The following is a 70,921-nucleotide window of genomic DNA, read 5'->3' on the forward strand; positions in this document are numbered from 1 at the left end:
TTACATCCGCGTCTCTCCAATGAAAGGTACTCGTCGCTTCGGTATCAAAGGGAAGCTTGCCCCCAGATACGTGGGACCTTTCAAGATTGTCAGCAAGAGAGGCGATCTCGCCTATCAACTCGAGCTTCCTTCAAACTTTGCAAATGTTCATGATGTGTTCCATGTCTCTCAGCTTCGAAAGTGCTTCAAGACTCCTGACCGCACCGTCAACTTCGAGGACATTGAGCTCCAAGAAGATCTTTCCTATCGTGAGCACCCTGTTGCTATTCTTGAAGAGACTGAACGCAAGACTCGCAATAAGTCAATCAAATTCCTCAAAGTCAAGTGGTCACACCATTCCGACCGTGAAGCTACCTGGGAACGCGAGGATCACCTCCGTTCTGAGTACCCGGCGTTCTTTCAGTCCTAGATCTCGGGACGAGATCCTTTCGTAGTGGTGGAGTGTTGTAACACCCCGGATATGACTTTCCCAATTTGTACTCCAACTCTTGCCATTTCCGGCGTTAAGTTATTTTATTTTTTCTCGGGTTCGGGTTTTTGTTTCCATATGTGCTGTCATTGTCATGCATCTCATATCATGTCATCATGTGCATTGCATTTGCATATGTGTTCATCTCATGCATTCGAGCTTTTTCCCCGTTGTCCGTTTTGCATTCCGGCGCCCCGTTCTCCTCCGGTGGTCATTTCTAGCTTTCTTTCGTGTGTGGGGATTAAACATTTCCGGATTGGACCAAGACTTTCCAAGCGGCCTTGGTTTTCTACCGGTAGACCGCCTATCAAGTTTCGTATCATTTGGACTTCGTTTGATACTCCAATGGTTCACCGAGGGACCGAAAAGGCCTCGTGTGTGTTACAGCCCAACACCCCTCCAATTTGGCCCAAAACCCACCTAACCCTTATCCATCATCTAGAGCGTTCGATCGCGATCGCGTGGCCGAAAACCGCACCTCATTTGGACTCTCCTAGCTCCCTCCACCTCTATATAAAGAACCCCCCATTTCAATTCACGGGTAAAACCCTAGATCCGCTCCTCCCCGCGCCGCCGGACAACGTCCGCGTCGAGCCGGACGTGTCCGGATCTCCCCCCGCCGCCACTTGTCGCCGCGCCATTCGCCCGCGCCGTCAGCCCCACTTCGCCGCCGCCAGCCCGTGAGGCCCGGGACGGGCCTTCCCGGCCCACGCGCGCCCCGCGCCTCCCCCGAGTCGCGCCGCCGCCTCTCCTCCTTCCGGCCGCCGCCTGCTCTGCCTCACCGCCTGCGGCCACCGCGGCCATCGCCGGAGCAGCGCGCCGCCAGCGCCATACGCCTCCTCCACGACTCCCCTCGTCGCCCCCTCGCCGCCCGGCGACGGATCCGGCCACCCCGCCGCCGGACCTCGCCGCCCCGACCCGGATCCGGCTGCCCCCGCACCCTAGCGCCCCGCCGGAGCTATAGTTCGTCGCCGGAGACCTCGGTCCGCGCGCCGGAGTGTAACCCTAGATCTCGGAGGTTGTTTTTTTTGCTAAGTCTGCAGATTATGTGCTCCTGTTCGTCATGCTATATCTCCGCATCCGTAGCTCTGTTTTTGGCATATAGCATATCAAAATGTTCATCTCAGAGAGTACATCATTTCATTCCATTGCATCATTTTCATCTGAGTTCATCTTGATGCCCGAAAGGCTGTTAGAAGAGGGCTACTTGAGATAATTGTCAGATCTGCTACTCCATTTGCATATTTGTCATTTTTGCCATGATTATTGTGTGCATGATATGCCCATGAGCTCTACATATGTTTTATTAAGGGTTTTGCCATCTTTCCAGAGGTGCAACCCATGTATTTTTGTGATGTGTGTGGTGACTAGTGCAAGCTTGCGAAGTGAGGCACTTGGTAGTGCTGATTTCAGGGACTTAGTAATTTCACCAAGTCCTTGATCTGTTTATTTCATATGGCCATATGTTATTGTTGTTTCCGAGTGATCCGTGCCTCTTTTGAGGATGATCAGTAAGGATGTTTTGTTAATCTTGTAGTGCTCTATCCATCCATGTCTTTGTTTGCAACTATGGAGCACCCTAGCTTGAGTCAATCGAGCTCTACTTTTGCTACTTTGTGAATCTGGGCAGATTGTCAACTTGTTTGCAATTTTGCCGATGATGTTGTAGTTGATCCGTGCAAGCTATGCTATTGTTCTTGCCATGTCTAGCTTGCATTTTGTGTATTCTTGATGGGTGTATGCTTAGATTCTCATAACTTGCTCCGTAGTGAGTGCATCGAGCTCGTAAACATGCCTACTTGATATCTGTTTTCAGCATGCTCCAGTTTTCACTAAGTCTGTGATCTGATTATGTTTTTGCCATGTTCACATGCTTGCAATTGTATTTTCTGATCCCTTTTGGCTCAAGGTCACTAAGTCTGAGATCTGTTTGCCATATGCATTTTTGCCATGCTTGTTTGAACCTGTTAATGGATTATTTGGCCGTAGCTCAGTGCTAGACTTTTGTTAAGCATCTTGAGTGCATCCCTGCCATGTATTTTGTTGTCGTGTTTGAGTGTTGTAGCATGTTCATCTCATTGCATTTAGATGACTACCTGCTGTAAATCGCAGACCGGTGTCATATTTGTTTTGCTTGCCATTTCCAAATCGTAACTCCGATTCCGGCGTTCTTTATATCATTTTCAAGCGATTTCATATCATATTTCCAGTGGCACACTTGGTTTTCCAAGTTGAGGCCAGGGTCATGCTTTCCTTGTCACATCTTGCATATGCATCCCGCATCGCATCCCGCATAGCATATCATCTTTGCATCATGTTGTTTGAGCTTTGCACGTGGTTGATTGTGTCCTTGTTGCTTGTTTGTCTTGTTTGGGTAGAGCCGGGAGACGAGTTCGCTAACGAGGAGCCCGTTGAGTTTGCTTTCGAGGATCCAGTCAACTCTGACAACTTTGCAGGCAAGATGATCATACCCTCGAAATCACTACTATCTTTGCTATGTTAGATTGCTCGCTCTTTTGCTATGCCAATGCTATGATGCCTACCTTTTGCTTTCAAGCCTCCCAAATTGCCATGTCAAACCTCTAACCCACAATGTCCTAGCAAACCGTTGATTGGCTATGTTACTGCTTTGCTCAGCCCCTCTTATAGCGTTGCTAGTTGCAGGTGAAGATTGGAGGCCGTTCCTTGTTGGAACATTTATTTACTTGATGGGATATCATTATATTATCTTATTATCTTAATGCATCTATATACTAGGTAAAGGGTAGGAGGCTCGGCCTCTCGCCTAGTGTTTTGTTCCACTCTTGCCGCCCTAGTTTCCGTCATATCGGTGTTATGTTCCCGGATTTTGCGTTCCTTACGCGGTTGGGTTATAATGGGAACCCCTTGATAGTTCGCCTTGATTAAAGCTTCTCCAGCAATGCCCAACCTTGGTTTTACCATTTGCCACCTAGCCTCTTTTTCCCTTGGGTTTCCGGAGCCCGAGGTTCATCTTATTTAACCCCCCCCCCCGGGCCAGTGCTCCTCTGAGTGTTGGTCCACCTGTCAGCTGCCGGTGGCCACCAGGGGAAACTCTGGGCTGGCCTACCCGTACCTAAGACAATCTGAGTGTGCCCTGAGAAAGAGATATGTGCAGCTCCTATCGGGATTTGTCGGCACATTCGGGCGGTGTTGCTGGTCTTGTTTTAACCTGTCGAAGTGTCTTGAAGAACCGAGATACCGAGTTTGATCGGAATGTCTTGGGAGGAGGTCTATTCCTTCGTTGACCGTGAGAGCTTGTCATGGGCTAAGTTGGGACTCCCCTGCAGGGATTTGAACTTTCGTAAGCCGTGCCCACGGTTATGGGCAGATGGGAATTTGTTAATGTCCGGTTGTAGATAACTTGAACCTTAACTTAATTAAAATGAATCAACTGAGTGTGTTACCGTGATGGCCTCTTCCCGGCGGAGTCCGGGAAGTGGACACAGTGTTGGAGTAATGCTTGCGGAGGTTGCTCTCTAGTTTCTCGCTCGCGCTTGGCCTCCTCTTCTCGCTCTCTTTGTGAACAGGTTAGTCACCACATATGCTAGTCGCTTGCTGCAGCTCCACATATATTTACCTTACCTTACCTATAAGCTTAAATAATCTTGATCGCGAGGGTGCGAGATTGCTGAGTCCCTGTGGCTCACAGATTACTATTACACCAGATGCATGGCCTGATGATTCCGCTCCAGGTGACGCGCTCGAGCTGAAGTGGGAATTCGACGAGGACTCTCAATGTTATTATGTTTCCTTTCCTGATGATCAGTAGTGGTGCCCAGTTGGGGGTGATCGGGACCGTGTCGCATGTTGGGTTATCTTTTATTTTGGCGCCGTAGTCGGGCCATGAGTGTTTGAATGATGTAATGTTATTTATGTACCTTGGTTGACGTGACGAGTGTAAGCCAATTATGTTATCTCCCCTTTATTATTATGTTACTTGGGATGTTTGTGATGATTGCCTAACTTGCGACATATGCCTTCAATGCAATTATGCCTTTAAGTCGTGCCTCGACACGTGGGAGATATAGTCGCATCGAGGGTGTTACATAGTTCTTCTCGTTGGGCTTCAACTGGCGAGAGGTATAGGCCACAACTTTCTTCTCTTGCATCAACACTCTACCAAGACCTTGAAGAGAGGCATCGCAGAAGACCTCGAACGGTTTGGGTTCATTAGGAGGAGTCAGAACTGGAGCAGTGACCAATTTCTCTTTCAAAGTGTTGAAAGCGATGTCACATTCCGGAGACCAAACATACTTGACGTGCTTCTGGAGAAGGTTTGAAAGAGGCTTCGCGATCTTTGAAAAGTTCTCAACGAACCTTCGACAGTAGCTTGCGAGACCGAGGAAGCTACGGAGTTGCTTCACGTTCTGAGGTGGTTCCCAATTCACAATTGCAGACACCTTCTCAGGATTCACCGCAATGCCCTTGGCGGAGATGATATGCCCAAGATATAGAACCTCATCGAGCCAAAATTCGCACTTTGAGAACTTGGCGTAGAACTGGTGTTCCCTGAGCTTATCGAGTACCAAACGCAAGTGCTTGGCATGATCTTCCTTGTTCTTCGAAAAGACCAGAATGTCGTCGAGATAGACCAAAACAAAGTCATTTGTGTAGGCGTTGAAGATGAAGTTCATCATGCGAGAGAAAGTCGGAGGAGCGTTGACGAGGCCAAAAGACATGACAGTGTATTCATATGAACCATAGCTTGTCCTGAAAGCCGTCTTGGGAATATCTTGCTCACGGATTCGAATCTGGTGATAACCCATAAGGAGATCAAGCTTGGAGAATACTTGGGCACCTTTGAGTTGTTCGAACAGCTCGTTGATGTTGGGAAGTGGGTACTTGTTCTTAATAGTCTTCTTGTTCAATGGACGGTAGTCAACACAAAGTCGGTCCGTTCCATCCTTCTTCTTCACAAAAAGAACACCACAACCCCACGGAGAGGAACTAGGTCGGATGAGACCCATTCGCTCTTGAATATCGAGTTGCTTCTTCAGCTCCTTCAACTCTTCAGGTCCGAACTTGTAAGCACGTTTGCACATCGGTTCCGTGCCAGGATCAAGATCGATGATGAATTCAACTGGCCGGTGCGGAGGCATTCCTGGAAGCTCTTCTGGAAAGACGTCTTGATATTCGCAAACGACTGGAATTTGCGAGATGGCATCCAGTTCACCCTTCTCATTGAGAGAAAACAGACGGATTGTATTATCCTGAGCAGCAAAGACAATTACATCCTCAGACGAATGAGTCAATTGAATCTGCCTGGCTGCACAATCAAGCTGCGCCTTGTGCTTAGAAAGCCAATCCATCCCGAGAATAAGATCGATATCCGAGTTACCAAGGACCGTTGGAGAAGCCAGAAACTTGAAATCACCCATCGAGATAGAAATATCCGGAATCTCGTAGTTAGCGAGCAAACATCTACCCGGAGAGACAACTGCTAACGGTTTATGCATAACTTGAGCATACCACCCATGCTTAGATGCAAAAGGTCTCGAGATGAAACAATGCGATCCACCAGTGTCAAAAAGTACTTTTGCAGGAACATCGTTAACAGGAAGGTTACCCATGATGACATCTGACGAGTCCTCTACCTGAGCAGCATTCACCATATTGACCTTGGCGTACTTGGGGTTATGCTTGACCACAGCTGTACTTGCCGATCTCACAGGAGAAGGAGGAGGGAGACGCCTCTGATTGAAGCACTTGTTGGCATAGTGACCCTTCTGTTGGCAGTTGTTGCACGTGACCTCTGAAAGCGGACGGTAATACGAAGCACTCGATCTTGGAGCTTGAGATGAAGTCTTGTTCTGAAAGCCAGGGTTGGGTGGGTGGGAAGATCCACTGCCACCTTTGCTCTTCTGATATGGCTGACGGAACGGAGGAGGAGGAAGCCAATACTTCTGCTGCTTGGCCACTTGAGTAGAGGAAGAAGGAGTAGCATCTCTGACTCGCTTCTTGGAAGCATCACACTTCAGTTGAGCAGCCTCTTGCTTCAATGCCATGTTGTAGAACTCATCGTACCTCAAGGGCTCAAAGAGAACAAGAGCTAGCTGGATTTCTTCTCTGAGACCACCCCTGAACTGGTATATCATGCTCTTCTCGTCAGGGACGTCCTGCTTAGCAAAGCGGGCGAGCTTCTGAAACAACTTGTTGTAGTCATAGACAGACAAAGAGCCTTGCTTCAGGTTGCGGAATTCCTCATGCTTGCTTTCAACCACGCTCCGAGGAATTTGATGAGCTTTGAAGTCTTGACGGAATTCATCCCAGGTAATCACACGGCCTCCTCTGGAATCTTTGTACTGCTGGAACCATTCTACAGCTTGGTCTTTGAGTTGGAAGGAAGCAAACTTGACAAAGTCCTCAGGCCTGATGTTACTGCACTCGAAATGCTTGCACAAGTCCACGAGCCAATCGTCAGCATCAGTTGCCTCAACACAATTGTTGAAGGTCTTTGGCTGGTTAGCAAGGAACTGGTTGAGTGTAGCAAAGTGATTCTGATTGTTGCCCTGGTTGCCTTGGTTGCCTTGGTTGCCTTGGTTGCGCTCTTGAAGAATTTGCATGATCAACTGCGTGTTTGCATTGGTAGCGGCCATCACAGCTTGCCATGCCTCCGGAGGAGGGGGAGGTGGTGGCGGATCCTGATTCTGATTCTGATTGTTTCTCTTAGCGGGAGCCATCCTGAAGAGGGTGACATCCGTTAGCACATCGACAGATAAAATTGAAGCTGAATCAAGCGGGTTGAAATTGCAACATATAGTCTTCACATCCGAACATAAGAACAAATGCATTCCACTTGAAATGGTCACATATCCATAAATTGAGAAGCCACTTAGAATTTAGGTAGAGGAATAAATCAACAAGGTACGGATCAAGAACGAATACTCGGTAAGAAATCCCGATCTCAAACCAAATATCCGTGGAAGAAGAACTAGAGCTACAAGGATTCCCACCTATGAAACTCCCGAACCTTTCCGGTTATGCAATCAGCTGTTGGGTATACAGGGGAAGCATAATATCTCACCCAAATCTAGCAAATCCTACATCCAGCTGTATCCATCCTTCAACACATAACCGAGAAAAACTTCGGAAACCATCTACCTCAACCTTCGAAAAGCATCCGTTATACAAGTTATGGCAATACTCCCGAACTCCCGCCCCAGTACTGCGTGGCGTCGAGTTTATCTCACCAACAACTGCATAAAAGAAATTTTCGATGTTGGCGTACTAAACTCAGGTATTCCAGAACTGCAACGACAAAATTGTGATGACAACACCTCGGAGCTCAACTCCCCGGGACACTGCCACAATCCCTAAATGACAGGAGGCACCAAGAACAATGTTCTCGTCACAAACCATCGGAACGATTCAAAGATACCCGCGTGATCCTAATTTTTTTTGTGAAATTTGAGTAGAGAAGAGTCAAAAATCTACGTCAAGATGCCTTACCAGAGCGATGAAGAGACTGGGAAGTAAAAAGAATTCCTAAACTCTCCGATATATAATTCCTAAATGACTCAAAACATTTTTCTAGACTCAACAACGGCTGCTAAAAACGATCAAGCAGTGGGGGCTCCTAAGGTCGGGGAAGGCTCTGATTACCAACTTGTAACGCCCTCGATGCGCTATATCTCCTACGTGTCGAAGCACGACTTAGAGGCATAACCGCATTGAAAGCAATGTGGCAAGTAAGGCAATCTTCACAACATCCCATGTAATATAGATAATAAAAGGGGAAGGTACACAGTTGGCTTACACTCGCCACGTCAAACAAAGTACATAAATAGCATTACATCATCCAATCACTCATGGCCCGACTACGGTGCCAAAATAAAAGATCAACCCAACATGCGACACGGTCCCGATCGCCCCAACTGGGCACCACTACTGATCATCAGGGAAAGATACATAGTAACGACGTGAGACCTCGTCGAACTCCCACTTGGGCTCAAGCGCGTCATCTGGAATGGATTCGTCTGGCCTTGCATCTGGTTTGGAAGTAATCTGTGAGCCACAGGGACTCAGCAATCTCGCACCCTCGCGATCAAGACTATTTAAGCTTATAGGTAAGGCAAGGTAATATGTGGAGCTGCAGCAAGCGACTAGCATATATGGTGGCTAACCTGTTCGCAAAAGAGAGCGAGAAGAGAAGACAAAGCACGAACGAATAACTAGAGAACAACCTGCGCAAGCATTACTCCAACACCGTGTTCACTTCCTGGACTCCGCCGAGAAGAGACCATCACGGCAACTCACATAGTTGATTCATTTTAATTAAGTTAAGGTTCAAGTTATCTACAACCGGACATTAACAAATTCCCATCTGCCCATAACCGCGGGCACGACTTTCGAAAGTTCAAATCCCTGCAGGGGAGTCCCAACTTAGCCCATGACAAGCTCTCATGGTCAACGAAGGATATACCTTCTCCCGAGACATTCCGATCAGACTCGGCATCCCGGTTCTACAAGACACTTCGACAAGTTAAAACAAATCCAGCAACACCGCCCGAATGTGCCGACAAATCCTGATAGGAGCTGCACATATTTCGTTCTCAGGGCACATTCAGATTGTCTAAACTTCCGGTGGGTTAGAGGTTTGACATGGCAATTTGGGAGGCATGATAAGCAAGTGGTAGACATCGTAGCATAGGCATAGCAAAAGAGCGAGCATCTAGCAAAGCAAAGATAGAAGTGATTTCGAGGGTATGATCATCTTGCCTGCAAAGTTGTCAGAGTTGACTGGATCCTCGAAAGCAAACTCAACGGGCTCCTCATTAGCGAACTCATCTCCCGGCTCTACCCAAGCAAGACAAACAAGCAACAAGAACACAATCAACCACGTGCAAAGCTCAAACAACATGATGCAAACATGGTATGCTATGCGGGATGCGATATGTGATGCATATGCAAGATTTCGCAAAGAATGAATGGACCTGGCCTTAATTTGGAAATTCAAGAGTGCCACTGGAAAGATGAGGTGATTTCGGTTGAAATCGATATAAAGAGCACCGGAATCGGATGGACGGTTTGGAAATGGCAAGCAATTCAAATATGGCACCGGTCTGCGATATACAGCAAGTAACCATCTACATGCAAAAAGATAATTATGCTACAGCACCCAAACATGGCAACAAAATACATGGCAGGGATCCATTCATGAAGCTTAACAAAAGATGAACACTGAACTACGGCCAATTCATCCATTAACAGGTTCAAACAAGCATGGCAAAAGTGCAATTGGTAAACAGATTTCAGACTTAGTGAAATTAACACTTGTCTGAAATTTCAGATCAGGTAGCACACTTTGGAGCATGAAAACTATATGCTACAGGAACTTAACATGGCAAAGTAAGGCATGGCATGGAGCTACTCAAAGAGCTTAACAAAAGTCCCTTAGTGACCTTGAGCCAAAAGGGATCATAAAATACAATTACAAGCATGTGAACATGGCAAAAACATAAACATATCACAGACTTAGTGAAAAACTGGAACATGCAAATCAGATATCAAGTAGGCATGTTTACGACCTCGATGCACTCACTACAGAGCATGTCATGACAATATAAGCATGCACCCATCAAGAATACACATTATACAAGCTAGACATGGTAATAACAACAACATAGCATGCACGGATCAACTACAACATCTTCGGCAAAATCGCTAACAAGTAGACAATCTGCCCAGATTTACGAAATAGCAAAAGTAGAGCTCGATTGACTCAAGCTAGGGTGGTCCCTAAATGCAAACAAATACATGGATGGATAGAGCACTAAAAAATTAACAAATCATCCTTACTGATCATCCTCAAAAGAGGCACGGATCACTAGGAAACAACATGAACATATGGCATATTGATAAAAACAGATCAAGGACTTAGTGGAATTGCTAAGTCCCTGAAATCAGCATTAACGAATGCACCACTTTGCAAGCTTGTGCTAGTCACCACACACATCAAAAAAAATATGGATTGCACCTCTGGAAAGATGGCAAAGCATATAACAAATCACATGTAGAGCTCAGGGGCATATCATGCACACATTAATCATGGCAAAAATGACAAATAGCTATTTGGTGCAGCAGATCTGACAATTAACTCAAATAGCACTCTTCCAACAGCATTTCGGGCATCAAGATGAACTCAAATAAAAATGATGCAATGAGATGAAATGATGTTCTCTCTGAGGCGAACATTTTGATATGCTACACGCGCAAAACTGAGCTACGGATGCAAAGTTACGGCACGTTGAAATATGCTTAAAAGAAAGAACAGGGACGAGGACTTAGACAAAAAAACAACCTCCGAAACCGATCCGGATCTAGGGTTTGCTGGGTCCGCGAACCGAGGCGGCGATGCACACACTCCGGTGAGGCGGTGGTGGCCGGGGTCAGCGAGGAAAGGGCGGATCCGGCCGGCTCCTGCCCGGATCCGGTTGGAGGAGCCGCCCGCGACGGCGGGGAGTGGCGGCGGAGGTCTTCGGCGGCTCGGGGCGACGAGGAGGCAAAGCCCGGCGAGGTGCGGCCGGCCGGAGTTCACCGGCGATGGCGCCTGCGGCGGCCGGGCGCAAGGCGACGAGGAGGGCGGCTCACCGCGCGGGAGGACGATGGCGACGCGCGGAGGAAGCGGCGCGGGCGAGGCTACGGGCCGGGAGGGCCTCCCGCGGGCCCTGCGGGTCGGCGAAGTGGGCGCAGGCGGCGGGCGAACCGGAGGGCCCCACGTGGCGGCGGCGGCTGGGTCGGACACGTCCGGCCCGAAGCGGACGCGTCCGGCGGCGAGAGGTGGGAGGAGACTAGGGTTAGGGGAAGAAGAACCGGGATTTCGAATGGGGGTGGTATTTATAGGCATAGAGGGAGCTAGGAGTGTCCAAATGAGGTGCGGTTTTCGGCCACGCGATCGTGATCGAACGCTCTAGAAGATGGAGAGGGTTTTGGTGGGTTTTGGGCCAAATTGGAAGGGTGTTGGACTGCAACACACACGAGGCCTTTTCGGTCCCTCGGTTAACCGTTGGAGCATCAAACGAAGTCCAAATGGTACGAAACTTGACAGGCGGTCTACCGGTAGTAAACCAAGGCCGCTTGGCAAGTCTTGGTCCAATCCGGAGATGTTTAATCCCCAAACACGAGAAGAAGGTAGAAATGACCACCGGAGGAGAACAGAGCGCCGGAATGCAAAACGGACAACGGGGAAAATGCTCGGATGCATGAGACGAACACGTATGCAAATGCAATGCACATGATGACATGATATAAGATGCATGACAAAAACAACAACAACAACACACGGAGACAAAAACCCGAACCCGAGAAAATAAAATAACTTAGCGCCGGAAACGGCAAGAGTTGGATTACATATTGGGTAAATCATATCCGGGGTGTTACAGTACTGTAATGAACTCATTCTTTATTTATATTGGTGTTAAACCTACTGTATTCCAACTTCTCTATAGTTTATAAACTCTTTTACTAGCCATAGATTCATCAAAATAAGCAAACAACACACGAAAAACAGAATCTGTCAAAAACATAACAGTGTGTAGTAATCTGTAACTAACGCAAACTTCTGGAACCCCAAAAATTCTAAAATAAATTTCTGAACGTGAGGAATTTATCTATTAATCATCTGCAAAAATAATTAACTAAATAGAACTCTCCAATAAAAAATGGCAGCAATTCTCGTGAGCGTAAAAGTTTGTGTTTTTTACAGCAAGATCAAAAAGACTTTTACCAAGTCTTCCCAACGGTTCTACTTGGCACAAACACTAATTTAACACAAAAAACACAACCAAAACAGAGGCTAGATAAATGTTTTATTGAATAACAGCAAGGAAAAATATTGGGTTGTCTCACAACAAGCGCTTTTTCTTTAAAGCCTTTTAGCTAGGCAAAAGATTTCAATGATGCTCGCATGAAAGACAAGAATTGAAGTACAAAGAGAGCATCATAAAACATGTGACAAACACATCTAAGTCTAGCATACTTCCTATGCATAGGCATCTTATAGGCAAACAAATTATTAAGGCAAGCACAAACTAGCATATGCAAGGAAGCGGAAGGAAACAATAGCAACCTCAACATAACGAGAGGTAATTTAGTAACATGAAAATTTCTACAACCATATTTTCCTCACTCATAATAATTACATGAAGGATAATAAGCAAATTCAACAATACATCTATCAAATAAAATATTCTCAACATGATCCACATGCATGCAAAGTTGATACTCTTCCGAAATAGTGGGATTAACATTAACTAAAGTCATGACCTCTCCAAACCCACTTTTATCAAAAACTTCATAAGATTGAACATTCTCCAAATATGTGGGATCTAAAGTTGACACTCTTCCAAACTCAATTTCAATATTATTGCAACCATTATTATCAATCTCATATTCATCATGGGGCTTAAATAAATTTTCAAGATCATAAGAAGAATCACCCCAATCATGATCATTGCGGCAACAAATAGTAGTCATAGCAAAACTAGCATCCCCAAGCTTAGGGTTTTGCATACTATAAGCACAATTGACATCAATAGAATTTATATTATCATCATCGCAATCATGCTTTCTATTCAAAGATCCATCGTGAATCACTCTATAAAGTACTTCATCACAATTTTCAGACTCACGAATTTCAAGCAAAACTTCATAAAGATAATCTAGTGCACAAAACTCACTAGCAATTGGTTCATCATAATTGGATCTCTTAAAAAGATTAGTAAGCAGATGAGGATCCATAGATCTTAGGTTCTCTGTTTAGCAATAAATAAACAACTATTACAACCAAACGAGCAAACGAGCCAAGTAAGACATCAAAGCAAATGGAAAGACGAACAGAAGAAGGGCGAATAAAACAGCAAGGGTGAAGTGGGGGGGAGGAAAACGAGAGGCAAATGACAAATAATGTAATGCGAGGGGTAAGAGTTGTGATGGGTACTTGGTATGTCTTGACTTGGCGTAGATCTCCCCGGCAACGGTGCTAGAAATCCTTCTTGCTACCTCTTGAGCACTGCGTTGGTTTTCCCTTGAAGAGGAAAGGGTGGAGCAGTAAAGCAGCGTAAGTATTTTCCTCAATTTTTGAGAACCAAGGTATCAATCCAGTAGGAGACCACGCACGAGTCACCTCGTACCTACACAAACAAATAAGAACCTCGCAACCAACACGATAAAGGGGTTGTCAATCCCTTCACAGCCACTTGCAAGAGTGAGATCTGATAGAGATGGTAATAATAAGATAAATATTTTTGGTATTTTTATGATATAGATTGAAAGTAAATAAAGCAAAATAAACGGTGCAAGAAATAGCTTGTTGACGGAAGATTAGTATGATGTAAAATAGACCCGGGGGCCATAGGTTTTACTAGTGGCTTCTCTCAAGATAGCATAAGTATTACGGTGGGTGAACAAATTACTGTCGAGCAATTGATAGAAAAACGAATAATTATGAGAATATCTAGGCATGATCATGTATATAGGCATCACGTCTGAAACAAGTAGACCGAAACGATTATGTATCTACTACTGTTACTTCACACATCGACCGCTATCCAGTATGCATCTAGAGTATTAAGTTCATAAGAACAGAGTAACGCCTTAAGCAAGATGACATGATGTAGAGGGATAAACTCATGCAATATGATATAAACCCCATCTTTTTATCCTCGATGGCAACAATACAATATGTGTCGTTTCCCTTTCTGTCACTTGGATCGAGCACCGCAAGATTGAACTCAAAACTAAGCACTTCTCCCATTGCAAGAAAGATCAATCTAGTAGGCCAAACCAAACTGATAATTCGAAGAAACTTGCAAAGATAAACCAATCATACATAAAAGAATTCAGAGAAGATTCAAATATTGTTCATAGATAAACTGGATCATAAACTCACAATTCATCGGATCTCGACAAACACACCACAAAAGAAAATTACATTGAATAGATCTCCAAGAGAATCGAGGAGAAATTTGTATTGAGATCCAAAGAGAGAGAAGAAGCCATCTAGCTACTAGCTATGGACTGGAAGGTCTGAAGTAAACTACTCACACATCACCGGAGAGGCCATGGAGTTGATGTAGAGGCCCTCCGTGATCAATGCCCCCTCCGGCGGAGCTCCGGAAAAGGCCCCAAGATGGGATCTCTCGGGTATAGAAGGTTGCGGCGGTGGAATTAGGTTTTCGTGCTGCTCCTGGATGTTTGGGGGGTACGTGGATATATATAGGAGGAAGAAGTACGTCTGTGGAGCAACGAGGGGCCCACGAGGGTGGAGGGCGCGCCAGGGGGTGGGCGCGCCCCCTGCCTCGTGGTCGCCTCGTTGATTGCTTGACGTCCACTCCAAGTTTTCTGGATCATATTTGTTTCAAAAATAACGCTCCCGAAGGTTTCATTCCGTTTGGACTCCGTTTGATATTCTTTTTCGATGAAACTCTAAAATAGGCAAAAAACAGCAGTTTGGACTGGGCCTCCGGTTAATAGGTTAGTCCTAAAAATATAATAAAAGTGTAAAAATAAGCCCAATAATATGCAAAATAGATAATATAATAACATGGAGCAATCAAAAATTATAGATACGTTGAAGACGTATCACACGACATGCACAATGGGTTGGATTTTTCAACCAACTTGCACTTATCATGCAATGCACTTTGCCTAGAGTAAGGTTGTCATGTCTGAACTGAAGATATTAGATTTTGTTTTTATGGGTTTTTGCTAGATTACTTTTACGAATTTGACTGAGCCACAGTCCGAGCACCGAAGCAAAGACATAGAGATTTATGCTAAGGTGTAGAGGTACTGCACATGTGAAAGAAGAGAAGTAGGAAGAAGGACAAAGAGTTGCTCTTAGCAGTTTCTCTCCGTCTAGACATCCCACCTAGACATGGATGAGATGGCGCACCAAATGCATGATTTCAGGTGAAGGCAGGGACACGATGTTCTCTCCCACCATTCATTGATGCTAATCAATATAGCAATAAGAATCGTTGTTTGCTTTTGTCATCGATTGCAAATCTGTTTTAGTAAAGCCGATTAACCTTTTGTTTTCTGATGAAACTAGATAATTGGTCATGCGTTGCGACATGATATAATTTTTTTTTTTGGTGCTTTAGCTTGTGATTTACCCATCTATGTTAATATTAATATGTTGTATATTTTTTTAATAAAATCATGCTCGTAGGACAAACAAAGAAAATATTTTAGCTTGTGCTTTAGCTTGTGATCTCCTAGAGCATAATGGCTAAACAAAGAAAATATAATTTTATTTGGTAAGTTAATAAAAGGTGGGACAATTAAGACGGTTTACGAGGTAATCCGATGAGAAAAATCCAAAAGTAGGAGGGAAATCAATATAGATAAATGAAAGGGGAAACCGACATGAAAATCCTTTTCTCGGCCCAGGCTCATCTGCACCTGCGCTGAAGAAAAAAAAATCAATACAAATACTAGAAAAATTCCAAAAAATTCAATTCAAAGCAGTCAATCCCAACGGCAGATGAAAACAATACCGACACATCTACTAAATCATCTTAACAACCTTGAAGATATGGGATTATATAACAAACTCATTTAGTTGATAGATCATTATTGGATTCTTTTTATTGTGACCAAGATCCATGAAATAGCTCTCTTTATACTTTTTTGCATGGTACATAATTTGATGCGTGAGGTCCGCTTCAATTTTCAAAGTATTTAGACATCTGAGCATTTCTCGGCAAAAAAGATAAATCCGGGGCGTGTAAAAAAGTTTGTTGTTCATGTATTATTCTGACCCGATTTGCCTTTTTTGTTGCGAGCTACTCAGATGTTCAAATAATCTAAAAATTGGAACGGACCTAACGCAATAAATTATCTACCATGCAATTTTTTAAAATTTTATATATTTTTTCTGCCCGGAAGCAGATGAGTCTGGGCACGAATCGCTGCACTCAAACGTACATAGTAATAAGGTTCAAGGAAGCATACCCTAAAAAATGTTCAAAGAAGCACTTTGCGCAAAAAATGAATGTTATTCTTTTATTATACTCTGTGGCAAGATGTCAAAAAACTAGCAAAATCTGTGGCCCGCGCCACTGCCACTGTGAAAAGGATGAAGAGAATCAAATCGAATTGGGTCAGTAGTGAGGTCACCCCGGTTCGCGGCCTCTCGCCGATAAAGGAAAAGCGAAGGCCCAAAAGTCTGGGAGCTTCGACCAGACGCGAGCAGATTCGAAACGAGCCGCCAGTCACGCGTCCGCTGTCCTTCTCCCCCCATTTATTTCGTGCCGCTGCGGTGCTGTCGCCTGGCCCGGTTCCCAATCCCAATCCAAATCTCATCGCCAAGCAATCATCACTCTAGCCCTTTGCCCTCCCCACCCGCAGCAGCATGGCGAGCCCGCAGTGCTGCGCGAACCCACCGGCGCTCAACCCCGCCGCCGGCGAGGGCAAGGTCGTGGACAGCTTCGGCGGGATCAAGGCGTACGTCGCCGGCGCCCAGGACTCCAAGGCCGCCGTCGTCCTCATCTCCGACGTCTACGGTAATTGATTTCGATCAGAACTCCTCTTTTCGTTCGTATTCAAGTTCGGTTGCCGGTGATACTGACGATTAACGGCGCTACCCGGCTTCCCTTCGCAGGTTTTGAAGCGCCGAATCTGAGGTAGTAGTATACTTGTTTGTGCTTTCTGACATCACGAGTTTTGTTTTATACCCATATCTCTTGGTTTAGCATCGGTATATGTCCGTAGAATCAGTAGATGCTGTTCTGTCCCCGTTTGGCGGCATTCATCAATAGTGATAATCATCACGCCATTTAGCAACGGTGTTGCTTTTCGCCTGCCTTTTTTGCCGGGTCGTGCATATTGTCTAGAAATTGGGCGATTTCGTCCTCAGAGGCCATCTGATCATAATACTTCCTCCCTCCCGAAATACTTGTCGGAGAAATGGATGTATCTAGACGTATTTTAGTTCTAGATACATCTATTTTTATACAATTCTCTGACAAGTATTTCCAGAGGGAGGGAGTACTTCTGTGCTGTGTGTGGAAGTCGATCCGCATGAGAAGGACAAATCATACTTTCTCACATACTTTGGGCAAATATGTAATTGGAAGGTTCGCATAATTTATGGCTGAGATTTTAGCCCAGCTGTTATTTTCTGAATATAGGAGTAGTTTCTTATGGACTTCTATTTTATGACGGCCTGTGCCTTCTACTTTAGTTTATCACAATGAAGGAGTTCTGATGTAGCTTCTTTCCTCTTGAAGGAAGATAGCCGATAAAGTTGCTTCGTCTGGATATTTTGTTGTCGTGCCAGATTTCTTACATGGGGATCCATTTGTACCTGAAAACGCTGACCGACCAATAGCAGTGTGGATAAAGGAGCATACCCCGGTTTGTTATCTCCTGATTCCCTGAAACCTTGTTATTCTATTTTTCTTGTAAATGTTCAGGCCACGTTGCTTTGGTTTATGTTTAAGGTATATGTTTCGAAAGCTTTCCAGTTTCCATCGCATGACATTCCTAGCTTTTTGTACTTAGATTCGGACAGCGTTAACTAAGTAACCGAAGGTGGGAGGTGATGATAAAACCAATAGGTCCAAACCTAACAACATATATATGGTAGCATGTTATGACTTTGTGAGAATATGTGTAGGATATTGACTGATTGTTGTCATGTTCTTCCACCAACGTGGATAAGCTCTCCTGGGTCAGAAGAATAGAATGGAGACGCTCTACTGAGCTGATAGGGGTTTGAGTTACTTCTCGTTGAATGTGATGTCACATCTAATATAAACAAATAAATTGTGCTTTTATACAGGGAAAAGCATTTGAAGAGGCAAAACCTGTTATTGCTGCTCTAAAGGAACAAGGAGCGTCTAGTGTTGGGGCTGCAGGTTATTGCTGGGGTGGTAAGCACTGTTTTGTTTTGTTACATCTGAACCCAAATTCTAAGGTTTAACCTGCTAAGCATTGTGCTTCATCTCCCCACATATCAGCAAAGGTAGTTGCAGAGCTAGGGAAAGCTGATGAGATCCAGGCAGCTGTTATGTCGCACCCTTCATTTGTTACTGTTGATGATATAAAAGGTAAAAATCTCCTCCTTGAGAATTACATATACTCACTTAAATTGTTCCATTTGAAAGGTTTCAGATTCTTACACTACGACATGTGCTATATATCTCAGAGGTGAAATGCCCCATCTCTATACTTGGAGCTGAAACCGACGTAATGTCCCCACCAGAATTGGTCAAGGAGTTCGAGCAGGTTCTATCCTCTAACTCAGGGGTAAGTTCTCATTTCCAGCAACTCGATCTTCAAACCAAGCATGATCTACTCAAGCTATAGAATATGTGATATAACAAAGGCTAAACTAATTGTCAAATTTGGAGCTGCCCTGGTGCGGAACTGTATCTGACCAGAATGTTGTCTGGTTGTTCCGGCATTACTTGTTTCTACTTCCTTCCCAAATTATGTACCAATTTGCCTTTTGATGTTAAAGTAGGTACATCAGACATTTTGCAATTAAGAGCCATCCAGGCTTCATGGCTTTTACTTTATGAGCCCCTGGGCAAACCTTAGCATTTTATAGTTACAAGCTAGTGTTATTATCCATCTGAGCATCTTGTTTTCTTGAATGTGAGAAGGTATTATTCTATTTCCATCTAATATTCACTAGCATTAAAGGTATCATGATGAAAAAGAGGGAAAAAGATGTAATATTCTCTGAAAATTAAGTCAGAAAGTACAGTAGAATGTGCATAAATTGGAGACACATTATTGTTTGAGAACTGGAGCTCAAAATCTCCCATCCTGATATAATATATCTTATGGACCTACAGATTGCTCACTTTGTCAAGATCTTCCCTGGGGTTTCTCATGGATGGACCGTGAGATACAAAAGCGAAGACGCAGCTGCTGTGAAGAGCGCCGAGGAAGCCCTGGCGGACATGGTTGACTGGTTTAACAAGAACCTCAAGTAAACCTAATGAATTAGCGGCCATCCTTCTGTAATAAGCCAGTGTCACTCTTCAGGAGTCATCACGCGAGCACCCACGGTTTCTGTTATGGTCTTAGCTATATAGCCTATAGGGCATGCATCTTTGTCTGCCGCAGGTCTGCTGGTATGTGTGTGATTGCTCGTATCGGGGTCTGCTTGTGCTGAACATTGAACTACTGCACTCAAATAAAATGTGGTATTTGCAGTTTGTGAGCTGGCACCTCCCTGGTTACTTTCCTTTTTGTTTGGTGTTGGGGATGAAAGGACAGATCGTTACAACCCGGTTTATTCCTTATTCCAATATAATTTTAGAGAGATGCGGGCTGACGCCATGGGTCATCCGGCTGATCAGATCGGCTGGGTTGGCACCCGTTTGATCTGTCCCAGACATCCTTAGGATGATCGCAAAACGGACCATGTTGTAGGCACCCATAGCAAGGCGCGCCATGTTGGGGTCATCATGTTGTTGGCACCCATTGCAAGGTGGGCCATGTTGCGGTCACCTTTAGCTTGTGTGACATTGCATTACGTGGGGAGTCCCAATATAGAAGCGACATTTTCTTGCCGACACGTGCCTGACATGCCAAATCAAGCCATTGATGCATGGGATGTAAGTGCAGCCGTGCATTCGATTTAGCATCGTGCACATATCGGGTGCATTCGGTTTAGCATCGTGCACATATCGGGCGAGGGAGGATCGTTCGCACAGTAGTTTCGTGCAATATGGGTCATGTTGCGGTGACCCATTGCAACGTGGACGATGTTGCGAACCCACTGTCCCATCACCATCACCACAGCCTTCCTCACCACAACATCATCCATCTTGAGTTGTTGCCACCACGACATCATCTATGTTGCAGGTGATGATCACGAAATCCGGCGTCTATGGTCGCAGCTCCGCTGCCCGGGGCTCGTAGCACGACCTCTGGCAACAGGGACATGGTGATTTTGCAGCAGCGAGATCAAGGTCATGGGGACAATTTCTTCCTCACTTTTCACTGGGGTGCACATGGACGTTGTAACATCCATGACGGGATCAGGAGGTCAGAAAGTAAGGAGTAAATTGCAAAAAACCACCACATTTGGGGACGCTAAAACAGAAAGCCACCAGGTTTCGTATTTTTTTCAAAAAACCACCACGTTTGCGCTGACAGTTTTCAAAAAACGCTGATCGCACGGTTTGGCGCGTCTGAGTGGAAAACTGACCGGTTGGGCCCGCTGTCAGGCGCCACGTGGCCAGGGGGAGACGGCGCCCGTGACGCGCGCCGTTAGACGGCGCCCGTGACCTAACGAGCGGCCCGACCCATCCATCCATTTCCCCCACATCCCATCTAGTCGTCCTTGGTCACTTCCCGCATGGCGACCGGTGGCGGCGGCGGTGTTGACGACGGCGGCGGTGTTGACGAAGGAGGCGCATCCGGTGACCGTAGGGACGACCGCGACCTCGCCATCGCCGATGCTGGTGGCCGCCCCGTCCTTCCTGGCTCTCCGACGGCGCTCCCTGGTACGTTTGGCGCCTCACGATCCGCCGGCGTCGGCGGAGATGAGCGCGTCGGAGACGAGCGCAACATCTTCAACTCCGACGATGTGGAGGCACGTGCGGCCGCCAAACTGGCCCAGGTCTGGAAGGCCAATCCAGGGCGGAGCCACCACTTCACACCCGGCCTCGGCGGCGTGGAGTGAGTGTTTCCAAAATTCTCTTTTTGATTATGCCTGTGTAGTTGAACAATTTGAGTGATTATGCTACTGTAGTTGCACAGTTTGAGTGATTTTGCTAGTGTAGCTAGACTATTTCCTCTGTATGAATCTCAATTTAGGAAATAGGATTCATCTTAGCTGAATTAAGTTTTATCTTACTTTGAGTGAATGTACTGTTAAGTGAATATGAGCTGTTAAGTGAATATGAGCTTATTTGTGGATAACTGAATTTAGTTTTATCTTAGCTCAGTTGTGTTTACATAGCTCAATTGTAACTGAATTGTGGATAACTGAATTTACTGAATTTCACTGTTAACTTAGTTTTAATTTAGTTTTAACTTAGCTCAGTTTTAACTTAAAGCAGATTTTGACTGTTAACTGAATACGAGCTTAATTGTGGTTAACTGAATTGACTGTTAACTAAATTTACTGTTATTTGAATTGACTGTTATCTGAATTTACTGTTAACTGAATTTACTGTTAACTGAATTTTCTCTTCACTTTGTTGTTTCTATGAATGTAATCTTGACTGTTATCTGAATCTATTGTTCAGTTAATGGTGTTAACTGAATGTAATGCTAACTGAACTTGCAGTTTGGATGATGATGAACCATGTGATATGAGGTTTCATTTCCAAGGCTGTGAAAATCTGGAAAGGACCTTATGTGAATCAGATATCACATATATCAACATGTTAGCTATTATTGGGATAGAGGGGTATGATCAAAAGGATTCAATGTACTATGTGAAGCAAGAGGGTGTAGGAATGGCAGGCATGCAGCTAATCAGATCTGAGGAAGATGTAGAAGAAATGTTGGAATTGTATGAGGAGAAGAGGTGTGTTACTATCACAGTAATGAAAGGAAGAGAGTCAGAGATGGCAAAGTTGCAGATCAACATTGGAGATGGATGTGAAAAGCAGATTCCAATATCTGAGATTGGTTCTCCAAAGGTGTACAATATAGATGATGCAGGTGTGCTCTACCAAAGTCAGACTAGTGGACATGAAGCAGATATATGTGCTCCAGTTGTTAGTGTTCACACAGAGGACTCCTATGGACAATATCTCTTCACTTAGGAGAGTTGCAATGTTAAAAAGGGGAAGGACATAGCTGGTGTGAAAGAGTTAGATGATTTTCTTAAAGAGTTTGCAGATAACAGTCCAGTAGTACAAGGAGAAGAAAGAATGGAAGAGGATGAGTTGATGGTGACAGAGGACATTGATGTGGATAGCTCTGAAGAGGAGGAAGAGGAGCAGAGTGATGATGTAGATTTGCACCAGAAATTAAAAGATCTCAAGTGGAAGAGGGTATATGAAGGTGATTCAGAGCCAGAAGATCTGTTTTGTGAGGCTGAGGAGGAGGATGAAGTAGAGGGGTTTGTTGATGCACCACTAGTGGAGAAATTACCTGTTAGAAGAGGTCGAACAAGTAGATCACACTGCAGTTCCCATGCCAAACTTGAGGCAGACTACATTCCCTTATCTGATGAAGATATAGATTATGAACTTCAAAATGATTCTGATGAAGAAGTAGTGTTGTATTGTTCCTCATCTGGGAGAAAGTCCAGGGCAAAAAAGAAGAAAGGCAGGATATGGTATGATGAAAATAGGCTTATGCCACATGAACAAATTTGCTGGCACATGTGTTTTGTTGTTGTTTACCAGTTCAGAAGAGCATTGGTTAACTTGCATGTGACACAGAGAAGGAACTTCCATTACCACAGAAACAACAAAGATAGGATCATTGTTGATTGTGTGGAGAAAGGTTGCCCCTTTCTCATGAGTGCATCTGTAGTTGGGCAAGAAAAAACATTCTGTATTAGGAAGCTGCAATTAGAGCATACATGTGCTCCAAGTGGTGAGAACTGCAAGGTTCCTGCTAGGTTTGTGGCCAAAGCAGTTGAAGAATGCTTCAGGACAGATCCTAAAGCAGGAATTCAGACACTCATAGACAAGACAAAGGAGACGTATGGTGTGGAGGTTGGTAAGATGATGGCATACAGGGCAAGGCAGCAAGCTCTCAGTGTTGTTCAGGGTGATCAGGAAGCCCAGTACACTAGGATTAGAGATTATCTTCAAGCTGTTTTGGACACAAACCTTGGTAGCAGATGCATTGTAACAACTAGAGTTGTTAGAGAGCATCCCAGCAAAAATCCCAGATTTCATAGACTCTTCATTTGTCTTGCAGCCCAAAGGGAGGGTTTTCTTAAAGGATGTAGACCATTCATAGGTATGTCTTTCTCTACAGAAATTTTACACTCACATATACATTGTTGCATCTCTTATGAAGTACTTGTTTCAGGTCTAGATGGGTGTTTTGTGAAACTAAACACAGGGCAACAAATCTTAGCTGCAACTGGCAGAGATGGAAACAATAATATATACCCTCTGGCCTTTGGAGTTGTAGAGAAGGAGGATACACCAACTTGGTGTTGGTTTTTAACACAACTGAAGATAGTTCTTAGTGGAGAATCAGGACAATTTGGAAAGTACACAATAATTTCAGACAGGCAGAAGGTATGTAATGTTGATATCTGTTTCTTTAGTTTCCTTAGTAGTGTATTGCATAACATAGATGTAGTGTATTGCACAACATAGATGTACCAATCTAAATTAGGTGTATCATACATGTAACCAGGGTCTGCTAAATGCCATTGACCAAGTATTTCCCAATTGTCCTCAAAGATATTGTTTAAGGCATATATATGCAAATTTCCAAAGTGCTGGATTTAGAGGAGAAGAACTTAAGCAATATATGGATGCAGCAGCTTATTCATACACAAAGTATGGGTTTGATGAGGCAATGGAAGAAATAAGAAAGGAAAGTGAGGATGCTTGGGTCTGGCTTAAGAAAATACCTGTAGAAACATGGGCTAGATATGCTATGGATACCACTTGTAAAACTGACTTAGTACTCAACAACATAAGTGAGGTGTTCAATAGGATGATCTTGGATATTAGGGGCAAACCCATTAAAACTATGGTTGAAGGGGCTAGGTCCAAATTAATGGTGAAGTTCAATGAAAAAAGAACTGGAGGGGAATCAGCCAGATGGACAATTACCCCAACATATATGGAGATGCTAGAGGAGTCAAAGGAATGGGCTAGGAATTGCAGAGCGTTGATGGCAGGGCTTGATCTATAGCAAGTGAATAGTGGTGAGAAATCATATGCTGTGAACTTGAAGGAGTGGACATGTGGTTGCAGAAAATGGGACATGAGAGGTGTACCATGTAACCATGCTGTATGTGCAATCTATAAGTCAAAACAACAGCCCGAAGATTTTGTCCATGAGTTCTTTAAGAAGCCTATGTACCTAGAAGCTTACAAGCCAATGATATACCCAGTTCCTGGACCTGACCTATGGACAAGAACAGACACTAGAGACATAGATCCCCCTGTGTTCCATAAGAAAAAGGGTAGAAACCAAACTCAAAGAAGGAAGGGCCAATTTGAAGTGCCAAAACCCAAGGATACTTCAAGAGTTGGAACCATCACATGCAGCAACTGTGGGAAGCAAGGGCATAGATACACAAACGGTGGTGATCAATTGAAGCCATCCATTGCTGCTAGGAAGAACAATCACAAGGTATTACAATGCAAATCCTTGACATGTTTTCTTTGCAATGTTTAGTTTTGTACTATAAAAGTAATGCAAATACTTTACATGTGTAGGAAACAAGAACTGCCCCTCCATCAACACCTAATGCTGCAGCTAGTGGTACCAGAAAAGCAGCAGCATCATCATCTGGTGCAAGAGCTACTGGTGCAGCTAGTGGTACCAGAAAAGCAGCAGCATCATCATCTGGTGCAAGAGCTACAGCTGCAGTCTCTGAAGCTTCTGGTGCAAGAGCTGCTGCTGCTTCTGCTGGAAGAACTGTTGCTTCCTCATCTGGTCCAAGAAGAGGTGCTTCCTCATCTGCTCCAAGAAGAGGTGCTACTTCTTCATTTGCTCCTCCAAGGCCTGCTGCTGCTAGTGCTTCTGGTTCTACAAGGGTCAGGAAGAAGCCAAGCAAGTTCAAAGACTATTTCTATGCTAGTGGCAATTAGTCAGACCATTAGTTCAGAGACTAATTCTGTATTTTGGGCAAAACTGCTGTGATGTTGGCAAAACTGCTGTGATGTTGGCAAAACTTGCTGTATTTTGTACTTGCTGTGGTAGCAAGATAACTTGCTGTGATGTTGGCAAGCTATGGTAACTTGATATGATGAACTTGCTGTGATAACTTGATATGTTGGCAAGTTAATTTTAGTGTCTACATGGGTTATGATAACTTGTTGTTTGTCAACTTCTAGCCTATGGTTAGCCCATAAAGTTGTTGGTTCATCTTGTCGACGGTTGTCGATAGGCTAGGTTAGCCCATAAAGTTGTTGGTTCATCTTGTCGACGGTTGTCGATAGGCTAGGTTAGTAACCTACCTATCTAGCCTAACCGTAGCCTCTCGACAACCTCGACGAAAGGAACCTACCTCTCTAGCCTAACCGTAGCCTCTCGACAACCGTCGACGAAAGGAACCTACCTCTCTAGCCTAACCGTAGCCTCTCAACAACCGTCGACGAAAGGAACCTACCTCTCTAGCCTAACTGTAGCCTCTCGACAACCGTCGACGAAAGGAACCTAACTATCTAGCCTAACCGTAGCCTCTCGACAACCGTCGGCGAAAGGAACCTACCTCTCTAGCCTAACCGTAGCCTCTCGACAACCGTCGACGAAAGGAACCTAACTATCTAGCCTAACCGTAGCCTCTCGACAACCGTCGACGAAAGGAACCTAACTATCTAGCCTAACCGTAGCCTCTCGACAACCGTCGGCGAAAGGAACCTACCTCTCTAGCCTAACCGTAGCCTCTCGACAACCGTCGACGAAAGGAACCTACCTATCTAGCCTCCGTAGCCTCTCGACAACCGTCGACGAAAGGAACCTACCTCTCTAGCCTAACAATAGTATTACAAACTTTTGCTCCTCTATCAATATGAGAAACCTAGAACACAGTTCATATGATCAACATAAATCCATATGCTCACATCCAACAAACATCTTAGTGTTCAAATATGACATAATAATCCATTACAACTAAACATCACATGACTAAGGTTCAGAAACAGCATAGTTCAACCTTGTTGGCCTCATACATTGTGCCAACAGAAACATTTTAGGATACTTAGTTCAACAGATTAGGATACTTAGTTCAACAGAAACAACATAATTTGCTAACAAGTTCACAACAGATTTGCCTCACAGGAACAACATAATAATCAACTTAATAATCACTCATCACAGAGTTCTTTGATTTTCCTCAACTTAACCTTGTTTGCCTCCCCATCCTTCAGCAAATTAGCTATGATATACTCTAACTTTTTCTTCTCCCTCTTCATCTGTTCAATCTGTTGAAGACCTTCATCTGCTACATGTTTCTTCCAATTGCTAATAAGTTCATCATTGCTCTGCTTAATGACTTGTAGTGATGTCCTCAGCTCAATATTGTCTTTCTCAAGCTTAGCCTTCTCTTCCTGGGCTTGAAGTACATCATTCTCTACATCACCATCCTGCATAATCTTCTGATAGTTCTCCCTCATCACATTCTTGTGAATTGTTGAAAAAAATTGCTTGTTTCTTTGATGTGGTTGTGGTGCTTCTCTTGGATTAGCTTCTTCTCTTCTCCAAGCTTGACTATGAGCTTTTCTTTAGCATCATTCTCTTTGCTACTCTGCTCATACATGTCCCAAAGTTTGCGTAGTGCATTTTTCATGGGTTCTGGCCATTCTGGGTCAATCCATTGAACCAGACCACAATTGTCACCTTCCTATAATAATTCAGACAAAACAAAAGTTAACAGCAGCACCACAGATTCAGATAAGTCAGTTAACACCTATATTCAGTTAACAGCTACATATATTCAGTTAACAGCTACATATATTCAGTTAACAGCTACATATATTCAGTTAACTTAGCTCATTTAACAGCATACACATTCAGATAAGCATTGACACATTGTTTCCTCAAAACACCTGATAAAACAACATCTTCACAAAACTATATACAGAACTATATTCAGTTAACAGGCAAAAATACATATATTCAGTTCACTGAGCACCAAACAAGGATCTGTATAATATATGACTACCAAAGAGGACCTGCAAATAACCTGATTAGCGCATCCATAAAACCTACGGCCAGTGTTGATTCCTTGAAACACAACAGCCCTATGAACAGGAAGGTTGTGACAGCACATCGGTCCTCCGGCAACAATACCGCATCACTCCGGGTCAACAATGGTCTGTGGGATCTACATTAGTGCAACAGTGCTCAATATCCCAACTCAAATTCGTGAAAACTAAGCTCAAATCGAAGAAAACCCTAACCCTAAGTCAAAGAGAAATGATACTCACATAGGTCTCCTCCTCGTGCGAGTTGAAGAGGGGGGACACAGAATCTTCGCTACTAGTTTCGCCGTCCTTCCAGGACACCATCGCTGCGGCGGCCGGTGGCGACAAATGGACGACGGAGGCGGCGGCGGAGGCAGGCAGAGAAGAAGGCGAGACAGAGGGGAATGGACGAACGGGTCGGGCTGGGTCGGGCCGGCTCGTTAAGACAGGTGCGGCGCCGTCTAACGGCGCGCGTCACGGGCGCCGTCTCCCCCTGGCCACGTGGCGCCTGACAGCGGGCCCAACCGGTCAGTTTTTCACTCAGACGCGCCAAACCGTTCAATCAGCGTTTTTTTTTTGAAAACTATCAGCGCAAACGTGGTGGTTTTTTGAAAAAATTACGAAACCTGATGGCTTTCTGTTTTAGCGTCCCCAAATGTGATGGTTTTTTGCAATTTACTCGAAAGTAAAGGATCCATGGCCGGCTCAAAGAAGGTAGGAGAAGAGGACCCCTGGTAGGAGAAATGGGATCGGGGGAACATGTGGTTGTGCTCGCTTCGGTTGGCGATAAGGTGAAACGGATAGGGGTGTGCGGGGTTCAGGGGGCACGTGGCAACATAGGAGGAAGCCGGCGCGTGAGATGTTTTCCGTCGGTTGTTCCCAGCCGTTTCCCATTTCTCTATGGCTGGCGCCGGCGGCACTGCCCTCGCCGGTCGCTACCGCCACATGAAGCAAAGCTACAGACGAAATCAGTATTGGGTCAGCAGTGAGGTCACCCGTCACCACCTGCCTGGAGCAAACAAATGAAAGGCCCACCCGTAAAAAAACAAAAAACAAAACAAAGGAAAGGCCCAACCAAAAAAGCCTCCAACCTCTCCACGAACAGATTCGAAACATAAACACCCCGCAGTCACCTCCGTCGGCTCTCGGCTGGCCTGGTTCCCAACCCCAACCACCAGGCACCAGCAGCAGCCTCGGCAGGATGGCTAGCCCGCAGTGCTGCGCGGACCCGCCGACGCTCGACCCCGCCGGCGGGGAGGGCAGGTTCGTCGACAGCTTCGGCGGGATCACGGCGTACGTCGCCGGCGCCCGAGAGTCCAAGGCCGCTGTCATCCTCGTCTCCGATATCTTCGGTAAACCCCGTCCTTGACAGGAACCCTTGTCTTCTCATAACCCGAATTCTCTTATGTCATAACAGCGCTTCGCGTCTTCCCCTTGCAGGGTTTGAAGCACCGAATCTGAGGTACACACTTTTGTGCTCTCTGACATTACGACCTCTGTTTTGCACCTACTCCCTCCTCCGTTTCTAAATATAAGTCTTTGTAGAAATTCCTCTGTGAACTACGTACATACGGAGCGAAATGAGTGAATCTACACTCTAAAATGCATCTATATACATCCGTATGTGATCCGTAGTGAAATCTCTACAAAGACTTATGTTTAGGAACGGGGGCAGTAAATCTTTTGGTTTAGCAACGACATGTCTGTAGGCTCTGTTCATCACGCCGTAATAGTGAGTTGTGATGGTATTGCTTTCCCGCTGCCGTTTTTGTGTCATGCATATTGTTCAGAACTTGGCAATTTTAGTCCTCGGAGGCCTTCGTCTAATAAGGAGTAATTCTTGGTGAGATTTTATGGCTGAGATTTTGGCCTGGCTATTAAACCTTGAAGAGCTCTTAGTGGACTTTTTGTTTTATGATGAACTATGACCTCTACTTTAGTTTGTCACAACCAACAAGTGTTAGCTATGATGGAGTTCTGATGTAGTTTCTTTCCCCATGAAGGAAGATAACCGATAAAGTTGCTTCGTCTGGATATTTTGTTGTGGTGCCAGATTTCTTACGTGGGGATCCATATGTACCTGAAAACGCTGACAGGCCGATACAAGTGTGGTTAAAAGAACATGCTCCGGTTTGTTGTCTCCTGATTCCCGCAAACCTTGTTCCTTTTATTTTCTTGTAAATGTTCAGGTCACCTTTGCTTTAGTTTATGTTTATTAAGGTATATGTTCCAAAAGCTTTCCAGTTTCCATCGCATGAGGTTGCTGGCCTTGGTACTTTGATTCACACACTGTTAACTAAGTAACCAAGGGTGAGAAGTGATGGTAAAACCAATATCCAAACCTAACAACATGTATATGAAAGCATGCTATGAATTTGTAAGAATATATGTAGGCCCCTGTGTAGCTGTTGCCTGAGGGTGAAGACACACTTATTTTTTTTAAATAGAGTTGATTTGCCTGTTTCTGAAGTTAGTTCTCTGGCAAGTATTTCCGGACAGAGGGAGTATAAACGAATGAATTGTTCCTTTATACAGGGAAAAGCATTTGAAGAGGCAAAACCTGTTATTGCTGCTCTAAAAGAACAAGGAGTATCTACTGTTGGGGCTGCAGGTTATTGTTGGGGTGGTAAGCACAGTTTTGTTTTATTACATCTGAACCCAAATTATAAGGTTTAACCTGCTAAGCATTATGCTTCTTTTCCTTACATATCAGCAAAGGGAGTTGCAGAGTTAGCGAAAGCTAATGAGATACAGGCAGCTGTTATGTCACACCCTTCTTTTGTTACTGTTGACGATATCGAAGGTAAGATATCTTCCTCGAGAATTCAAGATACATACTTAACATTGTTCCATTTGAAAGGCTTCAGATTCTTACTCTATGACATGTGCTATATTTCAGAGGTGAAATGCCCCATCGCTATACTTGGAGCTGAAACTGACAAAACATCCCCACCAGAATTGGTCAAGCAGTTCGAGCAGGTTCTATCCTCTTCTAACTCTGGGGTAAGTTCTCATTTCGGGCAACCAGTTCTTCAAATCAACTATGATGTTATCTAGGTATGGAATATGTGATATAACTAAGTTGTCAAATTTGAAAATGGCTCAGTGCCAAGCTGTATCTGATTAGTATACTGTTTGACTGTTCCAGCATAATGTGTTGCTACTTCCTCCCATTCTAATTAGCTTTTGACATCAGAGGAGCGGACAATCATCTTTTCTTTTAAATAAGGGCCAACTAGCTTTATGCAATATTTTACTCCCTCCGTTCCAAATTACTCGTCGTGGTTTTAGTTCAAATTTGTACTAAAACCACGACGAGTAGTTTGGAACGGAAGGAGTACTTTATGAGTCACTGGACTTACCAGCATTTTATAGTACTAGTTATTATCCATGTGAATGACTAGTTTCTTCGAAGTAAGAAGGTATTATCTTTATATTCACCCGAAAGTGTAGTATCATGAAGAATTAGGAAATACTCCCTCCGTTCCGAATTACTTGTCGCAGGTATGGATGTATCTAGATGTATTTTAGTTCTAGATACATTCATTTCTGCGACGAGTAATTTGGAACGGAGGGAGTAGATGTTACAGATTGAGAAAAAGCAACCAGAAAGTACAGTAGAAAGTAGGTAAATTGGAGACACACATTATCGGTACGATATTGTTGCAGAACTGGAGCTCAAAATCTTTCATCCGTCCTCATCCTGATATGGTCTTTTATGAACCTACAGATTGCTCACTTTGTCAAGATTTTCCCTGGGGTTTCTCATGGATGGACTGTGAGATACAAAAGTGAAGACGCAGGTGCTGTGAAGAGTGCTGAGGAAGCCCTGTCAGACATTTTATCGAGAACCATTTTATCTTTGCAGCGTTCGATGTGCCGAAACTGAGATACACTGTGAATTTATCTTCTCGTGAGAGTTACCATTCTGAAATGGTTGCATTTGCATGTTATTTCCTTTGCATCTCCTTCAACATGGAGCAGTTACTTAATTTTGTCAATGGTGTAGCAATAGCTTAACACTGATAAAGCCGACGAGTCTGCATGTAGAAACGGTGACCATCCTGACAGCCATACAGCCACGTAGTAGATGGTGTTGATGAAACATATTTCTTATGAGAAGGAAAGGGAGCTGGAATTACAGAATGGTAATCTGTGTTTGTAGTCTGTTTGTAGTTTTCAGTTCAGATTTGGCTCCCCTTGTCTGCTTCAAACCTTCATATTTGTTTAACATAATAGGACATTTGCATTTGCTTGCATACATATCAGCAAAAGAATGGAATGCATAAAGTAAATTTTCAACATGATGAAGAAATGCTGAGCTCATTAATCTCAATGCTGGAAAATTAGATCGGCAATGGTCTAGAACTGTGCTTCTATGCTCTTTTCTCTTTATGGAAGTTTATTTATCTTAAGCTAGCGCTATCCTCATGGGATTGCCAGTAATGCTAAATGTCTATCTGATGGAGGAAGATAGCGGACAAGGTTGCTTTGTCTGGTTACTTTGATATATAGTGCTAGATTCCCTGCATGGGGATTCATACCAGCTCAACAGTCCTAACAATCCTGGAATGTGGGTACAGGCACATAGTTCATTTTTTGTTTCTTGAGATTATCCTTTTTTATTTAAGTTTCCTGGGTAACTTTTTTCTGTTTTTTCTGAAGTTTTTTGTGGAAATCTATACAGCTTTCATGTCACAGTCTTCCTAGCCTAACTAAGTACTCTGTTTCAAACATTGACATCAGTCAACTCTATAGAAATCATTGAAAAAACTTCTGATCCAGACCTGAAAAATGGCATAATGAGCATTTTTTTTACAATAACTGCATGAGATGACATTCTAATCTTTCGGTAGTTCAATATTTCTGTTCAGTACCTGACAATATTAGTAATAACGCTATGTACCTTAGGAGCTTCTACACTTGGCATTTCAGATACGTAAGCAACTGCTATTGTGCACCTGAAAGTTAGTTTGTTTTTTAAAGGAAGAAGGTACATATACTCTTTAACTTGTACTCGTATTTACCAATTCTCTTTGTCTGATAGCACGCCCTCGTTGACTACTCCATCACCCAGGTGTGCAAGGGGAGAAAAAGAGGTGCACAAGAGCAGCCTTGGTCTCTCGGACACTTAGCGAAATCTGGTCCGGGTCAAAACAGTTTTCCTTTTGATAATTATCTGTTGGTGTATGATCGACCACTTGATAAGCAGCAGCAATTTTTCCTTTTAACAGCAGGTGGATCTGAAGGCAAAACTAATTAAGCCCTGTTTTTCTGTTTATTTTTTTACTTGGGCATGGGGCAACCAAATAAGATCGGTAGATGACTGTTACGGTTGGTGAAGATGGCACTCAAATCTTACCTACCGTTCTACATCGTCAAGATTCCCTGCCCCTGCTGGTCAGTTCCTCCTGGTACCTGCATTTTCAAGATGTTCCTATAATTATCTGCTCTGCTCTGGGTATGGTTGATCTACTCATCTAATTAAGCTCGGCATGGATTGCCTGGCATATCATTTGTTGAAACATACTAGATGACCCGTTGCGTCGATGGCGCAAAGGGCACGTGCAAACCAAGCATTCAAACCATGCACATAAGAATATTTACACACCAAGTCAATTCATGTCAGTGGCGAACTAGTTGACGGTGGCCGCGACGCCGAGTCCGATGGCGGCGTGGCAAACTTGTTGCTTGCGACACACGAGAAGGATGAAGGATGCTCGAACTGCCCTGGTGCGAAGCTGCATCTGACCCGAATGCTGTCTGGTTGTTCCGGCATTACATCTTTCTATTTCCTTCCATCTTATATTATGAGACGGAGGGAGTACATAATTTGCCTTTTGATGTTAGAGCGGTTCAGTATACTATTATGGTTGTAATACATCAGACATTTTGCAATTAAGAGCCATCCAGCCTTCACGGCTTTTACTTTATGATCCCCTGGGCAACCATAGCATTTTATAGTCACAAGCTAGTGTTATTATCCATCTTTGCATCTTGTTTCTTGAAAGTAAGAAGGTATTCTATCTAATATTCACTAGTGAAGACAACATGCCAGGGCCTTAACGTTGGGGAAGGAAAGAAACAGCCCCCGCGTCGTCCCCCCGGCGGGCGACTCGAGCGGCGGCGCGGCTTCCCTCCTCCTCTTCCCCTCCCCACCCTCCCCCGCCCTCGCCGCCGCCCGCAGCCGCTGGGGCAAAGCCCCTCGCGGTGGCTGGCGGCGGGGCCCCTTTCTCCGCCGCGCGGGGTTGGCCGGTGCGGGGCGGCTTGGTCTGGTGGTGGCGCCGGGCGTTCGTGGGGCTCGGTGGTGCGGCGGTGGTGGCTCCCGGCGGCGGCGTGCGAGCGGCGGCATGGTGGGCGACGGTGGCCGCGTGGCGGCTGCGTGCCCGTGGTGGCGGCGGTGGTTCGGATCTGGCCACGGGCTGCTGCGGGCGGATCTGGTGGATCCCTTCTCTACGTGCTCTGGCTCGGCCTCCCTCTCCTCTCGGTCGGGGTCGGAGGTGGGTGGAGCTGGTGGAGGTGGGGGCGTGCCGGCCGGATCTGACGCGACATTTTCGATAGACGGCGCGGGTTGGGGCAGCGGCCGGGCGTGGCTGTAGCTCCGGCCGTGGGCGGCGGCGCGAGGAGGTCCGGGGGTGGTGGCCTCCCGGTGGCGCGGCGGCTACACGGTGGCCGGCGGCTCTAGCCGCGGCGTCGGCTCGTCTGCAGTCAGGTCGTTTCGACCTTTGCTTCACCTCCTCGTTGTCCGGGCTCTGCTTGCATCGAAGGGCTGGCCCGCTCCCAGCTATCGACCATCGCTCGTCTCACGCCCGGTGCCGCGGGACCGAGCTCGTCTTGCGCCTGGCGGCAAGATCGAGCTCGTCTTGCGCCCGGTGCCGCGGGACCGAGCTCGTCTTGTGCCCGGCGGCAAGATCGAGCTCGTCTCGCGCCCGGTGCTGCAGGACGGGCGATGGTGGCCTGTAGTGGCCGGCCTATTGGGTCTCGACGCTGGGGTCGCTCAGGGGTTTGAAAGGCCGGACCTTTCCGCTCATCTCTTTGGTTGAGTAGCGACGAGTCTCGGGTGAGGTGGTGTCTTGGTCTTGGATGCCGGGGCAGTGGCCTTGGTGGTGGTAGCGCGGTGCTCATGGGCAGAGCCCGTGGCTTGGTGCTGCCCGGCTGCCATGGCCGTGTGGGCGACGTGGTGGCCGGGGTGTGGCGTTCGGTGGCGGTGAGTGTTGGCCGGGGTGAAAACCTGTTCTATTCTCGGACGGACCGGCAATGGCGAAGCTCGTTCCCTTCTTGAAGGCGTCGTCGCGGCTCTCATTGCCCGTTGTGTTACTCCAGGGGAAACTCTGACCCTCTGGTCGGGTGGCGGCGGCGTCGCTCCAGTGTCGTATCCTTTCTGAAGGCGCCGCCTTGGAGTTCATGGTTGGTCGTATGCGGCTTCATCTCTTCGTAGATAGGGGTGGTGGTGTTGCGCTCAGCGCCTATGTATCCTGCCTTGGGTGTGTGCGTGTGTGGTGGCGTGAGTTTGTACCGTTGTGTTGATGATCTTTGCTTTATGTATAAAGTGGGGCGAAAGCCTTTTTCGGTAATATTCACTAGTATTATAAATATCATGATAAATAAAAGGAAAAAGGTGTAATAATCTCTGAATTTTTTCACAAAGTACAGTAGAATGTGCATAAATTGGAGACACATTATTGTTTGAGAACTGGAGCTCAAGATCTTCCATCCTGAATTCCTGATATGATTTCTTATGGACCTACAGATTGCTCACTTTGTCAAGATCTTCCCTGGGGTTTCTCATGGATGGACCGTGAGATACAAAAGCGAAGACGCAGCTGCTGTGAAGAGCGCCGAGGAAGCCCTGGCGGACATGGTTGACTGGTTTAACAAGAACCTCAAGTAAACCTAATGAATTAGCGGCCATCCTTCTGTAATAAGCCAGTGTCACTCTTCAGGAGTCATCACGCGAGCACCCACGGTTTCTGTTATGGTCTTAGCTATATAGCCTATAGGGCATGCATCTTTGTCTGCCGCAGGTCTGCTGGTATGTGCGATTGTTCGTATCGGGGGTCTGCTTGTGCTGAACATTGAACTACTGCACTCAAATAAAATGTGGTATTTGCAGTTTTGTGAGCTGGCACTTCCCTGGTTATTTTTTTTTGTTTGGTGTTCGGGATGAAAGGACAGAACGTAACAACCCGGTTTATTCCTTACTAGAAAAAGTGCCCGTGCGTTGCAACGGGAGAAAAAAAATCATAATCTTCAATTACAATGACCACATTTTGTTCAAATCTCAATGCATGATTTTGAAGATTTGTTCACAAATGCAAGAAAATGTTTTTTTTAATTTATTCACATTCACAAATTGAAGCAATGTTCACATTTTCAAAAAAAATATCGTGGTTGTCAAAAAACTTGGTAATTCAAAGAATTATTCTGAATTTTAAGAAACATTTTTTCTAAAATATACTATAATATTCCGATCCACCCTGACAGTTAATTCTTCAAAGTTCACGCAGGTATATAGTCACAAAGACTCAGAAGCATTACTGTTTAACTACACACCTTCGATTACTTGTGAACATTTTTAAAAAATTGGGACCATTTTTAAAAAAATTGAATTTTTTTTTACTATTTACAAACATTCTTTTTAAAATTGTGAATATTTTTTTTAAATCGTGAACGGTTTTTAAGCATTTTCTTTTGAACCGGCGAACAATTCTAGAATAGACGAACAATTTTTGCGAAATTGATGGATTTTTTTGAAACTCACAAATATTTTTCGAAATGCATGAAGATTTTCTGAATCAACAAACATTTTATGAATCAATAAACTCTTTTGTAATTCACGAACTGTTTTCAAAATTTTAGGACATTTAAAAAATGCATTAACATTTTTTGTATTAGCAAACATTTTGTTCAATTTCATTAATACTGCTTGGTTCTGCATTGGATTTTGGAAACTTTTGCACGATCCTGGGGATCAAATGGATGGTTCAGGAAAGTCTAGTGAAGCGGCACGGATTTTTAATACAACATCTTTTTTTTCAAAATCATGGACTTTTTTTGATTTTATGAACATTTTTTTGAATATGCAAACATTTTTAGAAAAATTCCAAGCATTTTTTGAATTCACAAACATTTTATGTTATCTTGAACAAATTATTTCAAAATTCTCAGTTTTTTAAATTTGAAAAGTTTTTTAAGTTCCAAATTATTTAAAGTAGAGAAAAACAAAAACGGAATAGAAAAATAAAAAAATGAAACTAAAAAAATAGATGCCCGCACATGGGCCGGCGCAAACGGGCGTGTAGTGTATTCTCCAGCGCGTGGGGCGCAGTATAGTAGGTCCCTATGCTTGGGCCGGCCCAGGCTGGGATTCCCTGCAAAACGTTTTTTGTCACTTATAGGTGGCACTGGTGGGTAATATTAACTTTGGGGGCAATTTTAATGATGTACCGCTAGAAGCAATATGTGCTTTATTATTAGGTAAAGATTCTAATATAATTTTAGAGACGCGGACTTATGCGTCATCCGGCTGATCAGATCGATTGGGTTGGCAGCAGTTTGATCTGTCAGAGACATCCATAGGATGATCACAAAACGGACCATGTTGTGGGCACCCATTGCAAAACACGCCATGTTGCGGTCACATTTGGCTTGTGTGACATTGCATCACGTGGGGAGTCCTACTATACAAACGACACTTTTTGGCCGATACGTGCCCGACATGCGAAATCAAGCCGTTGATGCATGGGATGGAAGTGCAGCCGTGCATTCTGCACATATCAGGCGAGGAAGGATTGTCCGCACAATAGTTTTGTTACGTGGGCCTTTTTATCATCCATTGCAATATGAGTCATGTTGCGGCGACCAATTGCAACGTGGACGATGTTGCGTACCTACTGTTCCATCACCATCACTGGAGTCCTCACCACAACATCATCCATGTTGCATGTTGTAGTCGTTGCCACCGCAACATCATCTATGTTGCAGTCGATGATCACGAATCCTGCCGTTGGTCGGTGTTTGTGGTCGCAGCTCCGCTGCCCAGGGCTTGTAGCACGACCTCCGGCAACAGGGCCATGGTGATTTTGCAGCAACAAGATCAAAGCCATGGGAACAATTTTTTCCTCACTTTTCGTTGGGGTGCACTTGGATGTCGTCGATCTAGATGCGTCGAGGGGAAACACATCCATGACAGAATCAATAGGTAGGAAAATAGGGGATCCATGGCCGGCTCAAGGAGGGTAGGAGAACACCCACGACAGGAATGGAGAGGCTGGAGAAATGGGATCGGCGGAACATGTGGTTGTGCTCGCTTCGATTGGAGATAGGGTGAAGGCACATGGCAAACAGTTGAGTCAACTGGCGTCGGTTGATTTCAGCGTTTCCCATTTCTTTATGGCTGGCGCCGGCGGTCGCTACTGCCCCAGGAAGAGGTAGTGGCACCACATGTCTTAGAACTTGCCGGAAAAGTGATGTTTTAGTCCAAAATTTGCAAAACCTCACCCCACCATCTAGAACTTGCAGGGAATGTAATGTTTTGGTCCAAATCCAGTCAGGACGCGACAATTGGTGCCACGCCGGCTAAGCCAGTCAATATTGCACTTTTGTGGATAACCCCCGCCGTTTTTTGTAATCAACAGCGGATGCCTTTTTTTTCGCGTTCAAGTACGAAGCTATGCCCGACTAGCTCCGCAGGCCACATCCGTAGGTGCCACATACGTACGTACGCACGTATACATTGTGACGAGCTTCGAATGGGACGTAGATGGCTGAGCTTTCAACAAGCAGAAGCAACGGCAAATTTTCTCCGACGTCGGACGGGTCGATCCCTTCTAGCTACCTAGGAGCATCTCTAATACACCCTTTAAATCGCGGAACTGAAAACATCAATTTCAGTTCACGAAAAACACATTTTAAGAGTCGATTTGAGTTGTAGCCGGACATACCTTATAAACTTAAACTGTAAAACTGAATATTCACATATATTTTTTCTCATGTCTTTTTCTTTCTCTCGCTCGTGTTCATGATCAGCTAACTCGCTCCTATAAAATCGGCGAACAGCGCACAAAGCGGCCAAGCTAGCTCGAAGCGACCAAATAGGAAACCGTCGGCGACTAAATACAGCACACGAAGCCGAATCAGTCCAGAAGCTAGCTAGCTAGTTCCTCCGTCGAGCGCGGCGGCCTGGGCGGACGGCCGCAGTGGCGTAGCCAGCCCAATAAATCAGGGTGGTCCATCAATAAAAATATTTACATAAGTTTATTTATTTTTAAAGAATTTTTTTACTACACTATATACAAGCTATGGGGAAATTTCAGGGTGGTCCATGGACCACCCTGGCCACCCCCTAGCTACGCCACTGGACGGCCGGCAGGCGCGGCGGCCAGGGTGGGTGATCGGTGGCCATGGACGGGCGGACGGGAGCGCTCATGAAGGTTTCCATTGCAGTTGGATTCACGCCAACGATCTTTCGCGTAATATAGGGTACCCTCGGGTTGCCTTCAAAATCCTTATTTTCGCGAGTTTGGTAAGGATGTTTTTCGTGCTCCTTAATTTTATTTATGGGTCAGAGTCATTTACGGGTTTTATTCGGGTCGCTTTTTTCGTCTAAAACTGTAAACTGACGATTATTTTATAGTTTCGCGTTTTAAGGGGTCTGACAGAGATGCTTTAACCATGTAGGCCTAGTAGTTAATTAAGCTCCTCGATCTAATGATCGTGGTCGTCGTTTTGCCCGTGGCTCCGGGCCACCTCGTCCTCATGGTCGTTGCCTGCTCTACCCGAGCCCTGCCCATGTCGACGGCCTTGCCGTCGTCTTTGGTGCCTTCCCGGCCTGCATTGCCGCCACGGACGCCGTCGGTCGGGAACCCCGGCGGGGCGCCGTAGTGCGTGTCGGTGTCGTACTTGACCACCACGTCCAGTAGCTCCACGCTTGCCTTGTTGCCCGTGTCGTCGGCGCTCGCTATGGCATTGCCATTGGCATTTGTTTTGCTGTTGGTGTTGCCGGCGGCAGAGGAGGAGGCGGCACCGGCGCCGGAGCCACGGCCGGGGTGGAAGTAGAGGTGATCGAGCTTGACGAAGTAGGGGCAGGTCTTGGCGTGCGCAGGGCGCTTCTTGCCGCTCTCCTTGGCCTTGCAGAAGTACTTGTTGATGTTCTCCCACATATCCTTGCACCGCGTCACGCTCCGGCCGCCGTACCCCGCCGCGGCCATGCGCACGGTCACCTCCTCCCACAGTGGAACCGGTTGTCCAGCCCTGACCGCACCTCCGGGTGCAGCTGCAGCACCGCCGGCGCGTCCTCCCCGGCTGAAGTCTCCGACGTGTTTGCCTGCAGTGCGTCTCGGTCATGGACGAAGCACCTGGATTGTTTCGTTTGTCCATGGCAGCATGGCGCGAGCTTTGGGTCCTCCTGACACCGTACTTATCTTTGGGCAATTAAGTTGGACTCATGTTAAGAAAAAGTTGGGCTCCTTCTGTCTACTCCCTTGGTCCTTTAAAAAGTGTAGTTCCTACTTTATTGAAGAGTCAAACTATTTTAAAATTTAATCGAGTTTATGTAAAAAATATCAATATTTGTGAAACCAATTAGATATATGATGGAAATATATTCTATCCCGAATCTAATGCTACTAATTTGATAGCATAATTTTTGGTGTATTGTTATATAAATACGATCAAACATAAAAAAGTTTAACATTCCAACAAAGCTGGAAGTACACTTTCCAAAGAACGGAGGGAGTAGCATTAAACTTTGGGCGATCACTAATAGATTGCTCCTGCATGGCATTTTCTTTAGGCTCGAATTTGTGGCTAGAGCGAGGTTCGTGACGGGAAGAAGAGTGTTGGAAACGGGGGAGGCAGCGGCACCCAAAACAAGGCCAGGGAGAGGTCATATGTACCTTCCACGAGAACATGGAGAACTCGGATGTTAGCAACCCAGGCCCAGCTCCCGGTCTATCGACATACGTTCGGACGTTTTCGGTGTATATCAAACACTCCACTACAAGCAGAGAGCCCACAACATCCCAAAAGACCGGCCTGAAGGGAGTGTGGCACTCTTTTTTATAAGGAGGTACTAGTCTCCTCCCGTATCCAAGATGGGACTAAAGTCACTGGCGTTGCCCAAGGTCACTTCGGACGAGCACTAATAGATTGCTCCTGCATGGCATTGGCTCGAATTTATGGCTAGAGCAAGGTTCGTGACGGGAAGATGAGCGAGGCAGCAGCACCCAAAACAAGGCCAGGAAGATGCCATATGTACCTTGTACGAGAACATGGAGAACTCGGATAATTCACCCATACTGTACTTATTTCTCTCCCACATCTTTCGAGCAGAGTCGATGTCCAGTGGCCTCCTACACAAATCATCACACAAAGCAATCAAAATCCGTTGTTGATTACAAAAAATAGCGGGGGGGTACCGCAAATGTGCACTGTTGACCAGCTAGCCAACGTGGCGCCAATTGTCGCGTCATGATTTGCATTGAACCAAAACATCACATTCCTGCAAGTTCTAGGTGATGAGGGTGATGTTTTGCAAAGAGGTCTTAGACAGTTAGACTAAAACATCACATTCACCTATGGTCACCTCCCCAGGAAGCAAAGCAACAAACGTAATCAGTGTGGGTCAGCAGTGAGGGTCGCCCAACCACTCCAAAAAAAAAAAAACAAGCACTGAGGTCACCCTGCCGGCCTGGTGCGCGGCCTCGATAAGTAAACAGAGGCCCAACCAGAAGCCTCCAACCTTCTTCTTCAAAACAAGTCGCAGCCAAAGCGTTCCGCTGTCCTCCGGTCGCTGCGCTGCCGTCGCACCAGCAGCCACAAGCAGCCTCGGCAGGATGGCTAGCCCGCAGTGCTGCGCAGACCCGCCGACGCTCAACCCCGCCGGCGGGGAGGGCAGGGTCGTCGACAGCCTCGGCGGGATCGCGGCGTACGTCGCCGGCGTCCGAGAGTCCAAGGCCGCCGTCGTCCTCATCTCCGACATCTTCGGTAAACCCCGCCCTCGACCAGAACCCTTACCTACTCGTTGACCCAAATGCTTCTCTGCTGGGGATGCTAGACACGATCGGTTAACAGCACTCCCTCTCTTCTGTTTGCAGGGTTTGAAGCGCCGATTCTGAGGTATACGTTTCTGTGCTGTGCTTCCTGATATCGCGACTTCTGTTTCGCACTGATATCTGTAGAGTCAGTATTCAGTATTCACACATACTCCCTCCATTTCCTTTTAGTCTCATATAAATTTGTATGAAGTCAAACTTTGTAAAGTCAAACTTCAACTATATAAGAAAAATATATCAACCTTCACAATATGATGCATCATGAAATTAATTTTCACACTATATAACTTTTGTATTGCAAGTGTTGATATTTTTAAGATAAATCTGGTCAAACTTTATGTAGTTTGACTTCAAACAAATTTTATACTTAGAGTAAAAAGAAACAGATGGAGTACTTTGGGAGAATGTACTATTGTAATGTCCACACAATTTATGGCTGGAATTTTAGGCGGGCTGTTAATTTTTTGAATAGTTTTTTTTCCCGCAAAAAAATATATTTTTTGAATAGGTTTTAGTGGCCTTCTGTTTTATGACGGACTATGCCCTCTACTTTACTTTATCGCAACCAACGAGTGTCGCCTATGAATTTCTGATGCAGTTTCTTTCCTCATGAAGGAAGATAGCCGATAAAGTTGCTTCGTCGGGATATTTTGTTGTGGTGCCAGATTTCTTACATGGGGATCCATTTGTACCTGAAAACGCTGACAGACCAATACAAGTGTGGATCAAGGAACATCCTCTGGTTTGTTGTCTTCTGATTCCCTTAAACCCTGTTCCTTTTATTTTTTCTTGTAAATGTTCAGGTCACTTGCCTTAGTTTATGTTTAACGTATATGTTTCGGGAGCTTTCCAGTTTCCATTGCATGAGATTGCTGGCCTTGGTACTTTGATTCAGACAGTGTTAACTAAGGTAACCAAGGGTGGGATGTGATGATAAAACCAATAGGTCCAAATCTAACAACATGTATATGTCAGCTTGATATGACTTTGCAAGAATATATGTAGAATATTGACTGATTGTTCACCTTCTCTTCCACCAATGTGGATACGCCCTACTAAGCGTGATATGGGTTTGAGTCTCCTCGCCTCCTAAGAATGGAATCCCCCCTCCAACCCAGCGGCGGCAGGATGAGGCAACAAGGGAGGGGGGAGGGGTGGTGGTCTAAGGGTTGTTGCCCCTGTGTCGCCTGAGGGTGAAGACACACTTATTTTTTGACAATGGAGTTGATTTATCCATTTCTGAAGTTACTTCTAGCTGAAGGTGATGCGGCATTATGGTTTTTAATCTATCTAATAAACGAATGAACTGTTCCTTTATACAGGGAAAAGCATTTGAAGAGGCAAAACCTGTTATTGCTGCTCTAAAAGAACAAGGAGTGTCTACTGTTGGGGCTGCAGGTTATTGCTGGGGTGGTAAGCACTATTTTGTTTTGTTACATCTGAACCCAAAATTCTAAGGTTTAACCTGCTAAGCATTCTGCTTCTTCTCCCCATATATCAGCAAAGGTAGTTGCAGAGTTAGCGAAAGCTAATGAGATCCAGGCAGCTGTTATGTCGCACCCTTCTGCTGTTACTGTTGACGATATCAAAGGTAAGATCTCTACCTTGAGAATTTAACATTGTTCCATTTGAAAGGCTTCAGATTCTTACACTATGACATGTGCTATATTTCAGAGGTGAAATGCCCCATCGCTGTACTTGGAGCTGAAAATGACAAAACATCCCCACCAGAATTGGTCAAACAGTTCGAGCAGGTTCTATCCTCTAACACAGGGGTAAGTTCTCATTTCGAGCAACCTTCAAGTCAACTTATGATGTTGGCAAGTTATGGAATACGTAATATTACTGAGGTTAAACTAAATTTGAAACTGCCCCGGTGCCAAGCCATATCTGATTAGTATACTGTTTGACTGTTCCAGCATAATGTGTTGCTACTTCCTCCCAATCTTAATTAGCTTTGACATCAGAGGAGCTATCAATCATCCCTTAATTAAGGGCAAACTAGCCTTTACACGCAATATTTTACTTTACGAGTCACTGGACCTAGCAGCATTTTATAGTACTAGTTATTATCCATGTGAATGACCAGTTTCTTGGAAGTAAGAAGGTATTACCATATATTCACCAGAAAGTGTAGTATCATAAGAAAAAAAAAGGAAGATTGATAAAAAGCAACCAGAAAGTACAGTAGAATGTCAGTAAATTGGAGACACACATTATCGGTACGACATTGTTGCAGAACCGGAGCTCAAAATCTTTCATCCTGATATGGCCTTTTATGACCTACAGATTGCTCACTTTGTCAAGATTTTCCCTGGGGTTTCTCATGGATGGGCTGTGAGATACAAAAATGAAGATGCAGGTGCTGTGAAGAGCGCCGAGGAAGCCCTGTCAGACATGATTGACTGGTTTAACAAGAACCTAAATTGAACCTGAATTAGCGGTATTTTTTTTGTAATAAGCCAGTGTCACTCTTCACCAATCATCATGCAAACATCCAGGGTTTATGCTATTGTCTTAGCTATAGGGCCTGTATCAATGGTCGTGCAGGTGTATGTCATGTGCTAGTATACATTGTGTGCTTGCTCATAGCGGTCTCTGCTTGTACTGAACACATTACTATAATATTATTGCACTGAATAAAATGCGATTTCGTAGTTTTGAGAGTTGGCCCACTTGTCTGTTTGTCCTTATGTAATTTTTGTGGTGATTATTGCTCTCTCATTTTTCGTTATTATAAAATGATTGGCTCTGCCCACTCCAAAGCCTCAGGCCGCTGCCATCATCTCCAACACCTCCGGTAAGGCAACTGGTCTCCAACTGTTTGGAGAGGCCTCGGGCCTTAGGGTGAATTATCAGAAATCCTCGACGGTTTTGATACATGGCGATGAGTCGGACAGGAACCGTGTTGTCACATTGCTGCAATGCAATATTGGCAGCTTTCCTTGCAAGTATCTGGGTCTCCGAGTAGCCATTCGCCAACTTAGACGTGTTGAGTGGCAACCTTTATTGGATCAAGCGAAGAAATGTGCCCCGGCTTGGCAAAGAGGTCTGCTACAACGTTCGGGACGGCTCGTTCTAGTTAAGTCCGTGATTGCAGAGAAACCTATTCACCACATGATGATAGCGGAGGCACCTGTTTAGGTGTTGGAAGAGATTGAGCAGTGGATGTGTGCGTTCTTTTGGGCAGGCAAAGAGAAAGTAAACGGAGGTCAGTGCTTGGTGGCCTGGAGTATTGTCTATAAGTTGACGTGGTGGGTGGTCTTGGGGTGCGTGACTTGAAGTTGCATGGCCTCGCACTCAGAGTAAGGTGGGAGTCGTTGAAGAGGACGGACCCGGAGAGGCCGCCGTAGGGGCTAGCTATGAACGAGGGCAGAGGTGCTCGCGCGGTCTTCGATAGTCTGATCAAGATTAAAGTAGGGGATGGTACCAAAGTCCTGTTTTGGAGGGATAGATGGATACATGGATACATGGATTGGCGGCGGGTGATATAGCTCCTTTGATCCATGCACTAGTGGACACTCACACTAAGAACAGGCGTATTGTCAGCGAGGGCCTGGACAGTGGAAGATGGCTCAAGACGTGATGGGAGAGCTCACTTTTGTCGGCCATATGCAACTTGTGCATTTAAACTTGGCGATAAGCATTGTCCAGCGAGGTCCGAGCAGGGCTGACTGCTTCTCTTGGCCGGCCGGCCCCTCTGGGTTGTATACTGCCCGCTCGACATACCACTGCCTGTGCTTCGGGGCCCAGCGAGTTCCTTTCGCCACATGTATATGTAGAAGTTGGGCACTTCTCAAGTGCAAGATTTTTGTTTGGTTGGCGGTCCAACATCGCATCTAGACCTCGGATCGGGGAGCTAAACATGGGTTACAAGATCAGTTGTCGGTCTGCTACACTTGCCTTCAAGAGGAGGATAATGCCCAGCACATCTTGATCCAATGCGTGTACACATGGGAAGTGGGGCACGAAGGTTTCAATGCTTTGAACATGAGCATCAGGAGGCCAGAGGTGGACGGCACGCTTATGGACTGATGGCTGGATGCCAGGAGGGCTTTCACTAGGGAGAACAAGCATGGGTTCGACACATTCGTCTTCGCGGTAGTTTGGGCGTTGTGGAAGCAAAGAAACACGCGCGTGTTTAATAGAACAAGTCAACAGAAGACCACCCTCGAGCTGGTGGGTGCCATTGTGCGGGAAGTTCAGGAGTGAAGGACGACAGGAGTAGGAGTTGGTGGTTTGACATGTTTTGTGAGAGAGTAGGTTTAGAGTACACTGGCGTTGGTTGTAATTGGATGTGGCCGAGAGTGGATGTTCGCATCCATTTCGAGGCTTCTTGTACATTGTTTTTAATCTCTTATCTACTACCAATATATAAAAAAAGAGAGGCGCAGATCCAAATAACAATAGCCGTCTATCTGAGATATCCAAGGGTCTAAATTATCTCCATGTTTAAGGCAACAAGCCACGCAACAATTAAGCCACACCCGCGCCATCGCTAATCATACCGGACGTTTCGGAATAAAAAAAAACAACCAAACCGCTCCTGACACCACGCCCACACCACGATCTTTTTCGCCTGCTCCTCCAGGCGCCCCCCAACGGACGCCAGGACGGGCGGGCCTCCGCCGCCCGCCAATCCACCAGGCTCCGGCGCCACCCGCTGAGCACGCCCCTCGCCTACCCCGGGGCTGCTTCACCACCGAACGTTGCCACTTCACCGGGCAGCGCCGCCCAACTGCCGCCTACGACCTGCGCCCTCCCTGTCGCCCCACCCTCCCACCGCTCCATCCTTGGGTTCCCTCACCGAACGCCCTCCCGACGACCACTTCTCCACCAGCAGCGCCACCCCACTCCTCAGCTGCACCTCCACCAGCGAATGGCTGCTTCGATCAACATCGACAGTTTCACGGCGGGCTGTTCTGCGGCAGGAGGATTCACAGCGTGCTGGGTGGTCTCGGTGTCCAATGCCATCGCGGGTTGCCTCCACTCCCCCGCCGTCGCCGCTCAACTCGGTCTCCGTCGGCGCCGCTCATTTCGGCCTCTGTTGCCGCTCTCCGATCCTCCTGCTTCGACCCCTCACCGGGTCCGTCCTTCTCCTTGCCAGCGACATCTTCCTCCCCACTCCACTTCCTGTTCCCATCTGGTTGATTATTAATTATTAACTTTCCGATTTTCTTACAGTTCTGACGAGAAGAAGTAGAGCTGGGAGGATGCGGAGGGAAGCGGATTTTTACCAGCTCATTGCGCGCGCAACGTATATCTGATCCACCCATCCATCCTAGACGTCAAATCAACATGCAGCTGGTCCCATGCATGCATGTCAACATCAATAGGTCCTATACTAGAAATCTGACACAAGGTACACAAGGCATCGGTGATGGGCTACTTCACCATATTTGCTAGCAAAGTTAATATGTCACCATAACTTCTAAATAAACTATGCAAATTTGAATTCGTTTATGTATTTGAGTTTCTCACGGCTAGCTCTACGAAACAAGTCCAATATTAATATATTTCTAAAAAAGTTTCATAAACATTTCATCAAAGTTCAGACAAGTTGTTCATAAAGTTCTTCGGTTCCAGATACATTTTCTAGAGAAGTTCTTTAATATTTCGAATAAAGTGCAGAAAACCTATTTATAAAGTTCCTCAGCTCCTGGTCCAGTTTATTTATCACTTTGCAAATGAAAATGAGAAGTTCTTCACTATGCCAAGCAAAGTTCCTCACTGAAAACACTGATAATCTTCTAAAAAAATCATATTTCAATTCCAGTTAAAAAATATGTTCAAAAATTGAATAACTTGGTGTCAGGAGTTCAAATATATATAAAGTTTGAAAAACAAATTTTGATTAAACTGTTAAAAGACAACTAAAAGTAACAAAGTTTTTGAAGAGAGGAAAAACAACCTAGGCATGCAGGTGTACTATAGCCATGCAGGTGTACTATAGCCATGCATGTGTCAGTCTATAGGAAAGAAAAGAAAGGCAGAGGGGCATGCACATGCAAAGGGCCCGGATCCATATGTTGGAGCAGCGGTTGTGATTGGCGTTGCGCGCACAACCAGTTAGGAAACGCCTTATTCGGATGCGGAGTGATGTGGTGAGGAGCAACAGTTGCAGAGCATTAGCACTGCGGCAACGCACTTCTATGATGGTGTAGTGCTTTCACAGACGAGGAAAAGAACGCATATACAAGCTCATATATTTGTTATCTTCTTTCCTGAATCATGATTCCTGTTCCGGAACTACTTCCATGTCCAATACTTTGGTGTCCGACCTTGGTATGTGTACAATTCAGTAGGTGTTCTACATTTTTTTCACAAGCATTGATGGTTAAATAGCAGCATCGTACAAAAATTGGATGAATTAATACGTCATGTGTATATTAGCATTGTTTATATCCCATCTTTTTTCCACCAAAAAAATCAACATTTATGCATGGTGATGGAAAGTAGTTTAATTATACTCTTGCTATATAGTTTATCTTTCAGGAGGCTAGAAATGTATTTATATTCTGTGGAGACTAGAGAATTATTTTCTATTCTGTGGAGGCTACAGTTTCTTTTAATATTCTCACTTTCTTTTAATATTCTCACTTGCCCAAATGATGGGAAGTGAACAATTTTTTCCTTCACCAAAACTCTTCCAGGGAATCGTCGAAATTGTCAAAATTGTATCGTACTCATATAAAACGAACTCAGAATCAGGTTATTCAATACTTAGCAAACTTGCTGGATAGAAAGAACAACCGTAGTTTGGTTGGGTTCATCATTGCACTGCTATTTGTAATGATGCTGAAAGATGAGTAATACAAGTTTTACCCACAGAAAGAAAGAATGTGAGCTCCTTAAAAGCATTATAATGCCAATTTATTGCCATTCTTACTCTTATATTCATGCAATGTTGATTTATGTTCTTATTGATCATTGGATGGACTATTTAAGTCTTGGTCGTAAGTATTTACTACCATTTATGAAGTTGGTAGCTCCTTTCGGACAGTATATAAACTTTAGTGCATCTTAATGCAGGTATTGGTTGTCCATTTGCTTTTGAACACATGAGCTTTGGTATGGATCTTGTGAGCAAGTCATCCTCAGTTTGCTTCTAGTGGAGTAGGTATGGGAAGAAGTGAGCTGAATCATCTATAGATTAAAGCTATGCTATCTGAATAGTTTAGTTAAATTATGTCTTCTTGACTTGCTCTTTATGTGTTTGCCAATGGCAGCAGTGGCGGGGAAGTGGGGGAATATTATGTCCTACCACACTATAAGGAGCACATGTCTGTAGGGAAGGAGTTTATCGAGGATCTGTGAGCCAATAAATAATACGGAGATGTATGATATCAATATGGAACCCAGCCCAGTTTTGGTTCAGCACCTTTTTTTAGGAGCTCTTTTGGTGCAGGAATAATCAACTAAGATGACATTAGTAGTATATGTCAACGTACAAGAGTTTGTGATGACCAAATATGAGATTTCTGGTGCTTAGGTGCGGGTGCCGTCGGTACTCCTCTGCTTCCCAACGGACTCCGACGTCCTGGTCTGATAGCAGAGAAGCCAAATCATGGCCAATTCGTACCAGCACCAATAGTACTCTGGCAATCTGGGATGTAAGCCCCTTGTCCAAACCATCATGGTTAATCCTAATTTGCACGATCCTCTTCAGATTAGTATACAGGTATTGGGTCTAACATGCCTGCAAGTGAGATGCATCTGAATTAGATCCGATTTTAGTAAATAGAAATCAGAATTGATATATTCACCCTTTGGTGAGCGCCTATGTGGTTTGATTTTATAAGCAAAATTCAGTCTTATTTTTCTCTCAGCTTAGTTCCATGTCGATTTATTTGCAGATTAGTTACTAAAGAAAATGGTTTGAGGTCAAGAGTTGAAAGCCTGAAGCCAGATGTTCCTACGATGACCTACACAACTCTTGAGAAACAAAATCAACACATTATGTGCCTGCAAGATTGAAGATCGTACATATATTTACTTTGCTCCAGGATCCTATAGCAGTGCATTACTCTGAAGGAAATATGTCCTAGAGGCAATAATAAAGTTATTATTTATTTCCTTATTTCATGATAAATGTTTATTATTCATGCTAGAATTGTATTATCCGGAAACATAATAATTGTGTGAATACATAGACAAACTAAACGCCACTAGTATGCCTCTACTTGACTAGCTCGTTGATCAAAGATGGTTATGTTTCCTAGCCATAGACATGAGTTGTCATTTGATTAACGGGATCACATCATTAGGAGAATGATTTGATTGACTTGACCCATTATGTTAGCTTAGCACTCGATCGTTTAGTATGTTGCTATTGCTTTCTTCATGACTTATACATGTTCCTATGACTATGAGATTATGCAACTCTCGTTTACCGGAGGAACACTATGTGTGCTACCAAACGTCACAACGTAACTGGGTGATTCTAAAGGTGCTCTACAGGTGTCTCCAAAGATACATGTTGGGTTGGCGTATTTCGAGATTAGGATTTGTCACTTCGATTGTCGGAGAGGTATCTCTGGGCCCTCTCGGTAATGCACATCACTTAAGCCTTGCAAGCAATGCAACTAATGAGTTAGTTGCGAGATGATGTATTACGGAACGAGTAAAGAGACTTGCCGGTAACGAGATTGAACTAGGTATTAAGATACCGACGATCGAATCTCAGGCAAGTAACATACCGATGACAAAGGGAACAACGTATGTTGTTATGCGGTTTGACCGATAAAGATCTTCGTAGAATATGTGGGAGCCAATATGAGCATCCAGGTTCCGCTATTGGTTATTGACCGGAGACGTGTCTCGGTCATGTCTACATTGTTCTCAAACCCGTAGGGTCCGCACGCTTAAAGTTTCGATGACATTTATATTATGAGTTTATGAGTTTTGATGTACCGAAGGAGTTCGGAGTCCCGGATGAGATCGGGGACATGACGAGGAGTCTTGAAATGGTCGAGACGTAAAGATCAATATATTGGACGACTATATTCGGATATCGCAAAGGTTTCGAGTGATTCGGGTATTTATCGGAGTACCGGAGAGTTACGAGAATTCGCCGGGGAGTATATGGGCCTTATTGGGCCATACAGGAATAGAGGAGAGAGGCCAAAAGGAAGGAGGCGCGCGGCCCCCCTCTGGTCCGAATTGGACAAGGGGTGCAGCCCCCTTTTCCTTCTTCCTCTCCTCCTCTTTCCTTCTCTCCTACTCCAACAAGAAAAGGAGGAGTCCTACTCCCGGTGGGAGTAGGACTCCCCCCTTGGTGCGCCCTCCTCCTAGGCCGGCCGCCTCCCCCCTTGCTCCTTTATATACAGGGGCAGGGGGGCATCCCATGGACACAACAATGGATCATTGATCTCTTAGCCGTGTGCGGTGCCCCCTCCACCATAATCCTCGATAATATTGTAGTGGTGCTTAGGCGAAGCCCTGCGACAGTAGAACATCAAGATCGTCACCACGCCGTCGTGCCGACAGAACTCTTCCCCGACATTCTGCTGGATCAGAGTCCTGGGATCGTCATCGAGCTGAACGTGTGCTAGAACTCGGAGGTGTCGTAGTTTCAGTGCTTGATCGGTCGAGACGTGAAGACGTACGACTACATCAACCGCGTTGTGCTAACGCTTCCACTTTCGGTCTACGAGGGTACGTGGACAACACTCTTCCCTCTCGTTGCTATGCATCACCATGATCTTGCGTGTGTGTAGGAATTTTTTTGAAATTACTACGTTCTCCAAAAGTGGCATCCGGGCCTAGGTTTTATGCGTTGATGTTGTGCACGAGTAGAACAGAAGTGAGTTGTGGGCGATATAAGTCATACTGCTTACCAGCATGTCATACTTTGGTTCGGCGGTATTGTTGGATGAAGCGGCCCGGACCGACATTACGCGTACGCTTACGCGAGACTGGTTCTACCGACGTGCTTTGCACACAGGTGGCTGGCGGGTGTCAGTTTCTCCAACTTTAATTGAACCAAGTGTGGCTACGCCCGGTCCTTGCGAAGGTTAAAACAGCACCAACTTGACAAACTATCGTTGTGGTTTTGATGCGTAGGTAAGAACGGTTCTTGCTAAAGCCTGTAGCAGTCACATAAAACTTGCAACAACAAAGTAGAGGACGCCTAACTTGTTTTTGCAGGGCATGTTGTGATGTGATATGGTCAAGACATGATGCTAAATTTTATTGTATGAGATGATCATGTTTTGTAACCGAGTTATCGGCAACTGGCAGGAGCCATATGGTTGTCGCTTTATTGTATGCAATGCAATTGCGCTGTAATGCTTTACTTTATCACTAAGCGGTAGCGATAGTCGTGGAAGCATAAGATTGGCGAGACGACAACGATGCTACGATGGTGATCAAGGTGTCGCGCTGGTGACGATGGTGATCATGACGGTACTTCGGAGATGGAGATCATAAGCACAAGATGATGATGGCCATATCATATCACTTATATTGATTGCATGTGATGTTTATCTTTTATGCATCTTATCTTGCTTTGATTGACGGTAGTATTATAAGATGATCTCTCACTAAATTTCAAGATAAAAGTGTTCTCCTTGAGTATGCACCGTTGCCAAAGTTCGTCGTGCCCAGACACCACGTGATGATCGGGTGTGATAAGCTCTACGTCCATCTACAACGGGTGCAAGCCAGTTTTGCACATGCAGAATACTCAGGTTAAACTTGACGAGCCTAGCATATGCAGATATGGCCTCGGAACACTGAGACCGAAAGGTCGAGCGTGAATCATATGGTAGATATGATCAACATATTGATGTTCACCATTGAAAGCTACTCCATTTCACGTGATGATCGGTTATGGTTTAGTTGATTTGGATCACGTGATCACTTAGAAGATTAGAGGGATGTCTTTTTAAGTGAGAGTTCTTAAGTAATATGATTAATTGAACTTAAATTTATCATGAACTTAGTCCTGGTAGTATTAGCATATCTATGTTGTAGATCAATAGCTCGTGTTGTTGCTTCCCTATGTTTATTTTGATATGTTCCTAGAGAAAAACTAAGTTGAAAGATGTTAGTAGCAATGATGCGGATTGGATCCGTGATCTGAGGTTTATCCTTATTGCTGCATAGAAGAATTATGTTCTTGATGCACCGCTAGGTGACAGTGAAGGAAATATGCCCTAGAGACAATAATAATGTTATTATTTTATTTCCTTATATCATGATAAATGTTTATTATTCATGCTAGAATTGTATTATCCGGAAACATAATACTTGTGTGAATACATAGACAAACTAAACGTCACTAGTATGTCTCTACTTGACTAGCTCGTTAATCAAAGATGATTATGTTTCCTAACCATAGACATGTGTTATCATTTGATTAACGAGATCACATTATTAGGAGAATGATGTGATTGACATGACCCATTCCATTAGCTTAGCACCCGATCGTTTAGTGTGTTGCTATTACTTTCTTCATGACTTGTACATGTTCCTATGACTATGAGATTATGCAACTCCCGTTTGCCAGAGGAACACTTTGTGTGCTACCAAACGTCACAATGTAACTGGGTGATTATAAAGGAGCTCTACAGGTGTCTCCAAAGGTACATGTCGGGTTGGCGTATTTCGAGATTAGGATTTGTCACTCCGATTGTCGGAGAGGTATCTCTGGGCCCTCTCGGTAATGCACATCACATAAGCCTTGCAAGCATTGCAACTAATGAGTTAGTTGCGAGATGATGTATTACGAAACGAGTAAAGAGACTTGCCGGTAACGAGATTGAACTAGGTATTGAGATACCGACGATCGAATCCCGGGCAAGTAACATACCGATGACAAAGGGAACAACGTATGTTGTTATGCGATCTGACCGATAAAGATCTTCGTAGAATATGTGAGAGCCAATATGAGCATCCAGGTTCCGCTATTGGTTATTGACCGGAGACGTGTCTCGGTCATGTCTACATTGTTCTCGAACCCATAGGGTCCGCACGCTTAAGGTTTCGATGACAGTTATATTATGAGTTTATGAGTTTTGATGTACCGAAGTTAGTTCGGAGTCCCGTATGTGATCACGGACATAATGAGGAGTCTTGAAATGGTTGAGACATAAAGATTGATATATTGGACGGCTATATTCGGACACCGGAAGTGTTCTGGGTGATTTTGGAGAAAACCGGAGAGCCGGAGGGTTACCGGAACCCTACCGGGAGAAGTAATGGGCCATATGGGCCTTAGTGGAGAGAGAGAGGGGCAGCAAGGGTGGGCCGCGCACCTCCGCCCCCCTGGTCCGAATTGGACTAGGAGAGGGGGGCGGCGCCCCCCTTTCCTTCTCCCTCCCCACTTCTTTCCCCCTCCTAGTAGGAGTCCTACTCCTACTAGGAGGAGGACTCCTCCTTGGCGCGCCTATAGGGTCGGCCGGCCTCCTCCCCTTTCTCCTTTATATATGGGGGCAGGGGGCACCCCTAGAGACACAAGTTGATCCACATGATCATATTCTTAGCCGTGTGCGGTGCCCCCTTCCACCATAATCCTCGATAATATTGTAGCGGTGCTTAGGCGAAGCCCTGCGACGGTAGTACATCAAGATCGTCACCACACCGTCATGCTGACGGAACTCTTCCCCGACACTTTGCTGGATCGGAGTCCGGGGATCGTCATCGAGCTGAACGTGTGCTAAAACTCGGAGGTGCCGTAGTTTCGGTGCTTGATCGGTCGGGCCGTGAAGATGTGCGACTACATCAACCGCGTTGTGCTAACGCTTCCGCTGTCAGTCTACAAGGGTACGTAGATCGCACTCTCCCCTCTCGTTGCTATGCATCACCATGATCTTGCGTGTGCATACGAATTTTTTTGAAATTACTACGTTCCCCAACAGTGGCATCCGAGCCTAGGTTTTATGTGTTGATGTTATTTGCATGAGTAGAACACAAGTGAGTTGTGGGCGATATAAGTCATACTGCTTACCAGCATGTCATACTTTGGTTCGGCGGTATTGTTGGACGAAGCGGCCCGGACCGACATTACGTGTACGCTTACGCGAGACCGGTTCTCCCGACGTGGTTTGCACAAAGGTGGCTAGCGGGTGACAGTTTCTCCAACTTTAGTTGAACCGAGTGTGGCTATGCCCGGTCCTTGTGAAGGTTAAAACAACACCAACTTGACAAACTATCGTTGTGGTTTTGATGCGTAGGTAAGATTGGTTCTTGCTTAAGCCCGTAGCAGCCACGTAAAACTTGCAACAACAAAGTAGAGGACGTCTAACTTGTTTTTACAGGGCATGTTGTGATGTGATATGGTCAAGACATGATGCTAAATTTTATTGTATGAGATGATCATGTTTTGTAACCAAGTTATCGGCAACTGGCAGGAGCCATATGGTTGTCGCTTTATTGTATGCAATGCAATTGCGCTGTAATGCTTTACTTTATCACTAAGCGGTAGCGATAGTCGTGGAAGCATAAGATTGGCGAGACGACAACGATGCTACGATGGTGATCAAGGTGTCGCGCCGGTGACGATGGTGATCACGACGGTGCTTCGAAGATGGAGATCACAAGCACAAGATGATGATGGCCATATCATATCACTTATATTGATTGCATGTGATGTTTATCTTTTATGCATCTTATCTTGCTTTGATTGACGGTAGCATTTTAAGATGATCTCTCACTAATTATCAAGAAGTGTTCTCCCTAAGTATGCACCGTTGCGAAAGTTCTTCGTGCTAAGACTCCACATGATGATCGGGTGTGATAGGCTCTACGTTCAAATACAACGGGTGCAAAACAGTTGCACACGCGGAATACTCAGGTTATACTTGACGAGCCAAGCATATACAGATATGGCCTCAGAACACGGAGACCGAAAGGTCGAGCGTGAATCATATAGTAGATATGATCAACATAGTGATGTTCACCAATGAAACTACTCCATCTCACGTGATGATCGGACATGGTTTAGTTGATTTGGATCACGTAATCACTTAGAGGATTAGAGGGATGTCTATCTAAGTGGGAGTTCTTTAGTAATATGATTAATTGAACCTAAATTTATCATGAACTTAGTACCTGATAGTATCTTGCTTGTTTATGTTTGATTGTAGATAGATGGCCCGTGCTGTTGTTCCGTTGAATTTTAATGCGTTCCTTGAGAAAGCAAAGTTGAAAGATGATGGTAGCAACTACACGGACTGGGTCCGTAACTTGAGGATTATCCTCATTGCTGCACAGAAGAATTACGTCCTGGAAGCACCGCTGGGTGCCAGGCCTGCTGCTGGAGCAACACCAGATGTTATGAACGTCTGGCAGAGCAAAGCTGATGACTACTCGATAGTTCAGTGTGCCATGCTTTAGGTCTTAGAATCGGGACTTCAACGACGTTTTGAACGTCATGGAGCATATGAGATGTTCCAGGAGTTGAAGTTAATATTTCAAGCAAATTCCCGGATTGAGAGATATGAAGTCTCCAATAAGTTCTATAGCTGCAAGATGGAGGAGAACAGTTCTGTCAGTGAGCATATACTCAAAATGTCTGGGTATAATAATCACTTGATTCAATTGGGAGTTAATCTTCCAGATGATTGCGTCATTGACATAATTCTCCAATCACTGCCACCAAGCTACAAGAGCTTCGTGATGAACTATAATATGCAAGGGATGAATAAGACTATTCCCGAGCTCTTCGCAATGCTGAAAGCTGCGGAGGTAGAAATCAAGAAGGAGCATCAAGTGTTGATGGTAAACAAGACCACTAGTTTCAAGAAAAAGGGCAAAGGGGAGAAGAAGGGGAACTTCAAAAAGAACAACAAGCAAGTTGCTACTCAAGAGAAGAAACCCAAACCTGGACTAAGCCTGAAACTGAGTGCTTCTACTGCAAGCAGACTGGTCACTGGAAGCGGAACTGCCCCAAGTATTTAGCGGATAAGAAGGATGGCAAGGTGAACAAAGGTATATGTGATATACATGTTATTGATGTGTACCTTACTAATGCTCGCAGTAACACCTGGGTATTTGATACTGGTTTTGTTGCTAACATTTGCAACTCGAAACAGGGACTACGGATTAAGCGAAGATTGGCTAATGACGAGGTGACGATGCGCGTGGGAAATGGTTCCAAAGTCGATGTGATCGCGGTCGGCACACTACCTCTACATCTACCTTCGGGATTAGTATTAGACCTAAATAATTGTTATTTGGTGCCAGCGTTAAGCATGAACATTATATCTGGATCTTGTTTAATGCGAGACGGTTATTCATTTAAATCAGAGAATAATGGTTGTTGTATTTATATGAGTAATATCTTTTATGGTCATGCACCCTTAAAGAGTGGTCTATTCTTATTAAATCTCGATAGTAGTGACACACATATTCATAATGTTGAAGCCAAAAGATGCAGAGTTGATAATGATAGTGCAACTTATTTGTGGCACTGCCGTTTGGGTCATATCGGTGTAAAGCGCATGAAGAAACTCCATACTGATGGACTTTTGGAACCACTTGATTATGAATCGCTTGGTACTTGCGAACCGTGCCTTATGGGTAAGATGACAAAAACACCGTTCTCCGGTACTACGGAGAGAGCAACAGATTTGTTGGAAATCATATATACAGATGTATGTGGTCCGATGAATATTGAGGCTCGTGGCGGATATCATTATTTTCTCACCTTCACAGATGACTTAAGCAGATATGGGTATATCTACTTAATGAAACACAAGTCTGAAACGTTTGAAAAGTTTAAAGAATTTCAGAGTGAAGTTGAAAATCATCGTAACAAGAAAATAAAATTCCTACGATCTGATCGTGGAGGAGAATATTTGAGTTACGAGTTTGGTGTACATTTGAAACAATGCGGAATAGTTTCGCAACTCACGCCACCCGGAACACCACAACGTAATGGCGTGTCCGAACGTCGTAATCATACTTTACTTGATATGGTGCGATCTATGATGTCTCTTACTGATTTACCGCTATCGTTTTGGGGTTATGCTCTAGAGACGGCCGCATTCACGTTAAATAGGGCACCATCAAAATCCGTTGAGACGACGCCTTATGAACTATGGTTTGGCAAGAAACCAAAGTTGTCATTTCTGAAAGTTTGGGGTTGCGATGCTTATGTGAAAAAGCTTCAACCTGATAACCTCGAACCCAAATCAGAGAAATGTGTCTTCATAGGATATCCAAAGGAAACTATTGGATACACCTTCTATCACAGACCCGAAGGCAAAACTTTTGTTGCTAAATTCGGAAACTTTCTAGAGAAGGAGTTTCTCTCGAAAGAAGTGAGTGGGAGGAAAGTAGAACTTGATGAGGTAACTGTACCTGCTCCCTTATTGAAAAGTAGTACATCACAGAAACCAGTTTCTGTGACACCTACACCAATTAGTGAGGAAGCTAATGATGATGATCATGAAGCTTCAGAACAAGATACTACTGAACCTCGTAGATCAACCAGAGTAAGATCCGCACCAGAGTGGTACGGTAATCCTATTCTGGAAGTCATGCTATTAGATCATGATGAACCTACGAACTATGGAGAAGCAATGGTGAGCCCAGATTCCGCAAAATGGCTTGAAGCCATGAAATCTGAGATGGGATCCATGTATGAGAACAAAGTATGGACTTTAGTTGACTTGCCCAATGATCGGCAAGCAATTGAGAATAAATGGGTCTTTAAGAAGAAGACTGACGCTGACGGTAATGTTACTGTCTACAAAGCTCGACTTGTCGCAAAAGGTTTTCGACAAGTTCAAGGGATTGACTACGATGAGACCTTCTCACCCGTAGCGATGCTTAAGTCTGTCCGAATCATGTTAGCAATTGCCGCATTTTATGATTATGAAATTTGGCACATGGATGTCAAAACTGCATTCCTGAATGGATTTCTGGAAGAAGAGTTGTATATGATGCATCCGGAAGGTTTTGTCGATCCAAAGGGAGCTAACAAAGTGTGCAAGCTCCAGCGATCCATTTATGGACTGGTGCAAGCCTCTCGGAGTTGGAATAAACGCTTTGATAGTGTGATCAAAGCATTTGGTTTTGTACAGACTTTTGGAGAAGCCTGTATTTACAAGAAAGTGAGTGGGAGCTCTGTAGCATTTCTGATATTATATGTAGATGACATATTACTAATCGGAAATGATATAGAATTTCTGGATAGCATAAAGGGATACTTGAATAAGAGTTTTTCAATGAAAGACCTCGGTGAAGCTACTTACATATTGGGCATTAAGATCTATAGAGACAGATCAAGACGCTTAATTGGACTTTCACAAAGCACATACCTTGACAAAGTTTTGAAAAAGTTCAAAATGGATCAAGCAAAGAAAGGATTCTTGCCTGTGTTACAAGGTGTGAAATTGAGTAAGACTCAATGCCCGACCAATGCAGAAGATAGAGAGAAAATGAAAGATGTTCCCTATGCTTCAGCCATAGGCTCTATCATGTATGCAATGCTGTGTACCAGACCTGATGTGTGTCTTGCTATAAGTCTAGCAGGCAGGTACCAAAGTAATCTAGGAGTGGATCACTGGACAGCGGTCAAGAACATCCTGAAATACCTGAAAAGGACTAAGGATATGTTTCTCATATATGGAGGTGACAAAGAGCTCATCGTAAATGGTTACGTTGATGCAAGCTTTGACACTGATCTAGACGATTCTAAATCGCAAACCGGATACGTGTTTACATTAAACGGTGGAGCTGTCAGTTGGTGCAGTTCTAAACAAAGCGTTGTGGCGGGATCTACATGTGAAGCGGAGTACATAGCTGCTTCGGAAGTAGCAAACGAAGGAGTCTGGATGAAGGAGTTCATATCTGATCTAGGAGTCATACCTAGTGCGTCGGGACCAATGAAAATCTTTTGTGCCAATACTGGTGCAATTGCCTTGGCAAAGGAATCCAGATTTCACAAGAGAACCAAGCACATCAAGAGACGCTTCAATTCCATCCGGGATCTAGTCCAGGTGGGACACATAGAGATTTGCAAGATACATACGTATCTGAATGTTGCAGACCCGTTGACTAAGCCTCTTCCACGAGCAAAACATGATCAGCACCAAAGCTCCATGGGTGTTAGAATCATTACTGTGTAATCTAGATTATTGACTCTAGTGCAAGTGGGAGACTGAAGGAAATATGCCCTAGACACAATAATAATGTTATTATTTTATTTCCTTATATCATGATAAATGTTTATTATTCATGCTAGAATTGTATTATCCGGAAACATAATAATTGTGTGAATACATAGACAAACTAAACGTCACTAGTATGTCTCTACTTGACTAGCTCGTTAATCAAAGATGGTTATGTTTCCTAGCCATAGATATGTGTTGTCATTTGATTAACGGGATCACATTATTAGGAGAATGATGTGATTGACATGACCCATTCCATTAGCTTAGCACCCGATCGTTTAGTGTGTTGCTATTGCTTTCTTCGTGACTTGTACATGTTCCTATGACTATGAGATTATGCAACTCCCGTTTGCCAGAGGAACACTTTGTGTGCTACCAAACGTCACAAGGTAACTGGGTGATTATAAAGGAGCTCTACAGGTGTCTCCAAAGGTACATGTTGGGTTGGCGTATTTCAAGATTAGGATTTGTCACTCCGATTGTCGGAGAGGTATCTCTGGGCCCTCTCGGTAATGCACATCACATAAGCCTTGCAAGCATTGCAACTAATGAGTTAGTTGCGAGATGATGTATTACGAAACGAGTAAAGAGACTTGCCGGTAACGAGATTGAACTAGGTATTGAGATACCGACGATCGAATCTCGGGCAAGTAACATACCGATGACAAAGGGAACACCGTATGTTGTTATGCGGTCTGACCGATAAAGATCTTCGTAGAATATGTGGGAGCCAATATGAGCATCCAGGTTCCGCTATTGGTTATTGACCGGAGACGTGTCTCGGTCATGTCTACATTGTTCTCGAACCCGTAGGGTCCACACGCTTAAAGTTTCGATGACATTTATATTATGAGTTTATGAGTTTTGATGTACCGAAGGAGTTTGGAGTCCCGGATGAGATCGGGGACATGACGAGGAGTCTCGAAATGGTCGAGACGTAAAGATCGGTATATTGGACGACTATATTCGGATATCGCAAAGGTTCCGAGTGATTCGGATATTTATCGGAGTACCGGAGAGTTACGGGAATTCACCGGGGAATATATGGGCCTTATTGGGCCATACGGGAATAGAGGAGAGAGGCCAAAAGGAAGGAGGCGCGCGGCCCCCCTTTGGTCCAAATTGGACAAGGGGTGCAGCCCCTTTTCTTTCTTTCTCTCCTCCTCTTTCCTTCTCTCCTACTCCAACAAGGAAAGGAGGAGTCCTACTCCCGGTGGAAGTAGGACTCCCCCCTTGGTGTGCCCTCCTCCTAGGCCGGCCGCCTCCCCCCTTGCTCCTTTATATACAGGGGCAGGGGGGCACCCCATGGACACAACAATGGATCATTGATCTCTTAGCCGTGTGCGGTGTCCCCCTCCACCATAATCCTCGATAATATTGTAGTGGTGTTTAGGCAAAGCCCTGCGACAGTAGAACATCAAGATCGTCACCACGCCATCGTGCTGATAGAACTCTTCCCCGACATTCTGCTGGATCAGAGTCCGGGGATCGTCATCGAGCTAAACGTGTGCTAGAACTCGGAGGTGCCGTAGTTTCGGTGTTTGATCGGTCGGGCCGTGAAGACGTACGACTACATCAACCGCGTTGTGCTAACGCTTCTGCTTTCGGTCTACGAGGGTACATGGACAACACTCTCCACTCTCGTTGCTATGCATCACCATGATCTTACGTGTGCGTAGGAATTTTTTTGAAATTACTACGTTCTCCAACATACTCCATGCAGTTCCCTTTATCATCCATTTTATTATTCATATCTCTATATGGTTGTTATATATAGATGCTATTACAGGGATGTAGCACTATATTTTCCAGCCATTGTTGTAAACAAAACACCCACTGTACTGATACATATGTTTTTTTTTCTTTTAGTTATCTCTTTCAGAGTGGACGAGGTTTCTAGATCGAAGAAATTATTTTTAGATCGCCCTTTGGGTTTCAAAGAATTCAGAATAAGTTCCTACACGAGCTGTGACTGGATAAATCATGTACGACACCATGCTTGCACCCTTATCCCTGGAGTATTTGCAGTTGTATTCTTGGATGTTCGTTGCACAAGATGGTGATTGTTTTTCTTTCTTTTCTGATTCACAGATATTGGCATGCATTTGTCCATGCATTTTCATCCTAGGATTGTCGATAATTTGAACCTGTTAATTCGGAAAAGATATGCCCATCATCATTCCACTTTGTTTAGTTTGAGGAGAACCGATCGAGTAGTCAAATATCTGATTATTTGTTTTCTGTTCTATGTATAAATTTGGATGCAACATTTCACTGCAACAACTATTTTTCCTCTTCGGTAGTTGGGGCATGCGTCCAATCGTGTTAAAAAATTAAGCTAATTTAATTTGGCGCCTAACAATAATAGTTGCCAACTAAAAGAGGATCTAATTTTGCTAATAGTGGTAAAATAAAAGAGGATCCAAACTCTCACGAGTTTATTTTTTTTGTGTGTGTGTCCTTGTATAATAGTGATGATTTAAATCGCTTTGGTTTTCTTGGAAGCAAATTCCGAATTATGGATTGTCCACTTCACATCAAATTTTCAGGATAGTAATTCTGCATTTGGATTACAATTGTTGTGGTTGATATACTATCTGAACTTTTCTTACACTATGTAATGTTTAGTTATTGCATGTTGGCATAGACATGCATTGCGAGTCGGATAAGTTGACTGTAGCTACCCTCGAAGCTGCTCTTTGCATGTAAAGGAAGCTCGGAAACAGTGTTTTCTTGAGGAAACAAAGCATGATTGTGGATCTTCTCAAAATTGTCTGGATGAGAGTGATTGGCTTGCAGAATTGGCTGGCATTGGAATGCTTGACGTGTTCGAAGATGTTGGCCTATATACTGTTCAAACAACTTGTTCGTCGCAAGGCGACAATGCAACTGACTTGAAACAACGTTCACCCTTTACTGCCACCACATATGATAGCCTGCATTGAAGGGCCTTCCTACGCCATCGATAAGCCGCGCCGGCTGCTTTATAGGGGTAGCGCTCAGTCATGTTGGGTCGCCATTCGGGCATCTAGAGCACTATCGACAATGATGAAGACAAGTATACTGTTGTCCCCTTCTGAAGTTCTGTTTAGGCTGGGAATCAATCAATGCATTATCTTTTTTTTTGAAAAGGAGGATGACCCCCGGCCTCTGCATCTGGGAGATGCATATGGCCACTTTATTGATTATTCTCAGGACCTTACAAAGTATTACAACAATGAGCCTGAATCCATCATCCTGGCAACACATGCCGCTACTCCTATCCAAAATGACGAAGGGGTGCTAGCTGGGCCACTACCCAAACCACTCACCTAGGCCTAACATCAAAAGCCGGAAACCGAAACATATTCGGAAGCCCCAGCCGAACCACATACCGGGTCTGGGGCACAATCCGGTCAGACGCACTCGTGTGTCGTCGCCGCCATCTTCCACATGTCCGTCTTCAGATCATATTAAGGCTTCTACCTTGTCTGGCCACTCTACCATCGACGTCACCATGACGCCAGACAGCAACCTCCTCCTGCGCGAGTCCATCTCCGTGCATCGGGCGGCGAGCCTCCGCAGCACCATGCCTCCGATCTTCGCCGCCATCAATGAATGAGATGAAGTACCGCTCCACCACGGCATGTACAAGGTGAGGAAGGGCGAGGTCCCCATCGGAGACACGGCCGGAAGAGAAGCACCGCAGCCCCGAGACACTGCCCGGAGTTGCGACGCAGTAGATCAGGCTGGCCGCCACCAGGAACCAGACAAGCACGCCATGCACACCCAGCATCCCCATGCCCAAGTCGGCGCCTTCAAGAAGGTGACGACGATGTGGCGCCGCCGCCGCTTAGCCACCGGGGCTAGGGTTTTCACCCGGGCGCAGGGGAAGGGGAGAGGCAGGGGAGGTTTAGCCTCGGCGCCGCCACCAAGGAGGGAATGGCGTCCGGGACGCCATCGACGCCGTGACCGCCACCGGCGACCAAGGGTTTCCCCCGGCCAAGCACCCTGCCGCCACCTCCGAACCAGCCGCATCATCAGCAGGCGCGTGTACCCCGGAGATCCAGGCCGGCCGAAGGTCATGCATCACGAGCGGACCAGGATCACCTCCGATCTGACGAGGGGAGCCCGGGGCCTCCCTGCGCCATGACCTGCGCCCACCGAGACCTCGCTGCCCGCGCAGCCGAGGGGAACCGGCCTACCTCACCGACGAGCACTCCCCGCCGCCGGAGAAGCGCCGTCCGCACCAGCGAGGCCGCCGCCTCAGATCCGGACCCTCACCACCGAAAGGGATCGATCAGATTGGGGGAAGTGCTGGATCCCGCCAAGTCGCCCCCCCGCCACCATCCCGGGAGCCGGCGCCGGCTTCGCCGGCCGTTCCTCCGGTGGCCGCGAGGTGGGGAGGGAGGTGGGAAGGTTGTAGGCCGCCGGATCTGGGTTCCCCCGTCGCCGCCAGGGAGGGCGACGCGGGGGACGGGAATGATGGACCCTGTTTATGCCAGGCTGGTAGAATCGAGCATCAATGCATTATCTGAGTATTGAGTTTTCTGATTTTCTGTTGACCAATATGTTGAGCACAATTGTCGGAATGAAGAGAAGAATTAAATGATTTTATTTGAATAAATGTGCCTTCTAACTATGATGAACAAGAAAATTTTGGTCTAAGGTTAGATGTGCATTGCACGTGCAAATTTACTTGTATAAAAATATGCTATGTCTTTGATGTACTCTGGAAAAAAAGTGGACATAAAATAAACCCAAAATAAAGCAAGCGGGTTGGGCCGTCGCGGGAAATGTCGCCGACCCGCGACAAGAAAGCATCTGACTCCAACGACGAAGGAAGCATCGCATCAAACGGAATCAGCCGTGAGCTCACCCAACCACGGCGTGAGCAGGTTCCAAACAAATACCCACCAAAGTGCTCGCGGTCCGTCTCCCACGCCCCACATTTCTGTCGCCGCGCAGCCTTCGCCGTCAGAAGACGGGCGTGAGTGAGGATGGCGAGGCCGCAGTGCTGCGCGAACCCGCCGACGCTGAACCCCGCCGGCGGGGAGGGCAGGGTCGTCGACGACGGCTTCGGCGGGATCGCGGCGTACGTCGCTGGCTCCACCGAGTCCAAGGCCGCAGTGATCCTCATCTCCGATATCTTCGGTAATACCCCCTCGACCAGAACTCCAAAATTGCTCCTCTGCTTGGGTCAGTAACGATTAACTAACAGCATTTCGCCTCCTGTCTTTGTAGGTTTTGAAGCGCCAAATCTGAGGTATAATGTTTTTGCACTGCCACGAATTTGATTAGCATAGATTGGTCTCTAAAGCCCCCTGCGCTGCGGCATTCATCACATACCCTGGGCAAATAGATTCTCCTTTCCTCAGTGTTCTTAACACAGTTTGGGGTTGGTATTTTAGTGCTGCTGTTCCACCGGAATATGGTTTTTACCGCCTTTTTATCCTTTTATTTATGACGGGCTACGAAAATTTACAGCAACCAACAAGTCTCACCATGAACGGATTCTGATTGCCTAAGAAAAAAACGGATTCTGATGAAATTTCTTATCTCATGAAGGAAGATAGCTGATAAAGTCGCTTCGTCCGGATACCTGGTTGTGGTGCCAGATTTCTTACATGGGGAGCCATATTCACACGAAAACGCCGATAGACCATTTCCAGCGTGGATAAAGGATCATGCCCCGGTTTGTTGTCCCCTGATTCCCTGCAACCTTGCTCCTTTTATTTTTGTATAATAAACGTTCAGGACTTCAGGTCACCTGATTTCAGTTTACACAGTGTCAGCTAAAGACTAAGTAACCAAGGGTGGGGAAATGATGATAAAACCAATAGGTCCAAGTCTAACAGCATTTGGCAGCTTGAAATGACTACATAAGAAGATGTATGATATTCTCCTGTTCGGTTTCTCCAAACTGGAGAAACAACTCTCTTGTCTTGGCCGGTCAGATGGCTAAATTGGAGATGTCACACTTAACCTGTCCGGGAATGAGCCTCCTCACCTCATAGGAATAAAATCGGGTGGTGTCCTCCCACCAGTCCCATTTTGATTCTTCTTTGTCAAAATGTTAATCTATCTAGTACATGAATAAATTGGTCCGTTATGCAGGAAAAGGAATTTGAAGAGGCAAAACGAATAATTGCCACTCTAAAGGAACAAGGAGCGTCTAGTATTGGGGCTGCGGGTTATTGCTGGGGTGGTAAGCTAAGAACTCATGTGTTTCTTTATATCTGAACTCAAAAATAGAAGTTATAGCCTTCTGAGCATTGTGTTTATTTTCTCCACATATCAGCAAAGCTAGTTACCGAGTTAGCGAAGGCTAATGAGATCCAAGCAGCTGCTATGTCACACCCTTCTTTTGTTAGTGTTGATGATATAAAAGGTAGATTTCAGAGACTCGCTAATGTTGTTCTATTTGAAACACTTCAAATTCTTACACTACGGCATGTGCTATATGTCAGAGACGAAATGCCCCATTGCCATACTTGGAGCTGAAACAGACTTTATGTCCCCACCTGAATTGGTCAAGCAGTTCGAGCAGATTTTGTCCGACTCAGGGGTAAGTTTTCATTTCGAACAACCCGATCTTCAAGTCTATAACATGTGATATGACCAAGACCAAACCAAGCTGTTAAATTTGAAACCGTCCCGGTGCCAAACTGTATCTCATCAGAATGTTGTGAGATTTTATTATTGTCAGCTTGTAGTAGGTGCACCTTCGAATTTCCATGGCATCATATGCTTCTTCCCAAATCATGTACTCCCGCCGTTTCATATTAAGAGCCATCAAGCCTCTACAGCTTTAGGTTCATATGCTAGTGACCAAATGAACTTGTTTTAGGTTCATATGCTAGTGACCAAATGAACTTGTTTTAGGTTCATATGCTAGTGACCTAAGAGAGCGGATTATCTACCGTGCACGGTATATACCGTGCATGCATCACCTACCCACCATGTCAGATGTATTCTTGAAAGTGTGTCTGACAAAGTCAGGTGAATAACCTACTCTACCTATCAGCCTATCTCTTTTCTCCTACTCAATTAGTACTATATTTTAAGTTGAGGATATTTGAAACCCACATAGATTATGAACCTCAAGTTTGATTTATGATTTGTTTGCATATTTTTAATAATCGTGATGAGACCTTTTAAACAAGATCAGACTCGAAAATATTTTAGTGAAATTTTAAACGGGACCATGTTTAATAAAGTTTCATCATGTTTCAAATTTTGATTTTTAAAATTTGTCGAAATATATTTGAGAATGTTTTTGTTTGAAAGCCCTTGTCACAAGAAGCACAAATATGCAGATGCATCTTCTATTGAAATTTTGGTTTATAAGATAAAATGATTTCTAATTTGTAAACACGTGAAAAAACATGTGAGGGTGGAGCAAGACATGATACGATGGACAAAGCATAGCTTCTGTGCATTCTGTGGATGAAGCATAGTAATAAATGGTTGATGTGACAAGAAACAAGAGTGGTAGAATGGGAGGGAATAAATTCAATTGAATAAGCAACATGCGATGAAAATAGAGTAGGCCACATTTGCATGCGTCCGTATCTCCAAGAAATGGATGGCTTAGCCATGCACGGGATATCCCGTGCATGGTAGAACATCATTTCTCAGTGACCTAATGTTATTATGCTGCTGACCTACTGTTTCTTGAAAGTGTGTGTTCATGATGGAAAACGGAGAAAGATGTCATAAAGTACTGTAGGTTGTGGACTGATTGGAGAAACACATTATCGATAGGAGATCATTGCAGAAGTAGAGCTCGAAACCTTTCATCCGGATATGATTTATTTTAGAGAAACAACTTGACATTAATATTTGGGCCTGTAGATTCGTCACTTTGTCAAGATCTACCCTGGTGTGTCCCATGGGTGGACTGTGAGATACAACAGCGATGACGCATCTGCTGTCAAGTGGGCCGAGCAAGCCACGGTGGACATGACCAGCTGGTTTAACGAGAACCTGAAGTAGCAGCCCCAATTTGGGAGTCTGCTTATGTATCCACTGAAATGTGCTCCCTCCGTTCTATATTTTTTTTTGTGAATCAAATGTATATAGACACCTTTTAGCGTGTTTGTTCACTTACTTTGGTCCGTACGTATTCTATATTGAAATATCCGAAACATCTTATATTTATGAACAGAGGAAATAGTATTGTACTGTAACGAAATGTGATATTTGTGTTAAACATTGTATTATGACGTGTGCGTGTGTATGGTTGTTGTAATATGGTTAGGCTTAGAGATATGATCCCATAGTTTGTTAGATTACTTGGAGATCAATCCTAGCCTAACTAACCCTTGTAATCTCTTGGCCTTGAGCCCTATATTAACACGCACGCGTCCCTGCAGCTATGCATACGCTTAAGTCTAGTTTTCTACATGGTATACAGAGCCGCTCCCTTCCATCGCATCTAGATGTCTTCATCGTCCTCCTCCGCCATGGCCACACCCTCCCTCGCATCCCTCGGCCATACCATCACGGAAAAGCTGAACCGTGAGAACTTCCTTGTCTAGAGGGCGCAGGTACTACCGCATGTTCGCGCGGCGGGCATGATGGGGTTCCTGGACGGTTCCCAGAAGGAACCCGACGCCGAGATCCGCACGGAGAAGGACGTCGCCGGCAAGAAGGAGGTCACCGTCGCCGCCAACCCAGAGCACGCCATCTGGGTTACCCAGGACCAGCAGGTGCTCTCGTTTTTGATTGCTTCCCTTTCTCGCGAAGTGCTCCTGCAGGTCAGCAACTGCACGACGGCCGCCGCCATCTGGAGCGCTCTTCTCCAGAGGCGATCCCGTCTCCCGATCTGGATCCGCTACAGGAGCTCTCTCAAGGATCTTCTGCGGATGATTCTGGTGCAGCCGTGTCGTCTTCTTCAAATCGTCTTCTACAGCAACTTGATCGACCAGCTCCGCCACCTCCTGTGCGCTCCAACACCAGGTCTCAAAGTGGTATTGTTAAACCTAAAATATATAAAGATGGCTGTGTACGTTGGGGCTCGTTTTGTGCAACAGGTGAACCAAAAAATTTTGGAGAAGCATTGGGTGAACCTCGTTGGAGGGAGGCAATGGATGAAGAGTATGCTGCTTTAATGAAGAACAAAACTTGGCGTCTAGTTCCACCAGCCAGAGGCAGAAATGTAATTGACTGCAAATGGGTCTATAAGGTAAAGAGGAAATCTGATGGCACCATTGACAGATACAAGGCACGTCTGGTTGCTAAAGGATTTAAGCAGAGGTATGGGATTGACTATGAGGATACATTTAGTCCAGTGGTAAAAGCTGCTACTATTAGATTGATTCTTTCAGTTGCAGTATCTAGAGGTTGGTGCATAAAACAACTAGATGTAAAGAACGCGTTCTTGCATGGTGTTCTGGAAGAGGAAGTATTCATGAGACAACCTCCTGGGTATGAGAATCCAAATGCACCACGTCATATTTGCAAACTTGATAAGGCACTGTATGGACTAAAACAAGCACCTAGAGCTTGGTACTCTCGGCTCTCCTCTAAGTTACAATCACTTGGATTTACTCCCTCAAAGGGAGATACCTCATTGTTTTTCTATCACCGACGTGGGATAACCATTTTTATGCTTATTTATGTTGATGATATAGTTGTCACTAGTTCATCATCTAAAGCAGTTGAAGCTCTTCTTATGGACTTGAGCAAGGAGTTTGCATTTAAGGATCTTGGTAGTCTTCACTTCTTCCTTGGAATTGAGGTAAAGAATGCAAAAGATGGAATTGTGTTGTCACAAGGAAAATATGTGCAGGAAATACTTCAGAGAATGGGCATGAAAGGATGTAAGCTGTCATCTACACCTTTGTCTACCTCTGAAAAAATGTCTCTTCATGATGGAGAGATCCTTGGAGCAGAGGACTCCACCAGGTACAGAAGTATTGTAGGAGCATTACAGTATTTGACATTAACTAGACCAGATATCTCATATTCAGTAAATAAAGTATGTCAGTTCTTACATGCTCATACTAGTGCACATTGGACTGCAGTAAAGAGGATACTTAGATATCTTCAAGGGACCCAGAGTCATGGACTGAAAATTGGAAAGTCAGACTCGATGCTTGTAAGTGCTTTTTCAGATGCAGATTGGGCAGGATGTCCTGATGATAGAAGATCAACAGGAGGCTTTGCAGTGTTTCTTGGCAGTAATCTGATTTCTTGGAGTGCTCGCAAGCAGCCAACTGTATCCAGGTCAAGTACAGAAGCTGAGTACAAGGCGTTAGCTAATGCCACTGCAGAGATTATCTGAGTTCAGAATTTGCTAACAGAGTTGGGTGTTTCTCACCCAAGAGCAGCATCACTTTGGTGTGACAATCTTGGTGCAACCTATTTGTCTGCTAATCCTATCTTCCATGCCAGGACGAAGCATATTGAAATTGACTACCACTTTGTTCGAGAAAGAGTGGCTGATAAACTGCTGAATATCAGGTTCATACCTACGGGTGATCAGGTGGCGGATGGGTTTACTAAACCTCTCACCTTGCCGCAATTAGAAGCTTTTAGGCACAATCTCAACTTAGAAAGTTGTGATTGAGGGGGAGTGTTAAACATTGTATTATGACGTGTGCGTTGTATGGTTGTTGTAATATGGTTAGGCTTAGAGATATGATCCCATAGTTTGTTAGATTACTTGGAGATCAATCCTAGCCTAACTAACCCTTGTAATCTCTTGACCTTGAGCCCTATATTAACACGCACACGTCCCTGCAACTATGCATACGTTTAAGCCTAGTTTTCTACAATTTGCAGTTTTGGGAGCTGATATTTATGCTTGCGCTTAGTTCACTGCACAGTTGCGCCCCAGTGAGTTCATTTTTTTGCACTTGCAGTGCAGTGAACTGGTGCACTGTTCTTTGCCTTACTGGGCTGGCGCTCGTTGAGTTCTGCTCAACAGGGGAACTTCTGAGCCACCTAGAACACATCGGTTCAATAAAAATCCTCTAGAAACAGGGCAGCATTGTTAACTGCTTTGCAGGCAACCGGATCGCAGCCTCTAATAAACTGTAGTATAGTAGTCCCTCCCTCCGGCTCTTTTTAATCTGTGTATAAGTTTTATCCGAAGTTAAAATATCTTTAATTTAACTAAACTTGTAGAGAAAAGCATCAACACAATACCAAATTAACATTTTTAGATTTATTATGAAATGTAGTTTCATAGTATATACTCACTCCGTCTCAAAATAAGTGACTCAACTTTATACTAGCTTTAGTACAAAATTAGTATAATATAGAGTCACTTATTTTGGGACGGAGGAAGTATATTTGGTGTTCTAGACGTTAATAATTTTTTATATAAATTTGATCAAATTTTGTTAAGTTTGATTTGACATAAATATAATACGCGAAGTAAAAAAGAACCAGAGCATACACTCATACACAGTACACTATAGATCACCAGTTCGCTCACGTGGCCGGCTG

At 44.9% G+C, this 70,921-nt stretch overlaps 4 protein-coding genes across 14 annotated transcripts; all 4 read left to right on the forward strand.

The window, feature by feature from the left end:
* Positions 1 to 16,679: 16,679 nt before the first annotated feature.
* Positions 16,680 to 19,665, forward strand: LOC125517247 (endo-1,3;1,4-beta-D-glucanase). Its single transcript, XM_087524610.1, has 7 exons — positions 16,680 to 16,998; positions 17,097 to 17,118; positions 17,725 to 17,851; positions 18,279 to 18,369; positions 18,457 to 18,546; positions 18,645 to 18,745; positions 19,300 to 19,665. Exons 1-7 carry the CDS (start codon positions 16,848 to 16,850, stop codon positions 19,438 to 19,440), a joined length of 723 nt encoding a protein of 240 aa, XP_087380736.1. The 5' UTR covers positions 16,680 to 16,847; the 3' UTR covers positions 19,441 to 19,665.
* An 8,699-nt stretch (positions 19,666 to 28,364) lies between these two features.
* On the forward strand, positions 28,365 to 35,347 carry LOC125527412 (endo-1,3;1,4-beta-D-glucanase). Of its 11 annotated transcripts, none has more exons than XR_015603582.1 (10): positions 28,366 to 28,655; positions 28,744 to 28,765; positions 29,307 to 29,433; positions 29,839 to 29,929; positions 30,017 to 30,106; positions 30,203 to 30,306; positions 31,034 to 32,447; positions 32,618 to 32,703; positions 32,933 to 33,036; positions 33,362 to 34,877. XR_015603582.1 is itself a non-coding variant. In XM_048691919.2 (7 exons), the coding sequence occupies exons 1-7, from the start codon at positions 28,505 to 28,507 to the stop codon at positions 35,192 to 35,194; spliced, it is 726 nt and encodes a 241-aa protein (XP_048547876.2). In that variant the 5' UTR covers positions 28,365 to 28,504; the 3' UTR covers positions 35,195 to 35,347. The 11 variants fall into 11 exon arrangements, 1 of the variants encoding a protein (XP_048547876.2); XR_015603585.1 differs by lacking the exon at positions 32,933 to 33,036 and having other exon boundaries at positions 31,034 to 32,296; positions 32,381 to 32,447; positions 32,538 to 32,703; XR_015603588.1 differs by lacking the exon at positions 32,933 to 33,036 and having other exon boundaries at positions 31,034 to 31,451; positions 32,351 to 32,447; positions 32,538 to 32,703.
* Positions 35,348 to 41,033: 5,686 nt separating this feature from the next.
* LOC125517256 (endo-1,3;1,4-beta-D-glucanase) lies at positions 41,034 to 44,018 on the forward strand. Its single transcript, XM_048682437.2, has 7 exons — positions 41,034 to 41,289; positions 41,400 to 41,421; positions 41,973 to 42,099; positions 42,680 to 42,770; positions 42,859 to 42,948; positions 43,032 to 43,132; positions 43,647 to 44,018. The coding sequence occupies exons 1-7, from the start codon at positions 41,139 to 41,141 to the stop codon at positions 43,785 to 43,787; spliced, it is 723 nt and encodes a 240-aa protein (XP_048538394.1). The 5' UTR covers positions 41,034 to 41,138; the 3' UTR covers positions 43,788 to 44,018.
* A 20,347-nt stretch (positions 44,019 to 64,365) lies between these two features.
* On the forward strand, positions 64,366 to 68,260 carry LOC125535223 (endo-1,3;1,4-beta-D-glucanase-like). Its single transcript, XM_048698275.2, has 7 exons — positions 64,366 to 64,615; positions 64,706 to 64,727; positions 65,030 to 65,156; positions 65,579 to 65,669; positions 65,763 to 65,852; positions 65,932 to 66,029; positions 67,319 to 68,260. Exons 1-7 carry the CDS (start codon positions 64,462 to 64,464, stop codon positions 67,457 to 67,459), a joined length of 723 nt encoding a protein of 240 aa, XP_048554232.1. The 5' UTR covers positions 64,366 to 64,461; the 3' UTR covers positions 67,460 to 68,260.
* The last annotated feature ends 2,661 nt before the right edge of the window (positions 68,261 to 70,921 follow it).

Source organism: Triticum urartu, chromosome 1A (assembly GCF_056163025.1).
Source record: "Triticum urartu cultivar PI428250 chromosome 1A, HENAU_Tu73, whole genome shotgun sequence".
NCBI classification, from domain to species: Eukaryota; Viridiplantae; Streptophyta; class Magnoliopsida; order Poales; family Poaceae; genus Triticum; species Triticum urartu.

Excerpts from the sequence above, each read along its gene's own strand:
- LOC125527412 (XM_048691919.2), top strand. The coding sequence starts at position 28,505 with ATGGCTAGCCCGCAGTGCTGCGCGGACCCGCCGACGCTCGACCCCGCC. Across the intron at positions 29,930-30,016 it reads TGCAGGTTATTGTTGGGGTG|CAAAGGGAGTTGCAGAGTTA; the intron begins GTAAGCACAGTT and ends CTTACATATCAG. Across the intron at positions 30,107-30,202 it reads TACTGTTGACGATATCGAAG|AGGTGAAATGCCCCATCGCT; the intron begins GTAAGATATCTT and ends GCTATATTTCAG.
- LOC125517247 (XM_087524610.1), top strand. The coding sequence starts at position 16,848 with ATGGCGAGCCCGCAGTGCTGCGCGAACCCACCGGCGCTCAACCCCGCC. Across the intron at positions 16,999-17,096 it reads CCTCATCTCCGACGTCTACG|GTTTTGAAGCGCCGAATCTG; the intron begins GTAATTGATTTC and ends TTCCCTTCGCAG. Across the intron at positions 18,370-18,456 it reads TGCAGGTTATTGCTGGGGTG|CAAAGGTAGTTGCAGAGCTA; the intron begins GTAAGCACTGTT and ends CCCACATATCAG.
- LOC125535223 (XM_048698275.2), top strand. The coding sequence starts at position 64,462 with ATGGCGAGGCCGCAGTGCTGCGCGAACCCGCCGACGCTGAACCCCGCC. Across the intron at positions 64,616-64,705 it reads CCTCATCTCCGATATCTTCG|GTTTTGAAGCGCCAAATCTG; the intron begins GTAATACCCCCT and ends CTGTCTTTGTAG. Across the intron at positions 65,853-65,931 it reads TAGTGTTGATGATATAAAAG|AGACGAAATGCCCCATTGCC; the intron begins GTAGATTTCAGA and ends GCTATATGTCAG.
- LOC125517256 (XM_048682437.2), top strand. The coding sequence starts at position 41,139 with ATGGCTAGCCCGCAGTGCTGCGCAGACCCGCCGACGCTCAACCCCGCC. Across the intron at positions 41,422-41,972 it reads TTTGAAGCGCCGATTCTGAG|GAAGATAGCCGATAAAGTTG; the intron begins GTATACGTTTCT and ends TTCCTCATGAAG. Across the intron at positions 43,133-43,646 it reads TTCTATCCTCTAACACAGGG|ATTGCTCACTTTGTCAAGAT; the intron begins GTAAGTTCTCAT and ends TATGACCTACAG.